Here is a 72,089-nt window from a genome sequence, read left to right as displayed (position 1 = left end):
TCATGTCTTTCATCAATTTTAGAAGATATTCATGCATTATCTCTTTCAAAACCATTTTGGCATTCGCTCTAACATTTCCTTCTGGAATGACTGTTTTACATATGATGGAACTCATTCTATCGGCCATGCCTCTTAAGCATTCTTTAATTATCTTTTTACTATAAACTATTTTAAGCATAAAATAGAGAAGTTATTGAAAACAATATAACCCACATCAGTAAGTTAATTTTGTTAGACCATAGCATTTTGTCATATATGCTTAAGTTATACATATTATTAAGAGAGAAAATATTATTGATGTAATTGAAATCTACATACCTTCCCCAAGTCTTTCCCTTCATGCTTCTCCCAAGCTAACAATGAATCATATTTTAAAATATTTTTCTACATAAATATGTCCTAAAATTTTGTGTCAAAGTTAAACATTTCAGATGTATCCATTTTTTTCACCTGTAGTTTGCTTCTTGTGCTTTTAGTATATGGTTTAAGAAATTCTTACTTAATTTGTCATAAATAAATAAATCTGTATTTTCTTCTCATATTTAAAAAGGTTTTCTTTTGATATTTATGTCTTTAAATCATCTGAAATGTATTTTTATCTAGAGTGAGGTAAGGCTACAAGGTAAATTTTTTGCATATGAATAGGCAATAGTTCAAGCACACTTTACCAAATACTTCATTCTTTTAAGGCCAATGATTTGACTGATAAGTTCCATCATACATCAAGTTCCTGTTTATGCTTGGGTCAACTTCTGGCCTCGGTTCTGTTTCACTGATTATTTTTCTCATTGGAGGCAGTTTTACATTGTTTTAATTGTTATGGTGTTATATAGTTATCGATACCTAGCAAGACATGCTGTTTGGACATGTTTTTCTTCAAAATTATTCTGCTTTCTCTCCAATGAAACACATGCCATTGATCTTTTTTGGTTTTAGAGTCTTCACATCAATACAGAGTAGCAGGTGTATGAATATGAATAAATATCAGTCTGTCGTTTGGTCACTTATCTGCCTTCAGAAAAAAAATCTAAGCAGTTATGTAATGAATAACATTATTTTGCATAGTTTTGTAAAACTGTGATTGATTTTACAAGAACAGTCACTAAGCAAGAAATCCTCCAGGGCTATATGTCACTGCAGACAAGTGTTTTAACAGATAATGCACTGGGACCCGTGGCAGTGGATCCATTTTCCAATAAACTCCATTTATCATATATTCATCATTGTACTCAATCACACTTTTCTTTATTGGCTGCTTGTGCAAATCAGTGCACGTTGAATTTCCTTTGCTGCAGCTCATGCAGGGCCACATTCTCTGTTCACCCTGGGGTTCGGCTCCTATTTCTATTTCCACTTTTATTCTTACTTGCAGTATTACCCTGCCATTTGCATCACTCCTTTTAATCTGTAATGAACTCCTTTTAAGCTATGGATGTACTTTCTTTGCATGATAATAATGAAAAATGCAAATTTAAAAAATTTAAGTGATGATACTTAATTGACTAGAAAACACCATGAGCAAAAAGAATATTTCAGTTTAGATGAATGTCAAGCAAGAATTTCTGATCAAACAATCCAAATAACACATGTACAACTGCTAAAAGCTTAGAAATTATTAGAACATAATGAGATTTTTAGCAAAAGTTGTGATTAATCTTACATTTCAAATGTATAAAATACATGCAGACAGTTGTACTGTGTTTTAGAGAAGCAGAACTTTAACAGTCTGAAGACAATGGACCCAGGGAAATCACGTATGAAGCAGTTAAGACCCAAGTTCTCCACTCAAAAACTGGCTCAGAAGAACAACTTAGAATTCAGCCAGGCCCTTCTGGGTACCTGGTTTCTCCCATTCCTGAGCCTTTCAGAAATGCTGCCGGCCAATGGACTTGCTTCCCACTGGTGTCTACCTTTACTTTTATCTGCATTGGATGTTTCTTCACTCTGGTAGATGAATGATCACCCTCCCCTTCACTTCTAACTTCCACAGGGTTTATGGAATATGGAATTTATTTTAGTATCATCAAAAACTGACTTTCTGTTTCCTTTCTGCTTTCATTTTTGGGCTGATTTTAAAGTGGATAACAGGTCAAAAGGTTTTTTCTTTTTTTGGGTGCCATTTTGTTCCTGGTAATGAGATCAGTCTTCTCTGAGCTGGTAATACCTCTTTCAGCCTCTGAATTGTCCATAGCCAAACTCCAGGGTGTAGTATCAACCCAGGAGGAGAGGAGCACTGTGCTTTGAGAGTAAAGAACTCACTCAAGTTTGCTCAGTTAATTAATCCAGATGCCCCATGATTTTCAATACTTCAAGAAACAATTTACAGCTTACTGCACTAAAAATCTCAGAAAGAATCCTTGAGATAATCATGGAAAAGCTGTTCCTCGGTTCTCAGGATTTTTGAAGACTTGGGTTGCTTATTCTTAGGCAGCTAACAGCAGTGTTAACCAGTAAGATGAACGACTGAGGCCATTCACCAGGGCTTGCAGGCACCGTAGCCCACGACACAAAGAGGTGGGAAACACATCCCTCAGAAAGCCAGGGGAGGGTACCAGGAAGCATGGAATCACTGCAGTGACTTCCCACCCAGGTGTCTCTGATCAGATCACAGGGTGTTTTAAGGGCCTGAAGAACCCTGTGAACACTTTAAAATCACTTGAATGTAAGCATACATCTCTGTCTATCTACATCTCTTGTATATTTGATCTTTCTGGGAAATAAGGAGTATTTACATAAGTGGAGTAAATATTCCAGTTAAACGTATGAATTGTTTATGGATCGCTGTACATTTTCTTATTTTCCAAAAAGATTTTATGTAGATTAAAAGATACATATAATAACTAATCTCTCAGTGCTCATTTTTAATGCCTTATAAATGGATCGAATAGTACCTACTGTATAGCAAAACTATGAGAAATAAGTGAGTTAATATTTGCAAAGGGCTTACAGCAGTGTCTAGCACATGATAGCTTCCACACAAGTGTTGTTGTTTTTTTTTAAATACAACAAACCATAGAGCAAAAAGATCTATATTCAAAATAAGAGAGGAGGATGAGGCAAGTGGAAAACAAAGGTACAGAAACAAACCGCAGTGCACAAAGTAACGCCTGTGACACCCCCATTAATGAGGGGTGGAGCACAGCCTTAGTCATGTGCTTTCTGGAGTCAAGGCAGAACAGGGGAGGTGGTCAGCCACATGATGCACAGAGCCCGTAACTTAACAAGAGACAGCCTTATTCCTTACACTAAAGACAGAGAGAAAGGTGTCCTCAGGTTGTAATATCTATTATTTTCATTGAGTTTCTCACAGTTAATGAAACAACAGGTGTTTTGGGGCTCTGTTCCACTACCCCCTTCAGTCACATCAAACAGTCCTCGGGGAGAATCTGGGGCTGCAGCAAGGCTGCACAAGGGAGAATACGCTATCTTTATGGCCTGGCCTAGTCTGGGAGTGACTTTGAGAAGGTCATTAGGAAAGAGCAGATAGCTTATCTCCCAGGCCTCAGTCATCTAGAATTAAAAACAAAAGGCAAGGGATGGACGTTGAGCTTGGCAATGGTAAGCATGTGACGTCTATTTAATTGATGAATGAATGAAATCCTTTATTTCAGCCATTTTTATTGAAAAACTATGTAATGGGCCATACACATTCTGCCTCTGACCTGGAACTCATGATACAATTTAACCTTTTCTTGATGACTCAGTTCTACTATAATGAACCTCAGTGATGGCCTCAGGGGATGTTGAGATGCGTAAGTCCGCTTGCTCCCACACTCTAATTTTGAATGATGTATCTTTTATACTGATGTACATTTTGAAGTTCTCGCTCCTGCATCCAAAGCAGTTGCTGGGTTTATTATGGTTATTGCCAGTGTGCCTGCTTCTCCGAGCCCTTTCTTCCCTCTGTGTATTGGCTACTTCTCTTCTAATGGTGAATAAGAAGTTGCTTTATTAGCAGGTCTGAACTGTATCTAAAGTGGAAGTAAATAAACCTTGAGTGATGGCCAGAGATTCTTCTGTGAGTAAAATGCACAAGATTCTGTGTGTGTATTTTGTAAGTTCCCTTTGGTGGCTTGGATGACTTTTCATCTTCCTATTCATTCTTAACTGTGTTCTGGACAGTCAAGTTGGCCAGATAACTGATCTTGGGACAAACGCAATATTAATCTACACAGGATACAGCATTACGCTGAGTTAGGTGTCAAAGGGAGAGCTGTCTTGCAAAGCATTTCGTGAGAAAGAGACTGCAGAAGTGTTGCCGGGAAAGGCGTCTTGTTATACATAGTAGATTAGTTAAGCAAGAACTGCAGGTGAAGGGGGACCAGATAAACCAGACTGTAGCACTGAGTCGTCCAAGTGCAGGAGACAGAGGAGTTGAAGGCCCAGGACTTGAAATCTGAATGTCCTACATATCTGTGTGTACCCATCTGCAACATTGCTTGTCGGCTATTAGAGCAAGAGTTTAGGGATTAATCAATGCCTCTCTTTGTCATTTTGATACTCCATGGGAGGAGTGAAAAGAACGCTCCTTTCTTCTCTGATATCTGGGCAAGTTGCTTCCAGTTTTCACTTAGTGATTTTATTGTCTACCCTAAACATTTTTAGGTACCTAGAAATATTTAGGAATGGCACAACAAAATGCATAGACAATATAACACAATATAACCCTAAGGAGTTCATTTTTAGCAGCATGAACAAGGGTAACTTGAGGTCAGTGCACTTCAGTAAACTTGCAAGGTGGAGAAAGAATCTCAAGAGAACAAGGGATGCATAGTTTGTAAAAAAGAAGCAAATCCTTGAGATTTTTTTTCCTTGCCCCACATACTACTGATACACTGAGAAAAGAATGCATTAAGAGTATTTCAAATCTTATAAAATTTAGTTCACACTCCCTATCTATTTGGGCATATTCTTCTTCCCATTTTAATCAGATAATCAATTTGCTAGAAGCAGAGTTTGTTGATAACACTTGCCAATCTGATTAATGAAATGGAGCATTTGGAACACTGAGTCATTTATTCCTCCAAAAAACAAACCATTTATCTTTGCTTCTGAAATTTCTTCCCACAGTTGGTCCCTGGTCCCTATCAAGTTCTTCCTAAAGATCTAAATGGATCTCTTTCCCGTAAAAAATTGGCTTCTTGGTGGGTGATCACTGCACTGTCAGTTGGCTTGTTTAGTTTACTTTAAGGTCAGGTTAAAATGACATTGTCCCAGGTATCAATAAATTGCTTAAACTGAGGTCAAAAGTAGTCCAAGGAAGTAACCTTCTTCACTGAGCCACCTGAGCCCACTCCCAGGATTCACTGACCTGCATACCCAACACATATTCACAAGAGATTGAAGGTGCCCCTCAGTGAGCCAGCCTCCTGCTCCTTTCTCTGTAACCTCATCACACTGGGGATGGGAGCCAGGATAGGACTGAATCTTTGCTCAGGAAGAATGTGATGTGAAGGAAACACTTCTCTCCATCGTACCAAAAAGTGAGGCAGGAGGAAGATCTTGTCAGGAAAAACTGCAACCTTCTAACACCCTCTTCTCTCTCCCTGCCACGCCAGAACCTGAATATTTACCATCTGGGATTTTCTAAGTCCCCACTTCAGTAAACTGCCTAAAACATGCAGAGACATAGGAGGTTTTAAGTGTTGGGAGAATATTTTGGAGCTTTCCAGACCTACCTAATGACTCTATTCAAACACGAAGAGTTGATAATCATAAAAAAATTAATTTACGTTATTGTGAAAATTGCTCATATTTCTGTTATACACAGCAATGCAGAAAAATCTTGAGACTTCTACAATGATCTTATCTCTGTGGATAGGTAAACAAGAGATGCTTGAAACTGTTTCTAAATTAATGCGGGTTAAAAGGCAGCCTACTCAAAATTAATGCCATATTTTGTGCAACTTATTCTGGTAGCACATTTGGGGAAAAAAGCTGAAAAACAAAAGCGCTCAGTACTAAAGGACCCATCAGCCACAGCTGAGGCTAATCATGAAGAAGAGCTGCTGTTTCTGCCCTCTGGCATAAGTTGTAAATTCCAGGAAGACACGGTTTCTGGATTATAAGCTTTTTTTACAGCCCAAAACACTTAGGGTATCATCTAGATGATTCAATAGATTAAGTTGTTTGAATTGATGAAGAGCTGAAAAGGCTACGATACTCTAAGATAAGCACTAGATTTATTATCACTGAAGCCTGTGTTTGGATTTGTTATCTAGCCCTGGATATTAAAAACTCGTTTGTGTGCTATGTGGGGTGTGGGTGTGTGTGGTGTGCATGTTAGAACTGAACGAGTACCTGTCTTACCTTTGGAGAAGAGTTCTTTCCCCAAATGTGGCACTTCCTTCTCTCCCTTCGGAACGTGTAGATAGGATAATCTTGATTTTCCAGGTAGATGGCGATTTACTGCATTTAAAAATTTTAATGCGAGGTTAAAATGATTTGAAATGAAACATTGTTCAAAACAATGACTTTTCTATCTGGGCAGATGGTGTTTGCCAAAGACGTCTAACGATAACTCTAACCCCTCATCACCTTCAACAGTGTGATCCTGAGACTGCCTCATCAAGAGTTTATTTCTCTATGTCCCCAAATTTGGATAAGCACTGTGACTGCTTTGACTTACGAAACACAGTGGAAGGGACGCTAGGCCAGTTCCTGGTGTAGCCCTTAATTGCACTTGATTTATCTTAACTGCTTTTGCACTAGGCTCATTCTCCATATGCTCCCTCTTAGAGCTGCCATGCTATGTATGAAAAGCCCAGGTCAAAGTCACAGGGAAAGCCACGTGCAGGCATTCTAGTGCCCAGCCCCAGCTGACCTCCCAGTGAACAGTCACCACTGACTGCCAGCCATTTGAGTGCGCCATCTTGAATGCACAGCCCAGTTAAGCTTTTGGGTCACTGCGTCCCCGATGATCTCCAACCACCACTGCATGAGAGAGTCCAAGAAAGAACCACCCAGCAGGACCTAGCCAATCTGTACAACCATGAGAGAAAGTACTTTAATGAAAATGTGGATTGCTATTATAGAAATAAATTACACTTTCTATATGAAAAATGTATTAGGCCACTTAAAAACATTTTATTTTAAAGTTAAGCACTGAGGATTGAACCTAATATTCCTTTTTGCTAGACTATAATTTCCTAAGTAAGGAAATATGACTATTCAGACTTGAATCTCTAGCATTCAACAGTGTTTTGTACTCAGTAGGTGCCCAAAGAATGTTTGTTAAATGAATAATCCTTCCCTTTCATACTACACTTAGTCCAATTTTCCTACTCATTAACATTCTTCAATTCCAGTGAGTTATTTTATAAGTTGAATTCATAATCCTATCCCATGGTCACCAAAGAATGTGGTTCTGATGACTTGACAAGTTTTGGCACATTTTTGTCAAGTTGTTAGTAATGTTGACACATAAAAGTTTTTATCAATGTTATGCATATACATATGTGTTTATATAGGTATTTATACATAAAACAGAATAAACATTCTTTTTGACCCCACTAATTCAAACAAGGATGATAAAGTTCATTTTTGTAATAATTTAAGTGACAAGATTATATATAGCTGTACTATTTACCTTCTATGGCAATATTCTCAAATATTCTAGATGCCTTGTTAGCAAACAATTAAAATGGTAATTTGTAGTATTTATTTATTCATAAAAGAAGCTTTGTTTAATAGCTATTTAACCAGACTTGGTTAGTATTATCCTTCAAGGAGGTGCTGTAATTTAATGTAAACCATACAGAAACAGTAAAACACTATTGGGCTTGAGAATGGTTTCATGTGGCAAGAGTGGGCTTTCTTGTCCTAGTCAGCCTGGATGCTAATGTAAGCTCCCCACTCACGGCTCGGTGATCACAGTCTAACCGCTCACCCTCCCTGCTCAGTTTCCTCAAATCTCATAGTTTGCAAGGTGCCTGCATTGTGCCTGGGACGTAATAGATGATCAACAGCTATTAGATCTCTGTTGGATGCAGGATTAATCCTGTTCTAGAATCAACTCCTTCCCTTTCACACAGCCTCCACCTCAATATTCGTAACTGATAAATGTTGGAAAAAATGGTTACCATAAGCTTAAAGTCTTCCTGATGGTAAGAATCACATCTGTCAGCTTACCCTCAACTCCTCCAGTCTTGGTGTGTTCTAATTTCAGTCCTAGCTCTACTCTTGAGGCATCACTAAGTGGAACCTCAGCTTGTCTTCTTCTCTCTCCTTCCTTTCTTCCTCCCTCCCTCCCTCCCTCCCTCCCTTCCCTCTTTCCCTCCTTCCCTCCTTCCTTCCACAAACACTCTACTGATACACAGCAAACACGATTGTCTTCTCTGGCAACAAAACAGTCCACAGGAGAAACCATCGCTGCCCTTGTGAAGTTTACCTCCTGGCAGGGGAGACAATGAACACAGAGACATGAAATGCAGTGTAATGTAAGACAGTAAGGAAACAAATCATGCAAGGTTTGGGGGCAGAGAAGGAGGGAGGGGGTCACATTTTAGATGGGGAGGTCATCTCAGAGCCTCAGTAACGTGGGCCACACCACCAGTGCCTAGAGCTCTTACAGTGCCAGAGCTTGCCGGAGGCCCGTGGTGCCACACAGCAGATGCCTGCTGCCATCTGGGGTTATGGTTGCTTACCTGGCCTAAGCTGGGCGGGAGAGACCACTCCCTGGGGAATATAAAGTCCCCAAGAACAGATGGAACCGTAACGCTGTGCTTCCACCAAGGGGACCTGTGAAGTAGAGGAAACAGCCTGCAGAGTGAGCGAAAAGAGAGTGTGTGTGGAGTCAGGGGCAGAGGTGAGACCCTAACCACTTTCCGGACTCTGTTTCCAGCCTTGTGCACCTGGCGCCGCTCCTGCCCTAGAGTCCGCGCGATACTCTGTGACCTTACAACCAGCGCCTCCTTTCCCCCTTGTGCTTGAAGTCACCCCAATTAGATTTTGTTGATTATATCAAGCTTTTGATCCCTTCTTACTCCCTGAATGTCTTAGGGGCATATAACACATTTTAATAGCAAATATATAAAAGAGGGATGTGAAGGCTAATTTTACAAGTCAACTTGATTGGGCCAAGGGAGGCCGGTAGCTGGTAAAATGCATTTTGAGGTGTGTCTGTGAGAGTGTATCTGGAAGAGATTAGCCTTTGACTCGGGAGACTGAGCAAGGTCTACCCTCACCCACGTGGGCAGGCATCAGCCAACAGAGGCCCAGCTGGGACAAAGAAGGGGAAGTAGGGCAGGCTCTCTCTCTCTCTCTTCTTGAGCTGGGATGTCTGTCTTCTTCTGCCCTGGGATATTGGAGCTCTTGGTTCTCAGGCCTCCAGACTCTGGGACTCAAATAAGTGGTCTCCCAGTTCTCAGGCCTTTGGACCTTCCTGGTTCTCCAGTTTGCTGATGGTAGGTGGTGGGACTTCTTGGCCTCCATAACCACACAAGCCAACTCCTGTGACGAATCTCTTCAGATGTATGTATTCTCTTGGTTCTGTGTCTCTGGAGAAGCCAGACTGTCCAAGGGTATGTGATTCCTCCACGTCACTGCTTGTCTTCATAAATATCTCAAACACGGCCCACGTTTTTGTCTCTAGTCTGTGCTTTTATGTGCTGTATACAACTTTTCCCAACCCTCCCTCCTTCACCCCTTACTTCTTTGTCACTTTTTCCATTTTCTCTTTTCCATTTCTATTATTTTTGTAGTCTCTTTCAACACCTTTTCTTTTCATTACCCTTTTCCCATGTCGCCTTTTTATTGAGGGTCTGTATGCAATTTCTCATAATTCCTCCCCTCTTTTTTAACATTTGAAAAATCTCCTAACTTTAGAGAGCAGAAGGACTTGCTCAAAGTCTGCCAGTCACCATTGTGGCCTCTCCTTTTTCTCATTTTCTCCACAAGCAATTCTAAGAAGATAGGGATGTTGTAACTGGCCCAGTCTGAACCCCTAGAAGAGATCTATGGATAAGAGTTAAGTTTATTTTATGAGCACTGGAGAGCATTTCCAAACCTTCTACATGCAATCCAATCTATAAAAACATTTCAGAACATCCTTCCCCAAACTGGGATATTTTCTCCACTGGGACTCCTATTCACTGAGGTGTGTCATATAGGACCAGAAATCTCTAGCAATAATTTCACTAGTAGCAGCTTTTCTTCAGAGTTCCTCCTGTCCCTAGGCTGTCTTCAATCTCTGAACTTCTGTCCAGGGTAAACAGCTGCTCACAAGTCAGGACTACTCTCTTAGGAGTGTCCTTGAAGAGCCTAGGCGGAGATTTCTGGAGCGCTGCGGTGAGGGTGCAGGAAGGAGGCATCTGGTATGCACAGCGTTTGCTTTTGGTCTTACCCATTCTTTTAGGAGGCGTGGTGCAAAGTTCATCTCCATCATGGACATGTTTAAACTCTGCTATCTGCAGAACATTGACTCACCCCTAAATTCTGGAATGTCCAGAGGGGCATAAACGCAAATTTAGTTGTAGAGATACCTCAAGGGTTTACCAGTTCCTAAAAGTGAACACACGATTCTCCATCTCAGGTACATTTTTGAGTGATAGATGTTGAGCACGGATCTGTATGAGGTGCTGTGCTAAGAACTTTAGATGTGGTAACGTGTTTAACTCTCACAATGAATGTTTGAGGTTCGACGGTCTACAGAGATCTCCATTTCAAAATGGTGATATGCTTGGCACGTCCAAGGCCACACACCTAGTAAAGTGTGTGGATATGAACTCAGAACTGTGTGACTCTACCATCCATAATCTTGACTGCGATGCTGTGCTGCCTCCTCTAAGGGAGATATATAAAATACATATTCACACACAAACGATCCCTTAATAATGGTCCTGTGGCCCCAAATGTCATTCTGGTTTGTGATCTCTTCCTGTCCAGTGGCCCCCTTTCCACTCAGATCCCCAGCTAACCTTTCACCTCCTTCACAACCTCTAAATGTCAAACGAATTTTCATTTTGACAAGACACTGAGAACGTTCTATTTTGTGCTGCCCCAGGTTATTTCACTGACTCTTTCCTTTTCCTTCCCAAGAAGGAAGACAAACATTCATGTGATGATTCTGGCCCAGAATCCTTCCCTGGTAACTGACAGTGAGCTGATCAGTAGCTCCTCAGAGTCCTCACTGCACTGATGGCCAACAGTGAGTTCACGGCATTGCTATTTGGTGGCTCCAAAGAATGTCTTGAGAGAAAATGAATTTATCATCTCTCAACCTCCCCTCCAGGGACCCCTACCTTACTGCTTCCCACGGGAAGCCCCTTGTACTGTCAAATAGCATCATTTCTCTTGGCAGTGCTAAATTATTGAGACAATCCTGTTTTTTAAAATGTCACTTTTGTGGCAGGTACTTGGTTAAATCATGTGTGCTTTGGTCTTGTATATTCAGTCTGGTAGCAGAAAGTTTATTTTTTTCTTCTTTTGGAGTTGGAGTTTTCATCACTGAAATAAAAAATGGGTCCTAAAACTGTCACCCATGAAGAAATCTCAGAAAACACTGCCCTGTTGCTTTCTTCTTGCTGGAGTTTGATGGACCTAACTTTAATATATTTTAGTTGATAGGACTGGTTTGTTCAACTGGTTTGAACATCATTCTAACAAGGCATACAGTCTACCTCTGTAGAATCTGTTAGTGTATCCTCCTGGGCCCTGAATGCCTGTCTCCTTGTAAATCCACTCACTGCTCACATCCTCACTCCAAGCACGGGCCTCACGGACATCACATTTAGGGCACAAAAGACTGTGTGTTCTGAAGTTGATAGCGTTAAGCATCTTGCTTACTGGAGGTACGCGGGGAGAGAAGGGCAGTAAATTCAAAGGAAGTTACCATCTAAATGATAATGCGCATATGGCTTGTCCATTCGGAAGACACACAGAAAATGGACGGAAGCAGAAACAATACAGTGACCTGGGGTAGTGAAATGACAAAGAACTGTGAACTGCTTCCCGTTTCTTACTGTTCATTCAGTACAGACACATGCATTAGGTACTCGGTGGCTGTAACACTGTCACCCTAATTTGTGTGGTTCAGCTGACATAATTTTCCTTTTTCATTTGCTCTGAACTGCTACACATAACACTAAGTTTGAGGATTAACTTTCTATTTCAGAAATGACGACGTAGGTTTCCCCAAATGATGACGTAGGTTTCCCCAATCAGAATTTGCTCCATTGAGTTTGTTACCAAGTAGCAGTCATGGTGATTTCCTGTGCCTTCGGTTTAATTCTTTTTCAAGCTTTTCTACCCTTTGACATGTTTCTTGAACAAAGACCAACTTGTGATCTTGTGACGTCTCTTTTTAGAACACCCAAGAAGTGGGGATTTCCAAGTTTCTAAAGCCAGAAAATCCTGCCCCCAAGATCCGTCCCACCAGAGGTAAGTTGTTGCCAAGCCAAATGCAGGTCCCATGGTTGCAGGGGACCAAAATTAATACTTAAGACAGAACTTTGGGATCATACCTGTAAACCAATCTCACAGATACTGACTTACTTGCAATTGTTTAGAATTTAAAGAGGAAAAACTACAATAGTGGTACAGTTTGGAAAATAATTGAGTCTGTGTTCAGGCAGTGGACTTACTGTCAGTAATCATGAAGGATTTTGCACGAAGACACCCTCAGTCCCTTTCTTCTGCTATTTCTCAGCTCTTCCAGCAGGTGTCACTATAATCACAGAACAAACATTCCACAGCATGGTATGTAACTTTATTTTTCTAGCATAATAATTTAAAGTATTTACACACTGCACACTCACTGTTTTACACAGATACTTATTCATATACCTATGAACCACATCTAAAGGTTTCTTTGCAAAGACTCGACACACTGCGGGGGTTTCCAAGCATAACAAAGAGAAGGAAAGGACAAAAAAATGTTCTGAGTCTTTTAAAGACAGCCATGTGGAGCATCTGTGAAAACCAGTGTTTTCCCACAAGTTTTAAGCTCCCCCAGAAGACCTCTGAACAACTACAGCCTACCTACGTGTTGGTATGACCCGAAACTCTTCTGGTTAAGGAGGATTTCGAAAACCAATGTCCAAGTAGCATTTTCTTTAGACATTCTAGAAAAGAAACAAGAGACGATAAACCAGGCCCTTCTCAAGAGAAATACCAGTATTTCTGATACAGTTATCTGCGGGCATGACTGCATCATACAGGGACACTGATTATACAGGGGGAATAGCTAAACTCACTGGTACTAACCTTAGTGATGGAGAGGACGCTTGTAAGCATCCTTTCCAGGAAAATGATACTGGCAAAACCACCCAATTTCCTTTTCTCAGCTGTGGATAGAGGTGGTTGTTTTGCTTTCCCTGACAAGGACAAAGGTATATTAATCATATACACTCTAAACCCAGATACTGTAGAAATGTCTACTATTATTTTTACTTCACTTTTAGACTATTTGCACAAAAATAGTGGTTAGAAGTACCCTAAATACTTTTCCTTCTTCATTCTACTCAATTACATAACAAAATCACCAGCTAACTATAGCTTCTGAACCTGGCACATGGTTCTGTAGGTGAACAAAAGCAGTCATAGTTCAGAGCTGATGGAAGGTAGGCCCCCCAGTCCGGCCTCTATAAAACAGTAACAGGTTTAGGTTTCAACTCTCTGGCACTGCACCCTTAGTAAGAAGCAGGACACCTTCACAATTTTCCCAAACAGGTCAAGACTACTCTCTCATGTACCAGAAGAAGGTTGAGAGGTTTGCCGCCTCTGGATGAATCCACAGCTCCATCCTGTGACTGAATGATAGGTCAGCTCACAGAGAAACAGAACTTCACAGAATGACACCCTCCTTTCCTGCCAGTCTGGGCCTCTGGCAGTGCCATATCAACAGGACAAGGGAAGGGAAGACACTATCTGGCCAACTAAAACCAAGCACAGTCTTGACCCAAAATGCTAAGTATTGAAAGTTCATTAATTTTTGCTTGCATTTATGTAAATGATTAAGGTAAAGGACACATTCTATCACTTCTTCTTGGAACCAAACATTTACATTTTAGATCTAACAATGTAAACCTACCCATCCTGCAGTTCACCATCTCACTGTGCTTGCCTTTTGCTGGTGGTGCTTTCCTTTTGCAAGAGATGCCAACAATGCAATGAAAGAAGCAAAGAGATAAGTTTACTTTACAGCGATTTCACCAAGTTATGTGAGCAACTGACTAAATAATATTCACCTACAGACGTTAAGAGGGAGAGTAACTGATTACACAGAGAGGCCACCTGGGGTGCAATGCTGCCCGAGAATGTCTGGACTAACCTGCACCCAGAGTTAGCTGCGTACGGAGCCAGGCCAAGGAAGCTCTTCTGTCTTGAATGCCCTGGTCCATTTCATCATGCACACAGATTCATCAAAAACTGTAAGACCACGGTGTAAAGGGCAAAGAAGGGTGGAAAACTTGGTGATAGGATCTCGGCCTTGATATTAAAGAAAGAACCTAACAAACCCCAGTCCCTGGGCTCCTAAGGTGTTTCTGGGCCCAAGCAACCATGGAAGTGAAGGCTAAGAACGTGGGCTTGAACAAATTACAGAGGTAAAGACAAGGCCTGATTACTAAACTTATGTTTTTGCAGTTAGTTTGTTCAAGGCAGAATAGAGTTAAAAGAGAGGAAAAGCTACAGTTTAAACAGGGGTAAGGGATGACAAAGTCCGGGAGCTACTGGGGTCTAGCAATGCCTGGTATTTATCTATGAAATTGCCATTGCCAGCCCCTTTTGACCTATAAAAACAGCAGTTTCATATGGTTCAACCTACCATACTCTTTAAGTGCTGAGCTATAACAATCATTCCTAGTTACTAAGAACTGTATTAATATTCTCCCCACCCTCTGAGAAAGTGACAGCTGTTAAAGAGGGAGAGGGCTTCCTAGAGATCAGTGTTTAACAGCGCCAAAATCACCCGAAGAGGGGTTAACTGTCCTTCCAAATCAAGCTGGGGCAGAAGAATGGGGTGAGGACCTAGCTCAAAGGAACGAGGCGGCTGCACTTGGAGGCAGCAGGTGAGAGCCACACGTGTGGTGATGAGCAGCAGCAGGAAAGGACAGGAGGGCGCAGCCAAGAAGAGCCACAGACAACGTCGCTGGTCATCTTCGGAGGGAACGCTGCATATGATGTCTGTGCATAGGTACTGTATACATACTAACCAGGTACACACATAAATATTTAATATATAAAAAATAAAGTGCTTTCTAACAGGTCCCAGGCAGGGACATTATAAAACATTTCACAAAACTGCAAAACAAAATCGATACAATCAAAGAACACTACATCCAACATATGTGAGAACAGTCAAACACAATATGTACAATCAGGTGGGTGTCCCAGGACAAACATCCTGCCATATACATGGTATATACATATATACTCTTTTACTCAATATATTATGACAATATATATTCTAAAATTTTGTTACAGACAAAAAAAAAATTAAAAGAAAAAAGAAAAAAACAGAAGACAACCCCTACAAAGACACAATAAGGATCAAGCAGGCGAGTCCTAGACTGACAGACACACAGCTGCCGCCGCGGGGGGCGCCCCGGCCGCTGCTGGGGAAAATGTGCCAGCGCTCCTTCCTGGGGTGCAACGCCTCCACGTCCTCCAAGGCACTGTGGGCTGCGGCGGTGAAGTTGGCGTCGCCGGTGGTGAGCAGGTCAAAGACACAGGACTGGAAGTAGATGTCCTTCACCGGCATCTTCTCGTGGCACTGCGCGTTGGCGCTCTCCAGTGTGTAGCCCGGCCAGGCCGGGGCCGGGGAGGAACGGGGCGGGCTGTGTCCCAGGATGGCGGACACCTGGCCCTGCCCGTCGTCGATGCGCTCGCTCAGGGGGCAGCCGTTCACGCACAGCTGCAGGTCCTGGCTCTCCTCGTAGGACATGGCCAGGTCTTCGGGCATGCGGATGGCCAGGGTCAAGTAGCGACCCAGCTGCCGCACGAACACCGTGGTCCCTATGTAGCGGGCATGCATCTCCACGTAGCGGCCGCTCTCCCTCTCCACGATGCGCAGGCTCTTGGCGTCGCCGTCCCCACCACTGGTGCTGCCGTCCACAAAGGCGGCCGGCAGGTCATCTGTCACAGCTTGGTACACCTTCTGATCGGTGCACTCAGGGTGGGCTTTGAAGATAATCGTGATCTGTGGGAAGCAATGCGCACAAAGTTTAACACGAGGGCAGGACCATAGGATGGTCCATGCCTCCAGAGCAAGAGTTGAATGGCTCCATTCTGGAGTTGAATGGCTGGAGAGACAATCTCCAAACTCAGCCCATTTGCTCCTGCCTCATAGGTGAATGGCGTCACTGTTAGGGAAAATTATAAGTCCTGTGTATTTAGAATGAAAATTTTAACAGAGATCCAGGGAATGTGCATCAGGAAAAATTTTTTCTTTACTTTCCTAAGACAGAACAGTGCTGCTGTTGGGATATAAGCAATTTTTTCAACTTGCATTTATTTAGTGATTGATTGAGGTACTGGGGACTGAACCCATGGCCTCCTGCATGCTAAGCATCAGCTCTACCACTGAGCTATACCTCTCCCCCTGGGATACAGGCAATCTTTATTGATAATTTGTATCTTATCTCCTCCTAAAAACAGATGAGGCATGGTATAGTTCTGGGGGGGGGGGGGAGAGATTCCTGAGTTAGGCAGAAGCCCTTAAAGGCTTAATTAACAATATACCTTCCAGAACTTTGATTTCTAAAAAGATTCTGTTGGACTGTGAAACCATATCCCATGTCTCATCACTACAAACTTGCTCATCAACACTGAGGAAGAAGAGGAGAGCTGGGGAGGGGGCTGTCCCAGCAACAGCTAGCAATCTCGTGCCTCAGGAAAGTCTTCTCTAAGCCCCTTAACCAAATGTTGCGCATGACTGACTAATCCCCATGACAGGGAAACCACTTGGCAAATGCAGCTCCCAGCACTGGCAGAGAGTAAGTACCCTAAACCTAGTTACAGCAAATGTTTTCCCCAAACAGCACCAGGTCCTTTCAACTTCCCTGAAATCTGTTCCCCAGTCATCTCTTAACTCTCCAAATGAAGCAGACAATTCATGGAGAACAAACTACTGATAAGGCAAAAGCTTCTCTTTGGTGAATCCATTTCCTTTCTTTAATTAGAACAGTTACTTAAAGATACACTTGGAGCACCTTTACCTCCAACATCCTCAGCATCTCTGGTACAGGTGAAGGAAGGAAGACCACCAGGAAGAGACAGGGCTTTCTGGGGCTCACAAGGTGGGAAAATGGTCCCAAAGGAAAGAAAAAAGACTACATTTGGACATCTGAGTTATTATCAGTAACTGAGAGAATAGCTTATTCTTCTTCTTGAGGGAAAAAAGAAGTATCAGGTGACTTCAGTCAAGGAGTCAGGTAGACAGACACAGGCCAAACACGCTACGAGTGACTACAAGCACGAGAGGGACCCTCCCGCCTCCTGCAAAGGACCTAATCAAAACAATGGACCCTTGTTAAAAAGACCAGAAAATGTGCTGGCCCCGCTCCCCACCCTTTCTCTGCAAGTCCTCACCACCGCCCTCAAGTTTATGTCTCAAGCTTTCTCCCCAACTTGGCGAGCATTTGCTCACACGATTTAATTCCACATGCTCCCACTGGTGCTACTTGACTAGAATTTTCCAGCCATTTCATCTCACTTCAGCCAGTTATAAAGCCAGATCTGAACCAGCTGTGCTGCAGCAACTGGTTAAATTCATATCCGTTGTTTGCAGCTGCAACTAAAAGCCAGACAATGTGCTGTGAAAATGCGTGGTTTTCTCCCTTCCTAATTAACCTGAGCCACAGTTTAATTTCACGACCAGCCTTCTCACATTTCAACACCTTCTTAACAACCTGAAGGAGGTGTACCAGAGATGATTTCAGGAAATTTGTTGTGCATCCAACCATAGGACCTTCCACAGCGAATGGAATTTTGAGCTAGATATCTAATGGGACTATAAAACAGATTTATTTGGTGGCTCTAAAGACAGTTTGACAAGTGTTTTTTTTTTTTTTTTTTTTTGCTTTGTTTTGTTTCTTCTAAGGCAAGCTGGGATCCCTCAGAGGTGAAAAGATTAATTCAAGTAAATTCTGCACCTGAAAGAGTTGAAAGTTAATACAGATGGCTAAAATAAGGGTCAGTAATAGACTTTTCATAGAATCGCTACCCACATTTTCAACTAGAACACTCACACTCAAAGAATAAGTGAACTCTTCTACAACAGCTAAGTAATCTGTTCTTCTAGTCTAACAAACCTCAAATTTAAACCACCTTGGCATTTTTTGTTCACCTTAGGAAAATGAAAGAGGAATTAGTTTTGTTGGGACAACACAACAGAGAGATCCAATTCCAAACAAGTTTCCAAAAAGGCAAGCAAGGGTCAAGAGTGCACCGCTCCACGTCTCACCTAGTCTCTGTTGTTTTCATTAAAAACACCAATTCCAATTCAGGAATCACTGCAAACACCTCTCACATTATTGTCCTCTGCTATGCCTGTGACACGAACAGGAACTCCCACCCCTCTAGAAGATCAAGTGAAACTTAAAGCTTGACCTCTGCACTACTACCTACACTTACAGAATATTCCAGTTTACCTAACAGGTTTTTGTCTGTCTGTCCAGTTTCCTTGGCGTGTTTTCTCTATGACACAACGAATCTGGTATTTCTCTTGTTGTTCCTCTTCTAGGTGAAATACTTTCTCACAGAGCATACATGCCCTTGAATCAAAATGCTGAGGCTGACGGACTGATCTCAAAGCACGAGAGAGGTTTCCTGAGTGGTCCTCTGTAGTTGAAGTAGGTACTGAAGAGGTACCTAGAGATACAATCAATGTCAATGCAGAAAACGCTGGGTAACAGTTTCATATGTCTTCCAAGTTTTGTAATGTAATTTCATTCCTCATACAATTACAACTTGAGGTCTGAAAAAGCAAGCACTCAGCCATGAAGGGCCAGAAATTCATTTTCAGATTCTGTCTCCTTCAGAAATACGTAACTTATTCACTCTTAAAAATTCTTACTTTAAAAACATTCAAAATTTAATTGGAATATTTGGAAATTCCACACGTTTTACCTTTCCAACTGGCGGCCATAGGAAGGTAAAAACAGGACATTCAAAATTGGATTCTAAAGCTCTCAAACAGACCACTTAAAGACATCAGCTGTGCTACTCACTCCCCCTTCTAGAACTGATGCAAATGCTGTAATAACTCAATTTGGCACATCTGTTCTATGCCACACCATTTATTATTGATGGACGGCATTTCTGTGCATTTAAAACATCAATGCCTTTTGTTAAACCTCCCCTACCCAGCCCCTCCCAACCCCCCATCTCAGACAACCCACTCCAGTCTCCTCATTCATTTTTAATGCCTCACTCCCTGAGATCTTTACCACCCACAGGGTCTCTTAGGAAGAAAAAGATAGCAGCTACAAATCAACCTTTCTACATGTGAAAGGCAATGAGGAGTTAAGGTCTGCTGTGAAATACCAATATTTAGAGGCACCTGCCTCTCCTTTCTACCAGGAAAAAGAAAAAAAAAATCAACAAAAAAACGAGGTAGCCAACAAAAAGGAGAGCCAGGCACTCACTGCCTTGCCAATGTTACAGACAGAGCTTCCTCAGGCTCAGCCAGCCCTGCAAAGTGCTGCGCAGAGGTTTTCAAACAGCAGAATTCCCCACTTAACTCTTTGTGCTTATTGTATTTTGGAAGAAACATTTATCGGTGTTTAATCAGGCCATTTTGCACTGCAAAACAAGTGCAGGACCTTCTCAGAATCCTCAAATACCACAACTGGACTTTTAGATCAAGGGACTCCCACCTCCTGGATTAAGATGGGCCAGCAAACTGAACTGAAATAGTCAGAGAAATCAGTTTGGAACACAGGAAAACACAACTTTGATATGTACCTGGTTAAAATTCTGCTTGTGTTAAAGGAATATAAAATGAATTTTATTTCATATAATTAGCTGATACAGCTACTTCCTCAGATCCTCTGGGTGCAATTACAGGCCATGACAACAGGCGACTGTGGGAGAGGAAGTGGACCTGTGCCCGTGGCCCCTCTGCTCTGACCCAGCTCAGGGGCAGCCCCTACAAGCCAACCGCGAGGCTAAGCAAAAAAGAAACCATTCCAACAAGACCACATGCTTCAAAGGAAAAACATGCGTGCTCTATCTCCAGCTCTGAAACACCTAATCTTTACTTCTGAGGGCCGATCTTTCTAAACGTGGAGAAGTCAGAGCCAAGGGAACCCTGAAGCACGGAGAGGAAGTAGAGGCCTTTGAAGGCACCTCTTCCAGTGTTTGCCCTGGTTACCCACCCCTCGCCCGCGTCCCTGCCTGGCAGAGAAATCAGGCATGTGTATCTCGGGAAGGAGAACTCTGGACCTCTCTATCTTGAAACAAGAGCAGGAAATAAGAGCATATTCAGCTAGAAAAACTTCCTGTTTGGACAACTTCATATAAAACGTAGGAGACGGTATGTACCATATTTAAGGGAAAAAAATGTTGGGTTGGTTAGTAATTGGTGCTATTGACACTTTTCCTGAAAAACTAAGAAAAAAATCCACTAGAAAGGTGTGAACTTAATAAACTGGATGTCATTTTACCACCACTATCAGCCTATATGTCAGCTATCTACCTATAGGAAGTCTGAACTTAAGACCTACAAAAGTGTATTTTTTCTTAAATAACTTCATTGGACTAGGACAAGAGACTAACAGGAAGACAGGAGTACATGTGTTTAAAAGAAGTGTGGTAGGGGAAAAAAATCACTCTAGAATCCTTTTAGGGCTTGAATGAGACTATAAGAACGTTTTCCCTTCTAAAGAGGTAACAAAATAGGTTTCTCTACCCTGACGAGTCTCTTTCTATAGAGCTCTTGGTCTAGGAGCACTTACAGGATTCTAGAGAAATGGAATGGATCAGACTTCTTTATTCCTCAGTGTTGCCCTAGGTAATGCATGCAGGAACAAGGGCTGCCTTGGCTGCTGGAGGGGTTCTTGGCAGCAGACGGAGAAAGAAGAAACCAAACCAGAGGGGAAGGACACCCACAGTTGAGGCTGCTAGGGTGGTCCAGGGGAGAAGGGGAGAAACATTAAGCTCAGTGGTTGGAAAGAGCATGTGAGAGAGAGAGAGAGAGAGAGAAGCAGGCCCAGGGATGGCACATAAAAGGGACAGGCAAAAAAAGGAAAGAAAGAAAGGAAAGAAAGAAAGAAAGAAAGGAAAGAAAAAGGAAAGAAAGGAAAGAAAGGAAAGAAAGGAAGAAAGGAAGGAAGGAAGGAAGAAAGGAAGAAAGGAAGAAAGAAAGAAAGAAAGAAGTCAACTTCCAAAGAGCAATTTCTGCACACTTAAAACAAGGAACGCTGGAGTATAAATAGGCTCAGAGGCAGGGAAATCGGCCAGTTTCCTTGTAAAGACCAGAGCTATTGCAGCGCTGAGTTTGGGGAGGAAAGGCCTCTGGTCTTCACAGTCTTAGCATTCGGAGAACTCCACAAGGGACTTCTTATTTGTTTGTTGCATCCAGACTTCACATTATGAGGAGGCCAGCAAATGTAGAACTCACTATGCTTCTGACGTGAAGTCAGGCATGTGTGGACAGTATTACAGGCCTAGGCTGCCACTGTGCTTTAGACCAGAGGCTAAAAATATTCTGAAAGGTGAGAGCCAGGGCCCAAGGCAGTAACTCCAGGGGCAGGAATCTGCCCTAGCTGGTCTTGCTTTCAGGGATCTCCCTCCTCATGGGGGTGGCAGGACCTTGGGCAAAGGCTCTGGGCCTTGGTTCAGCACAGCTGTTTCCCAAACCCATGGGGATTAGGAAATCACAGCCTCTTTGATCATTTTTTCAGTTTTGGGAGTTGATTCAAAAAGCAAAAGGGCTTGAAGGCCTTCATGATATACTCCTTTTCTGTCACTTCTAGGTTCAATTTCAGGTTCTCAGGGCTATTAAAAAAAAAAAAAAGGAAAGGAAAGCCCACTCAGGAACTAGGTGGTTAGAGGCAGTGACTATACATTTCAAGAAGCCAGTTAACCAGAAAGCTACAGAACAGTCTCCCTCTGTCTTCACCTTCCCGAAGCAGGGAGAGAGGAAGGCGTGGACACCACACCAGTGCATGTGTGTGCAAGTGTGTGGACGTAGACCCACCTTTAAATGGCAAGATTAACCCTGACCCCCATTTCAGGAGCACATGCAGAGGAGATGGGAAGTCAGTGTTTAAATGCTGTCACATCAGTTCTATACACAGGAATACATCCTACTTTCCAACACTGAAAGAACCCCACTAGACGTAGACAAAGGTTCTGTGGGCTCCAAGTCTTAAAATAACCAACTCACTGGGTCATACGGAAATCCTCTCTCCACAGACCGTTCCACCTGAAGTTCTTTCTAGACTCAGCAGCACTGTTTTCACTGGTTAAGTTCTGTATCTTAGGTGTGTGTTGCTGTTCTTGTCAGTTATCACTTACTGACAAGCTGAGCGGTTTAAGAAGTCCTGAAGTTACCCCACCCACAAGAACACAATTCACGACAGTGGAAAAGCGAGTTCTATGGCAGTCAAAACAAACAAAGACAAAATGGGAAAGGTAGCATTCTCATTGTTCAACACTGTAGGTAACTCTTACATGCCACATTCCGCACAGGCAGAAACTGTTTGGTTAGCATTAATTGAAGCCAACAAAAAAAGGGTACCAACCATCCAATGTTTCCTCCTTGCCCCTTCCTCTCAAAATGTTGACTCAAAAGAAAATTTAACAGGGTAGACAGAGATATTTGGAAAAGTGACAGAAAAACAAGTTCTAACTCTCAGCTGTGTATCAGACTTGGCCTCGTGCCTCTGGTTTAAGCTATGGAGTGTGTTACCTGTTTTAAAGTCGCAGAGGCCCACAGCACCCACACGGAATCCTGCCTGGCTCAGGCAGGAGCTGGGTGAATTGCACTTACAAATGGGAGATTCTGAAGCTCCCCTCGCTCTTTCCAAACCACCTCTGGGACAGAGGCAGTGGCACAGTAAGGAAGATTCAAAATATAAAACTGGAAGATACACTGACAAAAATTTTACACATTTTTAGATGGTTTCCACTAACATCTATGTTTCTTCATTCCAGAGACTAGAAAGACGGTAAAAGACCCATTACTCAGGGTATCTGAATGTGCATGGACAATTTAAAGGTGTTCCTTGCTTGGGAAGTACAGCATCAAGAATAACCAAGGTAGGCCCACTTCTGTCTATGGAGCTAGTAATTTCTCCTCTTTTTTCTGCTTCCTTTCCTCACGTATGCTTGAAAATCCTTTTACCTCCAGACAATCTGCCAAACCTATATGAAGCAAAGTTGACTAGTTCCTGGGCCTAAGATTTTATAATTCAGTACAAACAAGAGCTATGCAGGAAACAGCTGATTTCTGCTCTTCTAAAAACTATTCTTTAAATAGTTTCAAAATTGTTTCTATAGTAAATAAGTGCAGGGAGGATAAGGATATCTAAGACACGCTTTTGTGAGTTTTAAAGATGAGATGGGACCCTGAAAAATGAATTTAACTAAGAACTGGCGACTCTGATAGTCAAATTCCTTAGAAAGCTTTTTAATATTAAAGCAAAGATCAAAAATCTTTCAGAAGTTGCAGCCAGGGTTCTAGACTCTGCTAGATTATATAGGACTGAGAAAACCTAGGGGGAGGTGAGGAGCCACTTATGGGAGGTGGAAAGGGAGACTGTGCCAAATCCTAGGGGTAGAAACACTGACCCATGACAGTGACCAGTGGGGTGGGTTATGCCCTAGGTCCAGCAGCCCATCTCTCTGGGTCACTCTCCTGTTCCTTCCTAACACCCTGAGACAACTTGTTGAGTAGCAGCACTTGAAACCAGTTCATGAATGTGGACCACCAATGTTCTGAAAAGAAACCTTGAAAATAGCTGTTTTGTCACATAAACCCAACAATTCTCCACCAACAGCTGCAAATTTTAGTTATGTGTTTTAGACTGAGGCAGAGATTACATTCACCTCTGCATCTCCCATACACAATAGGCCCTAAATTCTTGGTATTTCAAATGCAGAACCAAACTATCATACATTTGATCAGAGAAATGAGTATAGTATACTGAGCAGGGAGATACAACTGCAAGCTTCTTTCCCATCTGTTCCGCTATATGCCTCAATTGGTCTTTTTTTTTAAGCATTTCTGCAAAACAAGGAGGACCATGACAAAGAGAAAATCTTAAAGGGATGGCAAGAATTACCTGAATAACAGATATTCACAATAAAATAAAGAGCAATCTCAGATTTTAAGGATTAGTTACAATGTCTCTGCCAGACATTTGGTGCTCTCCAGAAGAAAAGGGCTCTATATTCTCAAAGAAAATGCCATATGCCCCCCCTGCAATGATGCTGCATGCAAGAACAGTGACCATAGTAGTCAAAAGATAATCCAGCAGATGGGAGAATGAGGCATATCAGTTCACGAAAATAAGAACAATCACCACTGTGGAGTGTACATTGTCTCCATCAACATACTAAAAAGGTAACCGGTTACAAAAACTTGGCTACAGAAAAATGTACTAGGCCTAGGGTCAAGAGAGGACAGATTTCCAAATCTTGATGCAGAGATATGCTTAAAAACCATAGTTGAGAGCCTTTGCAATGCAGGCACCTCTGGCTCTGATTTTGTAACCAACAGAGAATGACCCAGAAAACTGGTTTACATGCCCACATACTGCTGTCAAACAACAGTACATGATAAGACACATCAGAAATGAGGAGAGGGCCCAAATCATGCTCTAGGACCTTACAACTGAAGAGTGTTTTATCCCAAGGGAACACCTTGGGTTACACAGTTTGAAGAAGACAGCAAGCAAGAATGAGCCAAACCAACAAAGTCTTTCTGTATCTCTACTATCAACAACCAGTGGAAGTTTTCTGGACATTTCCCAAAAAGTAGCTAGAGTTTGAAAATTAGAAATAATTATGGACTTCTGAAAATACAGATACTTGATGGGCAGGGTCTCTTCCCATGCTACGGACAGGCCAAGTGCTTCTGCCCAGGGGATTATCAGGAGCTGGTGGCCCACAGCTGAGTGGCACCACAGTACACAAGGTACCTCAGAGAGTGGTCACCTGGCCAACAGTCGCAGGGCTTGGTCAAGCACGAAGAATACACCTTTTTCCCCAAATCAAACTGCCTGAAGGTAAGCCATCTTTTCTCACTAAAGGAAGAAGCACAGAAAAATCTGTAGCAGAACATCTACATAAAAGGACTTGCTGTCATCTCAATCCTCCTTTTTACTTGTAATTTTGTTTTAATAAGGTTAGAGAATAGGCTAAGAAAGCTCAAGTGATGGGAAAGGACATTAAAACAAAAGAAAAAATAAAGCAAATGTATCCAAATTACTTGCAAAAAGTAATTTCTAAAAATATTGCTATTGTTTAGGTAATAAATGCATTCTTGAAATTTTTTTAGAAAAGGGATTTTTAAAATTTAAGTGTAGTCAGTTACAATGTTTCAATCTCCAGTGTACAGCATAATGTCCCAGCCATGCATATACATATATTCGTTTTCATATTCTTTTTTATTATCGGTTACTACAAGATATTTAATACAGTTCCCTGTGCTATACAGAAGAATTTTTTTTTAAATCTATTTTTATATATAGTGGTTAACATTTGCAAATCTCAAACTTCCAAATTTATCCCTTCCCACCCCCTTTCCCTGGTAACCATAAGATTGTTTATTATGTCTGTGAGTCTGTTTCTGTTTTGTAGCTGAGTTCACAGTGTCCTCTTTTTTCTTTTTTAGAAAAGGGATCCTTTTCAATGCCCCTGAGAAACTGATGATTTTAATAAATGCTACTAGGAATACATTTATAAAATAATTTATTCCAAAACCACCTTCTGTAATCATGGCACATACAATCCCTTATTAAATCCACAAAGAGAGATACACAGATACACAGAATGAAGGAAACAGGAGCTGAGACTGAGAGGCTGGCAGAGAATGTGGAACGGAAGGTACAGAAGTCCAGCATCTGCACAGATGATCTGATGATCTGGTTTACTGATCTGTGTGAGGCCCAGGAGAGCTACTGCCATGTATCCCCCAGAGTCTAGATTATGTGGACTACCTCCTTCGCCCAAAACAAAAACTGCTTTTCTTCCCATGCAGCCAAGTCTGCCAGTTGAGCCTGTCCCTCTCATCTCTCTGCAGGCCTGAAGCCGCCCCTCACAAAGGTGCGGAGGGTGGCCCAGAGCTGACGTGGATCTCAGGTGAGGGGTGTGGGTGTGGGTGTGCCAGGAACCCCTGCAGTACCCCTCAGGCAGCAGACGGGGCGTGGGGATGAAAAAGCAAAACACCCGAGTCTAGTCTTTAGTTCAGGGTAGGAAATGAATGGATCCTTATACACAACAATTACAGTATCACAACTGGCCAGCCTCTAACAGTATGGTAGCATTGGTCAGTCTTTAAATCTACTGACACCGAGCATATAGGCTATTAAAGATTCTTGACCACAACAAGGATGACACACTATCTGCAATGTGTTTTCCTGGCTTACCTATATACGTTAAGGTCTCAGTAAAGCTGTAACTCATAATAAAAAATTCTTCTGAAAGATTTTTTTTTTTTAAAGCATTGCAGTAGACAGCAAGGAAAAAAATTAGATCTTTTTTGGAACTTACTTCATATGTACTTTTTTTGGTCTCATATTGTTTTTATTTTTATTGCCATCATTTTTTAATTGCTTGGAATTTTTTTTTTTAAAGGTCTTACTTTGGCCCTGGGTAGGTAAAAGGAAACTGCACTGCAAAATTTTAGGCCTTTGTTTGGTTTAATCAGTACAAGCCATACCAACATGGAGACAGGCCTTCAACAGTAACCTTCCAGATGCTTCTGGGGGCTTTGGAGAGAGTTACGAAAAAGAAGACGGAAAAAAACAACTACTAGAGGTCATGAAGCCATAGAGTAATTTGTTGCTGAACAGCATGGTCACCAGATGTGGGGAAATACTTTCCAACAGTGCAATTAAAGACCAAGCATTCTCATCGTCTGCCTGAATTTATGTTAGAAGATGGCTTTCCCCCTTTCCTTTCTGGAACGGGTGAAACCTTTGATCCTTACCGAAGTGAGAGAGGAAAACAAATCTGTACCTTTTATTTGCTAAAAACTATGATAGGTTCAACCACCCCTGAAACAGAACGATCTAAACTACTTCACTGTCAGTTATTCCATCTATATATTAGTACTCAGAAGGTAACCAGTTGTCCCCAAATATTTTCAATACAATCAGAAAAAAAAAATAGAAATCTGAAAGGTTGAATAACAAAGAAGTGCCATGTGATTTGATAGAAGGCATGGAGAATAAAACTTTGGGCTTGTGAAAAGAAACACAATACAGTTGACCTTTGAACAACAGTGGGGATTAGGGGCAAAGACCCCTGTGCAGTTCAAAATTCACATGTAACTTTATAGTTGGCCGTCCACATCCAGGATTCTGTGTCCAAGGATTCAACCAACCAAGGATTGTGTAGTACTGTCATACTTACTGTTGAAAAAAATCTACATAAGTGGACCAGTGCAGTTCAAACCCATGTTGTTCAAGGGTCAACTGTATTTTCCCAAGCACACAGCACTCAACATCAAAAGTATTATTCGAAGGTTACCCTGCAAGCCCTCAATTATTTGCATAATTGACGATGATTTTGTCCATTTCCAATGCAACTGCTTTCTTGAATTTTCAGTGTTATGTCTTTACAATGACTATTCCCAGGTCTTATGCCCTACGATTCCTCAATAATGACGGATTTTTGGCCATAGCTTGTCTTGTAACTTCGTAATTGTATAGTTTCATATTATAACTTACAGCATATACATATTTCAATATACAGATAGGAAAAATTATTTGCATACTTATAAAAACCAGAGGAGGAAAAGTTTGAGATACAAGATTTGGAAAGGCAAGATCGGGCTTTTTGGGAGCTGAAATGTAAACAGTTTTGAGTTCCCCTAAGAGGTCTAGAGCGATGTAATAGTCTTCTTGGTTCAGAGCAATGATTTCTAATCTTAGGTTTGTGACATACCCGGGGTGTCTCCAAGGTGTGTCTGGGAGTGTTATAAAATTCCTGCCACAAAATGCCAAGTAAAATCATTTAAATTCATTTAAAAACTATGCTACGTATGTTTGGAGGCAAGGGAGGGTGTTCTGGAATCAAAAGAACAAGTATTACAGAAGCTTTTTCCCTGTCAATTATACTTCAGTCCAAACCAACTGATGAATAGATAAAATAAACAAAGGAAATTAAACAAGATGAGATAATCGGTATGTATGATTTTGTGTTTGGGGGAGACAGGGAAGGAGCTGGTTACCTGGAACACTATTTTAGTAGACAACCCCTTTTGACCCCTTTATTTATTTACTAAGGCCTGAATTAGCACAGACTGGCAACTAGAAACCCAGTCATCGCTCCTAAACATTGGTGCCTTCAAGGTGGCTGAGGGGATCTCTTATGCAGTATTAGTTTCTTTAAAACAATCAACCAACAAATCAGACACTGGCAGCTAGGAAGGGTAAGCTTAACTTCATTTTGTCAGTTTCCCCCTCAGCTTCTGACTTCAGTGGTTATCCTGAGATTATGTGGGGTTATACATCCTTACTCCGTAATATCCAGTTCTTAACTTCCTTGGTTCACAAGGTTAGGAACTAAAACACCCCTGTGGGTTTGCCAATGGGGAAGCTAATTTATAGCCATTACATTTTACTATAGCTTCCAAGTTTCCAATAAAATTTTCTGATGGGTTACCACCTCAGGCTTCACAGTGTTCTTTATTCAGAACATCCATTTCAGTCACCTGATAAATCTCAACATGGATTTCTTCAAGAGATACACACATCTGCACTCACACATCACTGGAAAAAAAAAAAAAACTTTAAAAAAATTAAAAAAAAATAGCTTTATGTTTTTCTTAATTTATTACTGTATTATTTAATTATTTTATTTTGATGGGCAGGAGGTAACCAGGTTTATTTTTAGAGGAGGTACTGGGGATTGAACCCAGGACCTCATGCATGCTAAGCAAGCGCTCTACCACTTGAGCTATACCCTCCCCCCAAAAGAACTTATTTTTTTCATTAAACAGGCCTGCCTTTCCCTAGAGAACCCAACTTCACTGTTTACTTTTTATTTTTCATATCATTGCCTATTTAAATTCAGACCCACATTTTACATAAGCCCTAGAATTCCAGCGAGAAATTTCTTACCAAGTAATTTTCATTTAATCTTCCATCCATCCTGCTAATTGTGTGCCAAGGAGACCAAGACAAGTTCCTTTTAAACTAGGTCTTTTGTATCACACTTCAAAAGTCTAAGAATCAAATATCTGAAAGCTGTAAGAAAGAGAAACAAAAAAGTATGCTTGCCTTATTTGTAGCAGTAGCACTGGATCCGGGGACCACCGGCACATTCGTCACTTGAACTGAAAGATAATTATTATCTATGAGTGGCCAGGCCCCTTCCACTTTGCATGTCTGGAAGTGATCCTTGAAAGTTCTAAGGTGAGGATCTCCGAACAAGCCACAAAAAAGGTAACTGGGAAGGTTCTGGTCCCCAACCCTGTGTTCTCTGGCTCCTGCGTGGCTGTGATAGTTACAAGGGTCATGGGTCACTTCAGGGTTGGTAGAGGATGTAGGTCCGTCCTTGGAACAGTTCCTCTGGCTCATGAGGTCACTGATACCCAACACGGCAGAATGGTAGACTAGGTTACCACGGCAGGCTTTTGAAGTTCGCTGGGTGCAGCCAGCATAGGCACGCAGAGCCTTGCAGAACTCAGAGTCAAAGCCATCAATGGCAGAGTTCAGGTGTGAAGTCAGGGACACAAAGTCTGTGGTACATTTCTGGATTCGACATTGGGCCGGCTGTTGGCAGTCACCTGTGGGAAAGAAGATAAGACCAAACATTTTTTAAACGCTTCACAACTCCCTGAGCTACATGAGAAAATGACATTCTCCTCTGGGAACTGTTTGTTCTATTTCATGGACTCCTATTTTAAGAAGGCCTTCAGAAATAGGGCTGTATTGTGCTTCCGGGCCTCTCACAAAGTATGCCACTGGGAGAAAAACTGCATGCAGCTAGTTAACTTTAAACTTTAAAGCATGGGCCATTGTGAGTAAACAGGAGTTGAGCCCAGTGTTCTTAAATTAAATTAAATTTAAATTACAAGGAAATGATAAATGAAATATTTGATCAGCTTTGTTATTGTTTATAGATTTTGAGAAAGATTAGTTTGGTCTAAGGCCAAGTCAAAGATGTGAACTTTGTTTTGATTTTTGAAAACTACATAAGTAATTTGCTTTGGAAAGCACTGTCTATGCACAAAACCACGAATAAACTCTGTGTACCTCAGGGAAGAGAAACCCCTAAATTATAACACGGTTAGTTAAAACCCCTTTATCCAATCCTAGTACAGCTATAGGGAAAGAATAACAAGAGAAAAAAAATCCAAATACTAAATTATTCTGCATTTCTTGAGGGATGTTTATCAACAAATTGTAAATAAACTAACACTTAAATCTCCTGGTTTCTACAAAGTGTAAATGTTCTCTTGAAAAAATAAAGTGATTGATTTGACCAAGTTAGTCACTTATCCTGCAACGTCCATCACCCTAGGATTCCAGCTCCCACACAGTTTATCAGTAGAAGTACACTGCATCAAAAAGTACACAACAGTGACAGGTGAGTCCGCCAACTATGTTTTTTGTTTTTTTTTTCCAGAACCAGAGGACTACAGGACATAGAATTCTTAGAGGATATATAAACTACTTTTTCCCTTAAATCAGCAATTCATATAAACTTTATAATTTAAGCAAAGCTAAAAGGAAGTAATGAAAAATCATGTATTACTGCCCTACTATTTAAAAAGTCAATTTTCAAATAATGTTTTGGCCCTAGCTTCTCATATAAAAATTTATAAAACCGTTCAAAGCATAAAAAGCAGAACGAACTGCATAGTAGAACATACTAGGTCAGTGGTGTGCAACAATCAATTTAATACCATATTCCATAAAGTAGGAACACCAGAATTACTGAGAAGAAAAATACTTTTCTTTATCACCCATCTAAGACTTTATAGAAATGAACTGTAACACGTATTTGTGTTACCTGCACATTCTCTCTAGGTCTCTAAACTATGGAGGAGACTTAGACTCTTCAAATCTTAAGTTCTTCATCTGAGAAATGAGTAGGTTTTTCTAAAGTAAAAACTCTGTGATCTTTTCTAGGCATAAAATATTTATTGTAGGCAGGGGAAAAAAATCAGTCAGTAGAGTATTATTAAGTATATAATTATTCAAGATTGGGGCATAACAAAACTTCAGGATAATATCAAGATTTAAGACTTCATCGGATAAAGACTAAAACTAACACTAATAATCATCTTAGGAAGATATTTTAATCTTTTCAGTAGTAAACTGCTTTTAAATCTGAATGAAACAGCCTGTAATCTGTTTCTGGCATCAGCTGGAAGAAAAGGGTAGGAGGTGACAACCTCTCAAGATGCTTCCCCCACCTTTTTTAAATTTCAAAGACCAAAAAGAGAAAAAAAATTCAGTCAAGATTAGGTATTTGATTTAACACAAGTGAAAAAGAAGATTAAAATATTTTAATATTTTGTTGCTATGGATTTATAGCTATCACTAAATCACAATTTAAAAAAATCACAAACACATCTTTATATGTTTGGCCTCTTTTCTATTAGCTCATTGCAAAGTTGACAAAAGCAGCTCCAATATTTATAGAATTCCTCTCTCCAAAGTAGATCAGATCATTTTTCAACTATTTTCACTCCAAAAAGCAAAAATGTAAACAAAACCCCAATCAACCAAGAACCCTAAGAGGCATTAAAGCCATTTTACAGATAGGAAAATCCTGGCTGGATTATAAAAACAGCTAGTATGAAGCTCGGGGCATGGTGCCTTCCCTCAAATCCTGTTTTCCTTCCTCCGCATGTCACATCTCCACTAAATTCCTGATTCTCAAGACAATACTTGATAGCTTAAAAAAAGATCAGTAACTACTGTGTCATTTCTTTTTTCTTTTGAAATCAGATTCACAATAAGCAGAAAGCAAGAAAATAAACTGGACCAAGATCACTCAGTAATGAACAGCTCTTAGACTACATACAAATGACAGCACAAGAACTTTCCGCTAAACTTGCAGTGACGATCTGTTCTTTTTATGGTCTATAAAATCTATGCGAGCATGCACTCACTTATAATTATTTCAAATGGTTATAAGATATCAAAAGTAAAACCAGCATGGAAACACAGATGCAACTGTTTAGAAACGAAGAGAAAAGCAGGATTTAGATTCCCAGCTTCTTTTTTTGTTCCTTTCCTCCCGTCCCCCCCCCCCCCCATGCATAGCAGGTAGGTGCCGATTCATTTGAGAAATCTCACAGAAAACAGAAGTCCTTGGGTTCCTTTGTTCTGGAAGAGGTTTCTAACAGCCTTTCTGAATAGAGATGACAGGAGGGAGGAGGACTCACTAGAGACAGTGCATTCGGGTCAGCAGTTTCAGCTCCACCACAGGCTCCTGTATAATGACTAATTTGCAGTATACACCCAGAAATATCCAGGCTTCATGAATTTATAATGACAATGCACACTCTGACTGTTATAAGCGGTAAAGTAAGCCTGTCAAAATGCCAAGACAATGGCTGAGCAGAAACAATCGCAAGGATGTAGCCAAGAAGGCCATGAAGTGTATGAGTAAGCAAGGAACTCCCATATTGGATCTCCATTCAGGAAGTGCATAAGTTTGCTTACAGGGGGAAAAAAAAAAAGTAAAAGTACTCTTCATTTCTCAAGGGCAGAATTCAAAATCTGCAGCTACAGATCTATTTTTCAAATCAAATCATCTATGAATGGTGTGACAGTATTTTCATTCCAGTAAGTGAAATTTACTAAAGGATTTGTGGGTCTAGAGTTTTTATTAATGATTCAGACATAAAAACCTCACCATTCAAGACAGTTTTCTCAGTGCCAGGATGGCACATGTGAATCTGCAGTGCAATCACCAGTTTATGATAAAAGAAATGAGATATGCTGAAGTGAACAAAATGAGCCATATGGGGTGATGAGGCAAATTATATGGATCCAGGCATAAAACATATGGTAGCCCATCTGCAAAGAGTACTCAGCTAGGCTCCCTGCTCTGAGCAGAAACAACCCCAGCATTTCAATAGCACTGCTCTGCAAAGAAATCTCTCAAAAGGAGACCTCTTTTCTATAACCAGATTAATCGCTCCATTCCAACAAGTTGTCCACAGATATCACTCACCACAGCAACTCTGGGAAAATTCTAACAGAGGCTTTAGTGCGGGCACATTAGGATACTGAGAGGAGTTTCATATTCCAAGTTCGTGAACTGAGGCACCTTAATTTTCTAAACCTTTAAACCAACTTCTTAGGCCTTTCATGGGCCCAGCAAAGATATCTTCAAGGACCACATTCCAATCTTGTTTATAGGACCCTATGGCAACTAAGGGAAACAATATCGAAGCAGTCAAGAGGGACACAGTCCTGCCTACTACTTCAATTTCCGTTTCAAGAAACCTACACTCTGACATTATGGACAGTGATTTTTCACACAAAACACTCCTGAACAGATTATTCTGACACATCATGAAAAATTTTCCATGTAACTGTAAGCAGATTCGTATTATTTCCTAAGGTTCTAAAGTTACTAACTTACAGCCTTAATCATTGTAAAACTTGGTATTTACACACTTTATTAAGACTTCAGTCTAGGATTCCCCAAGAGACAGTGTTAAAATGCAGCTGTTACATCACAATGCAAAGTTACACAAAGTAAATTAAGTCGTCTCCTCAAATGACACATTTTTTCTCCATTACTTAAAAGACCTCCCGGATTTTTAACACCCCTAGTATGACTTAATAAATAAATAAAAATTACTCTGTACAATTGGGTGGCATTAAAGCCCAGGATTCTCCAGATTGCTGTCCTACAAAGATAGGACAAAAAGATCTCGAAGGAAAACTTATCTAATGCTCTAGTTGTTCTCAAACTAAAAGATAAATTATCTATCAACTTGATATTTTAAAAAGTTATTTGTCTAGACACACTCCGATAAGATACTTGTTTGTAAAGAGCGTCCTGGATTTTTTTCCTCCAGCTTTACTGAGATAAAATTGACATACTGTGCCAATGAAACCATTTAAAAAAGAAAAGTATCACATACTAAAAGGCTCATCTTCGCTAAGATGAGCGAGGAAGGCGTACTTTGCTAAGAACAGATTTCTCACAGCTGCTTCCACAGGCGAAGCGCCGACCTCCAGAAGGAAGCATGAGATCTGTCAACCTCTCCTGGGACCCAAAAACACGCGGCCAGTCACAAAGTACGAGTTTTCCCAAAAAGGTTGAAAGCTGAGTTAAAAGCAGCTCTCGCAAATACAAAAGAAATTCCAGTTTAAAGAAGTTTAAGTTACTTTGGGATTAACCCCTACGTTTTCAAACTGTGGTGAAAATCTTTCCATTTGGTGAGATTTTTCGCCTCGCCGCCCCTCCCAACTTTGAGAAGCAGCAGAAGGCTCCTTGCCTCCCCTCCGAGGAGTCGGCGGCTGCGGCGGAAACCTGATCCCAGCCTGACTTTCAGTAAACACCAAAGCAGAGTGCAATAAAGCATCCGGAACATTTGTCTGCGGCGCGCAGCCCCCGCCCGCTACATCTTTGATAAGTGGCTGTTGGAGGGGAGATTTATCAACGGTCCGAGCCGAAGGCGGGCAAGGCAGGAGGCAGGGCGGGAGGGGACGAGGCCTCTCCCCTGCGCTCTTGGAGCGCCGCTCCGTCGGCGACTGTTTCTGCAGCAGAGCCGCAAGCCCAGCTAAGGTGCATGTCAGGGGGTGGTGAGGCCTTTCCCTGCCGCCCTTCCGCCCCAGCAAGCGCCTTCGGGACCTGGGGTGTGGAGGAACAAAGCACTTGGCCCTAGGGCTGGCTCCCCTCGAGGGTGCGTCTCGTACCTGCGTGGAGCAGCCCAAGGCTGAGTAGCAGCAGCAACAGCAGCGCCAGGGGCGGCGGGCAGAGCCAGGGGCGGCGGCGCTGCTCAGCCCCGGCGGTAGCGGAGGAGGCGGCGGCGGCGGCGGCGCAGGAAGATGCTGCTCTCAAGCCCATGCCCGTCCATGCAGGTCTCGTGGGCTCCGGCAAGGGCGGCGGCGCGGGCACCGTGGCAGGTCCGGGGCCGTGGCTGCGGCATGGGCCGGGGGACGCGCCTCGCTTCCTCTTCTTCCTCCTTCAGGCCCGCGTCGGACACGGGCCGCGGCCACCGCCGCAGCGAGCAGCGCGCCGCGGGCGGAGCGAGTCGGCGGCGGCGGCAACCGGGCGCAACGGCATCGTGGCGGCCAGAGACGGCAGCGGGCGGGGGCAGAGCGAGGAGGAAAGAAGACACAAAGACGGTGAGCGAGTGCCGAGCCCCGCCTGAAGCGCGCCGGCGTCCCGGCCCCGGCCAGCGTGGGCTCAGCGGGCGTGGAGCGCGGGTGTGGACCAACAGGAGGCGCACCCAGCCCCAGCGAGCAGCCGCCCGGGGCCCGGATATCTGCGCGTCGGCCCTCGCGCTCAATCTCAGCTCCGCTCTGCCGCCCCGCCCGCCCTACACCCGCCAATCCGCGCCGTCCCCACCCCACGCTCGCCCCGCCCTCCCGCCCCATTGGCTACTAGGCGGTCCTCTCGGCCCAGTCTGCCACTGCTAGGGTCCAAAGCGCCTGCTCCGCGCGTTTCCTCCCGCCCCCAGCCAGCCCAGTGTAATTCGAGTTCCGCGTCCGCCGGCTGCGCGTCCTGTCTGTTGCGCCCGGGCCCAGCCTCCCTCCCGCTCCCTCCCGCTCCCTCCCGCTCCCTCCTTCTCTCCTCCACCTCCATCAGCGACGACCTACAGAAACCGAAGACACCAACTCTCTTGCCGTCGTTACAAAAGAACGGGTTTTTGACCTCTCCTTGAGTTAATGTGATCAGGTTCCACTTCACTCCAAGGTTTTTATTAAAAAAATTTTTTTTAAATCATGCCCCACTCTGTTCCTCCGGCTCTGGCTCCTTGAAGGAAACGGGCGCTTTTACCTAGCGCGGTGTGGCAGGTCCCTTCTCAGCCAATCACATCCGCGGAACCGCGTCCCGAGCCTGTTGCGGATGTTAAGTGAAGCTAGCACCTAGTCGCGTAGGAAATCCGAATGTGACCCGCGGTCCGGAACAGATCGGATGGGCTGGGAAGGTACCTGCCAGTTCCCGGCGGAATTCGCTGGCAGCTGTGAGAGGCTCTGTTGTTCTTGTTTCTTTGACATTTCCCTTCCCGAAAGCAGGGAGAGGTCTGAGAGTGGGCGAACTTCAACGTGTTCGGTTACAGTGTAATTAGATTAATGAGGATAGTGAGTTTTTAATGCAGTGTAGGGTAATTATGCCATGATTTGTTGTTGTTCAGTGGCTTTTCCACAAATTTTCAGTCTATTAGCAGATTAATTCAACCGCGGGTCAGTTGCTACTTTTGCGATTGTATGGATCCAATAATGAGGGGAAATGCCAATCGTCTGCCAGAGAACATGCTGCCAGTGGAGATATAGGAAGGCATGTTGTGAGGCTGATGATAGGTTCCAATTTGTTATCAGTAGGTGTGAAGTGGTATCTAATCTCAAGAATGGCCTAAAAGGCTGGGAGCCACTTCATACTGCCTTGCCTTTGCCCTTCTCCAAACGGCTCAGGACTGCCATTTTAAATTCACTTAAATACAAATCGCAGTCTGCCACTCTACCTGCTACATTACGCAGAATCTCTAATTAGGAATTTAGTATCAACCACGGAAGCGTTAATATTCCACATGTTACAATATGCTAATCAATGGACCAGGGTAATTGAGGGCAAACCTTCCATCATTCAGGCTTTCTCAATAGACATTCTGAATTGTACAAATACTAGGTCCTCAATGAAGGATGCCTATCTATTTTTACTGCAAGTTTTCATTACTTACTTATTACATACTATGATGACTCGAGTGGTAAACACACCTTTCACTGCCCAAGATATAATCCGAGCCTTGTGTATATCCATAATATGCTTAATAATAGCTTCAGAATTGCCTGGAGAAATGACTTCTGGGGGGAGTTATATGATTTTTAGGTAATATTGCAAAGTAAATACTGATAGACCAAAAATTTACTCTCTTGCAAATACTACATATAATCAATGAAATAAAGTTAATGAAATACTGGTAACTGTCTTTTAAAAGTAATCAAATGTGAACACTATCTTTCACAGGATTTTGCTAACAAAGACAAACAGTAAGATGTTTCTTTTTCCAGGATTTAATTCCACCCCTATGAAAGACACATCCCACTTTATTGAACACACTTTAAAACACATAACCAAGAATTAAGGATCAAATTCAGTTTAGTTTGAGTCTTCGCTCCTGATTTTCTATTAGTTTTCCTCCTTTTCTCTTCTCCCTCCTACATCCTGTTCCTTAAGTACAGGGGCGCTCTAGATTTTATCAACAGAGGGCACCCTCGAGTCACTGCAAATCCTAATGTCTTGAAATGGAACTGTTCTTTAGAAGAAAAACTTCATTTCTTCTAAGGTACTTTATTGCTCCTCTGTTGTAAAATTTGACAAACAAGATTTATAAGCTTAACAATTCACTTTTTACTGCTGCATAACCGTTCAGCTGGCTAGAGGAAAATGTTAATTTTCACAATTAAACCACAAGGTAGTTTCTATTTTCAAGACATTAGGTCAGTTGACACACTTGCCCGGTAAATTCGGACTATTACAAGATCCTGAATCCGCTTGGAAAGCCAGAGCAAGGTGAATGGTCACTTACAGCGCACCCACTCTCCCAGCTTGTATGTAGCAAGTTAAGGAGGATTTTAAGACTCTACAAAGAAAAATCCTGGGGAGGGAGCTAGAACACAAACATAGTATTGATGACTTATACAAGATTTTATATTTTAACCAGAAGATAACTGTGAAGTGATAGCATTCACAACTCACAAATCCACCGTTTCTTGCCACTTGTATTCCTCTTCCTTCTTCTTTGTTTTTAGGAAGGAAAGATGAGACCAGAACAGTATAGTTAGAGGATACAGCAAAGCATCCCATGGTATGAACGTGCAAAATGGACAGAATTAAAACACATGCCAGTTAACATTAATGGATTCTAAACAAGATGCGGTTTCTTCTCTTGAATCTTTATGTGATGTCTTAACTGTTCCCCTGTTAATATACAGAATCCCTATTTCCAGAAATCTAATACGACGGTCTCTGTCTAACAGATCATAGTGGGCAGCGGAGCCAGGAATCAGACCCGGGGTTGTGATTTGTGCAATCCATTCTAGAGTAACTAGGGCTCCCCGGCTGTTCCCCAGCTCACCGCGGACGCAAAGCAGGGGCTGAGGTAGCCCCGAGTCTGACAGCCCAGCGGCAAGCAGCTTGTGGGTTGTACTTACATCATTCTTAACCCTTCCGCTCCTGGAGGGAGCTTGGCGGGATCAAGGGGTCCCTGAGCTCCGGAACACGCAGGACCTGGGTGTGAGAGAAGAGACCCAGAGCCGGGGGTGAGCACTGCGCCCCCAGAAGGAGAGGGCCCGGGGCGTGCGTGGGTCTCATCACCCGAGTGTACACAGCGGGCCCCCGCGATCCCCGCGGGCTCCGCCGCGCCTCGCACCGCTCAAAGCAGCAGGTGCAAAAAGCATTTGGAAAGCGCTTGCCAGCGTGCGGAGGTAATGCGCTTCCTGTCCATTTATCTCAGGAAACCAGCGCAGCCTTCCCTTCCAAACAAAATTAACCTCTCATTAGCCAGCCACTCACTCCGAGAAGGCCTTAAAAGCTTTACCAGCTCGCTAATGTATTTAGGCTTTTCTTACAGGCAAACGCAGCGGCGGCCGTGGCTGCCATCCGCCCCGGGGGTTCCTCTGGGTTCCCTCGGGAGCCAACCGGTTACCCCCCCTCCCCCCCACAGCCTCAAGTCTGGGAAACTGTGACCAACCTGGATCCCGGTTTGTAGTACCGGGTAGACCCAACACCCTTGAACAGACTTCATGGCAGAAGCAGCCAAAACAAGTTCCCACTATGCCCCTAGTATCAAATCAATCCTCAGCTCCCCTTGTCCTCAAGGAACGGGTAAGAGTACCCAGGAGGAACTTCAATAGCCAGCTGTCCCCGGGTCGTGGGCGCTGACCCTCTTTGGAGCGCCAGCCCAGTTCGCTGCGGGTGCAGGAAGCGCTGATCAGCGGCGTGGAGATGGTGTTAGCTAGGATCTAGCCGATTCCAAGAGAGAAGAATCAAATGTGGTTCTAGGTCTGCAAGTGGCAAAAGAGGCCTTTTGGAGAGCTGGAGTTTTCTCACCCTGGCCCCCCACCGCCCCAGGCTGGCAGATTTATACCACACAGGTGGACGGAGACCTAAACAAAACAGTCCCGGCCGCTGCCTGCCGCTTGCCCCCCACGTCCCCCCGGCCCACCGCAAACTTCAACAAAATAAACAACTCACCACAGGCATTCCCTTGTCTGCAGCGCGACGCTTGCCAGCTGGGAAAATAAGCCGCAAGCCACGCGGCCGGGGCGCTGAGGGAGGGCAGCACGGCGCCCGCCTCTCCCCCCCAGGTGGGGGCAGCGGTAACCGGGGGCAGGAGGGAGGCTCCTCCTCGGGGCTACTCTCCAGGTTCCCCCACTGCTGAGTGAGCGCCTGGCGAGGGGCTGCGCCCTTCCAGCTAGCGATATCTGTGACACCTAGGGGAGGGGACAGGATGCAAATTCCTCAATTCTCTCTAGCTTTCTCGAACCTGTTTTCTCTCCACTCCTGTCTCAAAAACCAAACCTAGGGCCTCCACCCCACCCCTCCAGCACCACACCTCCCCCTGCCGGCACAACCCGGATCCGTGCAGCACGTCCGCCGAGTGGCTGGTAGTGGTGTCCCAGAACCCCAGACTCCAGGTCCGGCTCCGTTCGCGCCTCCTTCACTCACACCCACTCCCCTAAGTCCTGCACAAAGACGCCTTTCACGCTGCCAGCGCCACCCTCCGCGCCGGCCGCGGTGCTTTTGCCCACCCGCGGCACCAGCCTGTTCTTGGTTGGTGATTGTGCCAGCCGTTGCCGGGGCAGGGTAGCAGAGAACGCGTGCAGGTTGTTCTTGCTCTGCGGCTCGGCACAGGCACAGATGTGGTCCCTTGCCCAGCTTTCCACCACTTTCTCTAGCTGTCCACCAGCGGCCACAAAATACACCCCTTCCTTCCCATAAATGATCATTGAGGGTCTTCCTAGTATGCCTAAATTGGAGAGTGTTGGGGAGCAGTCGTACTCTGGACTTTCGCCAGAATAAGAAATCCAGTGATTTTTCCTGTCCATCTAAATATGGCTTGAGTTTACAGCGGGGAGAGAGGATTAAGAGAGACATCTAAGACACAGGTGAGGAAGTATGTTATAAAGAACAAGCCTACGCAATGTTCACGGAAAGACAATCGTTTGGATAAGAGTAGAAGGCTAAGAATAGAAGAGTAGAAGGCTAATCGCTTCCCTGCCTAGGCTGATCTTCCAAAGTTGAAAATAAGTGTCACAGGTATTCAGCAGTAGCTTCTGTCCTGTGAGTTTAATGCCTACGATGAGCAGGCTACTCCTCTTTGTCTAGGCAAATATTCAAGCATCCTGACCTAGGTATTTCACTTTTTGCCTCCTTAGGAGTTTCTCCCACTCTCTCCAGCTATTATTCACCTTCTGCTGCTCCAACTCTCTATAGTTTCTTGGTCTAACGCTAGAGGCAGCATAGGGCAGTGTTCAAGAGGGTGGACTGGGAATCCTTCGAGGAGAATCTAGCTCTGATTTTCTGAATAGGAGTCTTAGGCAACTGATGTCTTTGGACCTGGGGTCACTATCGAGACAGTGTATTAGGGGCAATGGCCCGATTCCTTCTGGTTCGGAAGTCCTATGACAAGAGACACCTCCTCACACCCTCTCTGTAGTTTCCCTTTTAAAGTGTTTTCCCACCTTGCTTCATCTTCTCTAAATGCCAATCAAATTGAAAAACCAAACCAAACCAAACCAAACCCGGGGATGTTTCAAGGTAAATGTAAGATATATTGAAAAATGCTCTTTTTGCTACTGAGAATTAAAAAAAAAAAAAAAAAAAAACCCTCAGCTCCTAGTCCACAGAAATAAGGAATTTTAACGCCCCCACTTGCTTGCCTCTGAAAAGCCACTCCAGCAATCAGCAGAGCAGGGCTTTGATTTAGAACCTAAAGGCAAGTCTCCCATGTTTTTCTTTTCCCTCCCACCAACATAAAGACAAGCTGCCACATAAAATAATGATGAACAAGAGTTCAAAGCAAGCCCAGAGAGCCAGTCCAGAGGACGTTTTCTAATGCAGCCGCAGTCCTTCACCACTCCCCTTCGAAGGCTGGCTTTGGACAGTCCGCAAATGGTAGGCACAAGCTGCCAGAATCTCCTTTCCCCCAACTCCTTCCCATAAATATTGGTCAGTGGAACCAGTATGTTAACTTGTCAGTCATCATGTAAATGCATTCATCAAATCAATACATTAAATTTTTCCTTAGCCTAATGATACCTTGCAGGATTTTTGATTCGTTACTCACTTTGGAAGCTTTAGCCTTAGTTCTCACTCTGTACAATCTTGTTTTCCGTGGAATCTTTTCTGAAATCAAGACAAAAAAGGGTGAAATTTCACAATGAAGTACTCATTTTTAAACTACAAATCTCTTGCTTCTTCAATTTCAACAGAAGAGTTTTAAAATTGCTTAGCTTTCATAGTACAGTAATGCACATTTACAAAATTGTCCATTAAGGAAAATTCTTAAGTACACTTTCATTGAGGAATAAGTTTCTTTAAACAATAGTGGTGGAGAAATATTTTCAGCTTGTCTAATTCCGTGGCTTTCATTTCTATCAATCACACCTACCCTCACGACTGTCCCATTTATATATCCTAAAAATGTTTATACTTCTAATTACACACTGTATGTTCCATTAATAAAAGAACATGGCTTATTTCTTCCTCCCCAAATTCCTTACCTTGCTTAATGCTGCGTAACTTTTTTCTCTTATTTCATTTTAATCTTTTTTTCCTAATACCAACAAAAACAAACCAAAGATGGGAAGAGAAAAGGGCTAAGAAATCACTTTCAGTGATTGACTCAGCATTTCTCTATTGACTGTAGACTCTTTCTGATGATTCAATGTGTATTTGCACCATCTTCTGAATTTACACTTAAACATGATAGAACTTCAGATTTTAAAATGTTCAGCTAATGTATACATCCAGCTCTTCTGGTGTCAAGGTCATGGTTTGCACACTCTTGATATTTCTAAGTTTTTCCTTTTGCAAATTGGGAGAGTCATCTCAAGAATCAAGCAGCATATGGATCTGTTTTTCAGTATTTCTTGTTTTCCTTTTCTTGCATGTTTTGTTATAATTCTTCTCTAGTTTTAGATTGGTTCTCAATTTAACATTTATTTTATTTATTCATAATGTTTGAGAATTATTACTCTTGCTAAGAAATTATACTATTTTAGATATTAGTAGCCCTAACAATAAGACTGGTAAGGAATAGAATAATTATAAAACAATGGTAGGAGAAAATGCTAATTTCTACATGAGATTAGTAAAAATATTTTATTCAGTTCAATGTTATTGAAGTTCATCAAAATCTTCTTTGTTTTATAGGATCAGTGTTTAAAATAAGTGAAAACATTAAAGACTTAAGGCCTACTTCTACTTTTAAAAGGGAGAGAATTTGCTTTGCTTTTTTTCCCCTCTATACAAAGGTGTAAGAGAGATGTCTTGAACCACCAGCTCATAGAATAGTTAAGGTAAAGAATTCTGGTAAATCATAAATTTAAAAATGAAACCTCTGGACACATAGCTAATGAATAAAGAAAATTAAAAAAAAAAAGATTATCCTTTAGAAGACGAAAACTATCACATTTTATTAGCAATGCAAGCCTAATTTTCTAGAGAAACATTGTAATTTTACAGTATTCCTCATATATACAGAATAGGTTAAACAAATGCATATTAAGTTAATAAATTTAATATCCATGAAAATGTAAATGATAATAAAAGAAAACAGACAATAATCTCCTTGAAGGCATGGGAGAAAAGCTATACTTTTTGTGTGCTTGCTATTAAAAAAGCTCTTGTTATGAATCCTTCAGCCATTCAGCACAGTGTAAGATAGTAGAACACAACACAGCAGGGACTGACCTTTTCCCTATTGTGTTTGTTGATTATTTCAACTGCAATCATTATAGACACACACAATCTTTTCTGATTTAATGTAAGTCCTTAAGGCAAAATATATATTCCCCCAAATTGTCATTTTCTTTTTTAACATTTTTTTATTGAGTAATAGTCACTTTACAATGTTGTGTCAAATTTTAGTGAGCACAATTTTTCAGTTATACATGAACATACATATATTCATTGTCACATTTTTTTTCGCTGTGAGCTACTACAAGGTCTTGTATATATTTCCCAGTGCTATACAGTATAATCTTGCTTACCTATTCTACATTTTGAAATCCCAGTCTGTCCCTTCCCCTTGGCAACCACAAGTTTGTATTCTATGTCTATGAGTCTATTTCTGTTTTGTATTTATGCTTTGTGTGTTTTTTTTTTTTTTTTTTTTTAAGATTCCACATATGAGAGATCTCATATGGTATTTTTCTTTCTCTTTCTGGCTTACTTCACTTAGAATAACATTCTCCAGGAACATCCATGTTGCTGCAAATGGCGTTACTGTTGTTGGTTTTTATGGTTGAATAGTATTCCATTGTATAAATATACCACCTCTTCTTTATCCAGTCATCTGTTGATGAACATTTAGGCTGTTTCCATGTCTTGACTATTGTAAATAGTGCTGCTATCAACACTGGGGTGCAGGTGTCATTTTGAAGTAGGGTTCCTTCTGGATATATGCCCAGGAGTGGGATTCCTGGGTCATGTGGTAAGTCTATTCCTAGTCTTTTGAGGAATCTCCATACTATTTTCCACAGTGGCTGCACCAAACTGCATTCCCACCAGCAGTGAAGGAGGGTTCCCTTTTCTCCACAGCCTCTCCAGCATTTGTCATTTGTGGACTTTTGAATGATGGCCATTCTGACTGGTGTGAGGTGATACCTCATTGTAGTTTTGATTTGTATTTCTCTGATAATTAGTGATATTGAGCATTTTTTCATGTGCCTATTTGTCATTTGTATTTCTTCTTTAGAGAATTGCTTGTTTAGGTCTTTTGCTCGTTTTTGGATTGGGTTGTTTGTTTTCTTCTTGTTAAGTTGTATGAGCTGCTTATATATTCTGGAGATCAAGCCTTTGTTGGTTTCATTTGTAAAAATTTTCTCCCATTCTGCCAAATTGTCATTCTTAACATTACATATGCTCTGTAAAAAATAAACTTCAAAAAGTTGGAAAATAACCTTTTAAGAGAGGTAAAAAACCTGTGAAGTTACTCTTCTGTGAACCAATTTAGACCTACCATGGTAATTCATAATTTCTTCTAGAGGAGAAATTTCTATCCCCACACTCATCTGTATACACAGTGGCAAGAAAATTTATAAAATGATGACAGAATGGAATATACCACAATCCTTAAATGCCATGAAATCAAATACATTTGAGAAATTGGATAACCTCAATTCTAATAGCCAACATTACCCAATGAGTTTAAATAATAAAAAGTTAAGTGTGTTCTAATATATAATGTTCAAATGACATATGTTTATACCTTATTGATATCAGAGAAAATTCCAAGGAGATATATTTTAACTCAGCTTAATAAATTGAAACAAAAATGGGACCAAAGAAATCCATTTTCAAATAATCACAAGTACAAAAATAATAAGCATTTTTCTTTTTCTATTCTTCTTCTCATATTTAATTATGCCATCATTTCGAATTATCCAAGCCACATGAAGAGGCTCAGGTAGTGTTTGTGCCAGGAGCAATTTTAGACTGGAGCCTGAGAATGAACCCAGGAATGAAAACAGTGCATGTTCGTCAGAAGTTTGAGTGAAATAAATCTGGCTGAATTCAGGAGTGGGGCATGTTTCAAAAGAAGAGTGGGAAAGGATTCTCAGAGGTCGGGCTCTTGCTGTTGAATTGTTAATGTGCTCTTCAGCTGTCCCAGCTGGGACTGTCCATCAACAAAGAATGTGAAGAATGCATGACTGGTACAGAAATCTAAGTGAAACAGATGAAGTTTCCTTTTCCCCTGACCCCTCGTGGGGGTGCCGCAAGGGAGATGGGGGATCCATACCCCCAGACCCCCTGGTAAGCAGTCAGCATCCAGGATACTTACTCCTTGTTAAAGGATCATGCTAAAATATAATCCCTTTCTTTTAATTCTTCCATTAAGCAAATGATTTTTGAGCACCCACTAATGAGTCTGGCAAACTTCTAAATCCTGGGAGTAATGCCATAAATAATTCAGACAAGGCTCTTAAGAATGTACATTCTGATGGTGGGGAAATAAACAGGTAAACAAGTCAATAAACCAAATAACTTTAAAAATGCTGTAGAGTTTAAGGAATACGGTGTATGACAGGAACAAGGGCAAGAAGGAGCCCTCATTAATGGAAAGGAATTTCTGAGATCTCATGGGAAGGCCTGTAACAATATGGGGGAAAGGGTAGGAGGCAGAGGTCAGGGTCTCAAGATATGAACAATCTTGGAGCGTTTAAGGAACAGAAAATGGCAGAAAGTACATTACTGGGAGAAATTTTAGCAATCTAAGACAAAATTCTTTAATTCCCAGTTGGCATTTGAATAAGGGAGAATTCTTCATTCCCAAACTTCAGGATGGTAAGAAATGGAAGAGGTGTTTATTGAATTACTATTAGGAGCGACACCTAGTGTCTGACTCGGGGGTAGGGGTGAGTGGGATCTAACTGCACCCTCATAACCTCTCTCTGAAGCACAGATTATTGTTCTCATTTTGTAGATGGGGAAATTTAGGCTGAAAGAATTAAAAAACCTGCCCAAAGATACATAATAAGTGGTTGGTACTGGATTTGAATTGAGTCTTTCAGGTTTTAAAGTCTAGTTGCTTCCATTACACTTCATTGCTCCATGTCATTTACTAGACAATCTTGGTGTTAAAACACACAGAGATTCATCATAAAGCTTTTGTGCCACTAACAGAAAAAAAAAAAAAAGATTGTAATTAATAGCAGAATTAAAAAGTGAACTGATTGGAAAAAATTAAGATTTATTTTTAGAAATTTAAAATTAAATCTATAGTCCTCTTCTAGCCCAATTAAGAATCTCTTCTCAATAATGCAGAGGGCTGAAGAGTCTCATTTCCTCAACTCATCTTCTGCCTCTCTGTATAGCTCTTGTCAAGGCTTGAATGGACATTCTTTACCTGATTAAATGTCCAGTAGCCTATGGCTTGATATTGGGAGTACAGGTTTTGATACACTTCTACAATGGGAGGCCTATGAGTTTCTAGTGAATTCATAGGCAGAATCATCTCATGGATACAGTCTTGCCTATTTCACAACTTAGCTTGTACCATTTCCCTAGTAAGGCTGTGTGACTATAGAAATGTGTAAGTGGAGTCCACAGTGCCAGGTACACAGTAATACTAGTGGTTTCCTACTACATTTAGAGCCTGGGATGTACACCAGAGTTATTATGTGGAAAAATTCTGGTAGAATCATCACGGAAAACAATCCAGGTCATCAGCGCACAACTTCATAACTATATTCATTATTACTTTTAACAGAGAGCTAGTATTGTTATATCCTCTCTTCATTCATTCATTCAGTTACTTATTTGTCCAATCAATCTTTCCACAAACATTTATTGAACTACCTGCTATGTCCTCTTTTAGGCACAAGGAATACATTAATGAAAGAAAAAAAGAGTTAGGAACTAAACAATATATCAATGAATAAAACATAATAATCCTCCCTCCCAGAGGGAGAGACAAACAATAAACATAAAAACAAGGACATTCTAGAGCGTATTAAAAGGAGTCATGTGCTCTGGGAAAAACAGAGGATGACAGTGGGATGTGAAATGCTGGCTTCTGTGTACAATTTTTAAAAGGATGGTAGAGGTGGGCTTGACTGAGAAAGTGACATTTGAGCCAACACTTGGAGGAGCTGATGGAGTGACCCACGCAGCTCTCTGAAGGAAGGGAGTTAAGGCAGAGGCAACAACCAGTGCACAGATTCTGAAGTGAGAGACTGCCTCGCATTTTTAAGAGAAAAGAGGCCTGTTTTGTTGGAATGGAGTTAGCAGGGGAGAGTTAGAGGAGTTCAGACACATTATGGGGCCTCAAATCACAGAGAACTTCAGGGCCACTGTAAGGATTCTGACTGAATTTGGGAACCTTTGGAGAATTTTGAGTAGAGCAATGGCATCGTTTGAATTTTAGGAGTTCACTCATGCTGTTTTGTTGAGACTATATGGCCAGGCAAGGGTGGAAGTAAGGAATCCAGTGGGATGGCTATTTCAAGAATCTACGTAAGAGATGCTAGAGACTTAGACCAATAGTGGTAGCAGAGGAATTGTTTCGAAGTGGTTAGATTCTGGATACATTTTGATGTTTGAATCAAAAGGGTTTCTTGATAGATTAAACGGGGGTGTTTGAGAGAAAGACAGGCATCAAGGATCACTCTTAAGGCTTTTTAGCCTGAGCCACCATCAAGATGGATTCCCATCAGCTGAGTTGGGTTGGAACAGGGTTTTGGCGTGTGAAAGACAAAACGCACCAGACAATCAAGGAGGTGATTTTATTCAGTCTGTTGCAGTTGGGAGAAAGTCCACTAATGACGGCCATCTCAAAGAAAAGGAAAGAGGCCTTGAGGGAGAGGCCAGTGCTCAAGGGAGTCATCAAGTTGTCTTATGGGAGTCATGAGGAAGAATGGAGAGGGCTCTTACTTACCTGAGTCATTTGAGGAAGGGTGGAGATGAGTTATCTTGAAATATTTGAGGGCAGGGAGGTGCTTTGTGACTAGCCATTTCTTCGAATACAAAGGGTGGGAGCAGAGGGCTCAGGTAAAGTTAAATACTGTCTGTGAGGAAACACATGAGTTTAGTTTTGGACTTACTAGGTTTAAGATTTCTGTTAGACTTCCTAGTGAAAATCTCTTTAGTATTTCCTTGCCTGTCATCAAGATGTTGGCTGTATCTAGCTGTGAACTGTCATACTGCACATAAAAATATGTAATTTGAATAATCAATTTTATATCATTTCAGCATGCAGACGAAGTCTCCAAATTACTTTTTTCTTATATAAATATTTTTGTTTTTAACAACCTTCATATTATGAAAATTATTAATTTTAATGAAATTGAGCTGAGTTTTCCTTCATCTGACACTTCAGATATTCCATATCTCAGTGACAGGATTCATGAATCATGAAAGACTGCCTGGTACTAGCAATGATTGATTTCATATTCACACCTACCTACGTGTATCATTTATTTTTTCCCATTTAGGCACATAAATGTCCAGCAAATTAGAAAAAGCATATCTATCTTTAGTAAATTTGCCTACAGATATGTGAAAACTTTTTTGAGAACTATATACAGTAAAATATATGAAATGGTGCATTCAGTTATAGTGTTACAGATTCATGGTCTGGATTTTCCCCAAATGTTCTACCTAGAGTGCCTCATATTTCATGTGAAATTCAGGACAGACAGTTTGATCAAGCAGTCAGAGACGTGATAGGAAATGTAGACCTTTTGGGGAAAAGACAAGAAAAAAGTAGACTACAAATAATAAATGTATGTGAAATGAGAAATGAGTGAAGTTAGAAGTTTTAGGTGGGAAAGAATGTTGAGCTTAGAAATTTTAGAAGTTAAATTTAAAGTACAAAAGATAAAAAGACCGAGAACAAACTAGTTTTGTCCAAGGATGAAAGGCACTCATGAAATGTAATACAGATTATAAAGGGAATCTGATTTAGACCATTCCCATTATTTTGGCGAAAGAATGACTGAATATAAAAATAATCCATCATTGTGATCTATTTTGTGTATCTGTTTCTGTCTTTAGAAGAGCATACTTGTAACAAATTTTCTTGATTAATATAGGAAAAGAGCTCAGAAACCAATGTAAACTACACTATTATCTCATTTATTTCTCATAACAATCCTACAATCTGATACCATTATATTCTGCATTGTACAAATAAGGAAATTTAGAAAGTGAGGTAAATTATCAAGTCATGCTTTTTTTTTTGTGGAAAGAAGTAAGTTGAAGAGGTGGGATTCAAACCCACTCTAAAATCTCTTAACCATTACACCTAGTACTACTTTTCATTTATACATTGTACAAGTTGTATCATTTTTGCTTTGTTTTCATTTTTTTCTGGACTAACATTCCTGTAACTTTTGCAAGGAAGGTATTTGTTTCTTAACTTTTTGTTAATTCTTCTATTCTCTTCTGAATGATCTATTTTGTGTCTATTTTATTACATAATACTCCCAGAATGAATTTCATTTGGGACCAAAGCAATGCCAATGAAATTCATTTAGTTGTATTAAATACTATATTTAATGAAGAATAAAATGTATTAAAATTTTTTGTTAGTGACACATAATTGACATCTTTTATTTTTTCTTATGTTCTTCGGTGTTCTGTTTTTGTTAGTGTTACAGAACACTGTAATCACTGTTTCCTATGTGAACAATTTCACATTTTTTAATCAAATGAACTATTTTTTATTGTTTTTATCCCATCTGTCCAAATTTTCAGGCTCATACTCTATTTTAATCCTAATTTCAAAAGTTTTATCATTCTCTTAATCATTTATAAATTTGATTAGTATTAAAATCTTCACTCCAAGCTTTTAATGAAAATATTCGATGATACTGGATTCTAACGGCCTTCTGTAGAATTCTAAATAGGATTTTCTCCCCATCAGTTCAATCAGAATATCTTACATTTGCATATTACTCTCTGGGCTTCTTTCTTTGCCAAAAGCATGTTTATTTTTGGGTTTAAAATTTTTTTTTTGTTTTTGTTTGTTCAATAGTACTGTCTAACCAATAACGTAATTTTAGTTTCTCCCATCTCGTATCACAGAAGAAATTACAGACACTTAATATTGCCTTGAATCATAATTCCTATGTAGAGCTATTTTGGCTACATGTGCTTGTGGTCATCTTGCCTTTCCAGCAGCCAAAATTCTAATTGTTTCCAAGGGTTGCCTACAAGGGCTAACTCAGTTAAAAAAAACATATCAGACTCAGTGCACCTGCAATAGTCAACCTGGTGACTTTAGGAATGCAGTTCCAGCCATGGATCCTGGAGCTGGTCAATACTGGGTAATCCGCTAAGTTAATCATCAAAGAAATTATGAAGTTGGTTGCATGCTGTAGCTAAAATCTGTGCGAAAGAGATAATTCAAAATTTAGCATATCATTGAATTATCTGTCTGGAATTAACCTAATGTTTATCACAAGAATCTGAGTCTTGGTGTATTCTTTGGTTTTTCTATACTTCTTTGCAAGGCACTTAATGTTAACTCCCTGGTTTCTTAAACTGTCAAGGCTAATGTCAGGCAAGATGTCGATCAAATCTCATTTTTTCAATGTGAAACTTCTAGTTTCTGTTTGGGATTCTGCCAGAATAGCTTTATTATTAGAAAGTCCTCAAGTCAATCTTTCTCTATTGTCTTCTCAAAAATAACTCAATAAAATGCAGCTTGAAGGGAACTTTTTCTTTCTTTTTCTTTTTGTTATCCTTCAGAGGTTGTTTCTGATTAGGAGGGTTAAAAAAATAAAGTAATTTGACATTTTAAATTGAATAGGAGAAAGAACTCTGTTATGTACCTTTCATTACTGTCCTTTGTTCTGAGAATAACAGGTAATTGATAGAACACTTGGATCTTTCCAGTCATCTACCCTCCCATGTCTTGTTTGACAAGTGTGTAGTTTGCATCTTCATACTATAATTTAGAACTGTAAGAATTCTTGCTGTATTGAGGTGAATTGTGCTATAATTGTTCCAGAGTTTTTTTTAAAAAACTATGAATTCTTAACTGATTCATAGAAAAGTGCTAAGCTTGGTAGTTTTTTATATCTACATTATAGATAACATTATTTTGTAGTTCCTGGACATCAACAAAAATTTATTTATTAACTATATAAATATTTTATAGGGAAAATGGAGACTTTCTTGTTTATTATGTTAAACACATTTTATTAATAAAGTTATTTAAATAATCACTCCTATAACGATACACAGGAAAAGGAAATGAATGACGTAACATCAGAAATACGTATAATGAAGTGTAATATATCTGTCACATTTTTTGTGTGTAGATGAGTCTGAAGGAAAGATGTTATTCAGGAAAATGTCTACTGAGAAACCCTTGGTGCTGAAAGAGCAATTCACTTTATTTTCTATTTATGGTACTTAACTCTCCACACTTCAGTCGCATATGTTTTTAGTAGTTTAAATTATGCAGCATGTTGACAAGAAAGAGACACAAAGATGCACTGAAACAAAGTAGATAGGCAGATACACAACAGAAATGAAAGAATTCAGGAAGTCAGAGATTTTACTAAGTAGGGCAATGGGTAGCATGCTGTAGCTAAAATCTATGAGAAAGAAATAATTCAAAATTTAGTGTAAGCTTTTCTTAGTAATAAAGCATATCAGGGCTAAGTTCAGTGTTCCAGATTAATCCCCCTCTCACAAAAGCATATTTACTGAACTGCTGTTGTCATATTTCTCCTTCCTGAAATAAAATTCCTTTTATTTTCCTATGGAGAATATACATAACAGTGTGTCTAGATGGGATTCAGAGGAGAACAAAAAGACATGAAAAGTTTTCTGGGTCACAAGAGTCAAAATTACAAAGTCTGTGCTCCAAACTTCAGAGCCTACAGTTCATGTGTTCCTTTCTCACTAGAAAGATGTGTGGATCTCCAAGTGTGGTCCCTGGACCAGCAGCTTCAGTATCACCTGAGAACTCGTGAGAGGTGCAAATTCCCAGGCTTCACCTTGGACCTACTGAATCAGAATGTCTGAGTGGAGTCCAGCAACCTGTGTTTTAACAAACCCACCAAGTGATTTTAGTGCATGTTGTGAGAACTTCGGGGCTAGCCTCTTGCTAATTCACAGTGTGGCTCTTAAACCAGCAGCAAATGTATCACCTGGAAATGATTAAGAATTTCAGATTCTTGGGCCCTACCCCAGACCCAGAGAACCAGAATAAGCATTTTAGCTAGATACTCAGATGATTCTTCTGCCCATGGAAGTTTGAGAAGCACAGGGCTAGCCATTTTCTCATGGTTTTCAGTCTTGGGTGCATAATGAAACCACCTGGGGATGTTTAAAAGACTACCTCCACAGATTCTGATTTAATTGCTCTGGGATGTTTTCTAGACACTAGGCATTTTTTCAAAGCTCCTGGGGTGATTCAAGTGGGCAGGTAAGGTTGAGAACTACTTCTTTAAGCCCTCAAACAGAGTTTATTTACTTTTGTTTTTGACAAGCTTCTTTATATGATTTCCATCCTTGCAGGACATCTTAATCTTCAGCTACATTAGTAATAGAGGAACTTCTCAGGTAAGAGAGGTGATTATTTCATTTTACGCTGAATGCTCAGATCATACCCAAAGCACTGCCTTCAGCTCTGGGCTACCATCTGGAGACATGTAGAACAATGTAGAAAAACTACAGCATGCAAGAGAAGTCCTGCACATCATCCTGTGAGAGAAATAGTTATAGGAATTTGTAATGTTTAGGCAGCCAAAGAGATCTTTTTAAACATAATTCAGATTTTATCACTTACATGCTTGTCATTTGCCTTTGGATTTGGAAAGAAATCTAAGTCTTTAACCAAGTCCCTACATGATCTGGGGCTGCCTCCCTCTCCCGCCTCATCTCACACTTCCTGCTCCTCCCATTTCTCACCCTCTCCAGCCACAGCTGTCTGTCTTCTTTATGTTCCAAGGTCATTCTAGTTTTCTTATCTGAGAGTGAAATCATGTTCTGTTCCTTCTGCTTAAAATGCTTTCTTTCCCCACAGGTAGAGCTTCATCTTTCATGTCTCTACTCAGATATGGTTCTTTCCTTTGTGCTCAATCTCTGCCAGTAACTTTTTGGTACAAAAGCCTACTTCAGTTCTTCCTGACACCTCCTGTGATCTGTAATTAACTTGTTTGCTTATACATGTTCTTGTTTATTATCTCCCTTGCTAGAATGTGAGTTTGATGAGGACAGAGACCTTACTGGATTTCTCCATTACTATCTTCACAATGTCTAGAGCATGCCCAGCACAGAGTAGGAGGTAAGTAACAATTCACCGAATGGCTGAAAAATGAAGAAAAAAAGACTTTGGCTACCGTGATAGTGATTTTCAAATATTTTAAAACTGTAACTGGAAAGGAGTTCAGATTTGAATGACTATCACTAAACCCAAAAGATGAACATTGTAAGGGGACTAACAGATAAAATATTCACAAAACTGAAAGGAGCAATAGGCAGCCAGGGGAAGAAGTAAGATGTCATAAGTAGATGGGTACAGGTTTCAGCTGGATGGCATTTGAAAGAGTTGTCAACGAGGTGACTCAAACATTTGGAAAGTGATGGGTTTCAATGATCACTGATGTCCTATTCAATCTCATGACTCTAAGAGAAAGAAAATGAAGGAGGGCTGCTAAGGACAGGTGCAGTGTTGATGTTGAAAAGATAGAGCAGACAGTCTTACAGCAATGGAGAAAGGCAGAAACATTTCAAGAGTCAGGCACAAGACCTGTAAAGAATGGTAATAAAGCCTAATTTTTTGCTCATCAGTAGGCCTGAAGGTCACCATCGTATCATTGCACAATATCATTCATAGTAACATTCATATGTTCCTTTCTTAAAAGTGTGACATGTTCATAGTCATTTTTCACTTTGTAAAAATATTGTAAATGTGAATTTTATTATCTATCTATACTATCTCAATGGCTTTTGAGTATACATCATATAATCATTTATGAAACCAATCTTACATGAATGTATTTGAAGAGAAATCTTTGTGTACCTTTATGCTTATGCTATAAAGATAAGTTCCTAGCAAGGAAAATATTAGTTTGAAGGCTATTCAAATATTTATGGCTTTAATAATTGTTATTTATAAGGTTGAGTCATTAATATTATTTGTTTAAAGAATCAGGCAAATGAAGTGATTTATTTTGGAAAGAATTCTACCCAACATAATTAAAAGAGTTTGGGTATGTAAAATTTTGAAATCAACTTTCAAAAAGTCACCTATCCAGAAATATCTATTCACCAAAGATCCCATAGCCAAGATGCTACACTCTGTCTAAATTTGTATACAGGGATTCATATCGCTTGAATAGAAATGTGCTTAAGTACTACACATAATATACATATAATCCCATTGTCCTTATCATCATTTTCCACTCCTTCATTGGAAATGCATTGTCATAATTAAGCTGATCTCCTTTTTAGTAATGAAAAAGAGATTATTGGGCTAAAATTGATCATTCATTGATCTCTACTGTATCCATATATTGAACAGATGTTTCAACCTCCACTTCATTTTGATAATTAGACTTATTCCTCGTGTTTCCAGTCAACAAACCTCAACAGAAGTGTTCAGTGGATGGGGCGGGGGTGAGAGGGTAATAGCTCAGTGGTAGAGCACATGCTTAGCATGTATGAGGTCCTGGGTTCAATCCCCAGTACTGCCTTAAAAATTTTTTTTAGAAGTGTTCAGTGGAAATTCCATAGAAAGGCCTGGTACCAACTACATATTAAGGTTATTTCTATAGGGTAGCTCTACCTCACTTTGGATATTCAGCTCTTTCTTTTTTGTTGTTGCCACATGTTGTGTGTTTTCATTAAATTGTTTATCAGTGAGCTCAAGGCTTACAACAAATGTGGGTGATTAATTACTGGAATGGCTTATGGACGTCCTGACAGAGAATTATAGATTCTGACTAATCAAGATGTTCACAGCACTTAAATTCCAGTTTACCAATGCTGCTGCCGAGTATATAGTTAGAACTTTGGAGGAGAATTTCTTAACCAGATGATAACATGGTTCGTGCTTTTTTTCCTGCATCATGATGAAATCATGAGTGGTCTGTCTGAATCCTCAAATCTTCAAGGTTACATTTAATTATCTGTGTTCCTCACTCTATTTAGTCCTTTGCCAAAGTTTGTTGTTTTTACTTTATATTATTTTCTAAATCTGGTCTTCTTTTATCCCGTAACTATAGTCCTCTATCACATTCTCTTTACCTCTTTCCTGAATTATAAATTTATACAATGTTTATTGGAAATGCAGTTGAAGAAACTAATAATTATGGAGGCCTTTCCGTAAGCTAGGCATCATATAGACACGTTTTAAACATTATTTAATTTTCACCAAAATCATGGAGGCTCTATTATTATTCCTATTTTATACACGGGGAAACTGAGGTACCAAGCTGTTCTCTACTATAGACAATACCTTGTTTGAACCTAGTTGTGCTTGCTTTACAGCTCTCTCCACATTGCTATTCCCACTATCTCTATAATTAGTTTGAGTGCCTACTGGGTTCCAGAAATTAAATTGTGTAGATCTGTGGATATGAAATGAATAAGACATAATCCTTTTCCTGGGTGAGTTCATATTTCAAAAGGAAAATAGGCCTATATACCCATTAGACAATTCTGTAACACAAGTATATTTGGGAAAGGGTAGAATGAGCAGATTCAAGAAAATAAGGAGGATGGTTGTGAGGACCAGAGATGAGTGAAGGAAAGAGGAAGAGGCCCCTTTTCTTTGCTGAAACCTGTGTTTCAAAATAACAGTGACCGGCAGACTTACACTCTAGCTGAATATAGGGGATCAACCAACTGGAACTGGGGTTTCTCTTTCTGTCTCTCATCTCTACAATGTTCTGGTTGACTCTGGCCCCAAGAGGGTTCTCTCCTCATGATCTGTAGCAGCTGTTCATCTTTTGTGGTCTGGTCTTCAAATGCCATGGAAAAAAGAGTGAACGTTTGCTCCAGGATTCCTGTAAGTATCTCTTTGTCTCTAATTTGGCGCTATCATTGAGCCAATTAATCTGGCCCAGGATATTGTGCCATGCTATTTGGCTTAGGTCCGTTTCACACACCATCCTTAAGCTATCTGTGGAGGTCCACCTGGAGCCCATGTACTGAGAGGGAGGGAGAATTAGCACCAGGGCACTGTTACCAGGAGAAACATGAGTGGGTCCTGGGTGCTAAAAACAGCCATTCACAAGTGTCATTGTTCTCCACACACGTTGGCTTTTCTAGTGTTCCTTTCTCATTTCAGATACAGTTAAATGCACCAAAGCCTTCTTCAATTCCATTCAAGAATCAAATACTGAGCATGTTGCATGCCTGGCCCTATGTTAGTTTCTGTAGAAAAAGAGCTGAGGAAGACATAGATTCTACCTTCAAGAAGCTCATGGGCAAGAAAATACTTAATCTCTCTTGTCTCTAAATAACTGACATATTTTCTTATATTCTATTGACATAATTTAATCTTTTGGCTTCATCAGTAGTAGGTTTATCTGCCTTAGACTGTAGGTTTATGGAAGAGGAACCTGCTCTTTTTAGCTTGTTTTGTACTAGTTCTCAGTTTTTCAGACAACTACTTTTCAGTGAAGAGTCTTCCAATGTACATTACTTTTCCAAGGGATAAAAGAATATTGAGAATTGATGAAGTTTATGTTTAGCTTCAAGTAGTATCACACATGCTGGCAACAGATCAAAGTAATGGGTGGGAACTTCGCAACTTTCTTTGTGAACTGCATTACTATTTAACTACTTCTGTTTTTAAAGCACCAAAAAGTACCTAATTTTTCTTTAATCTGTCTTATAAACTGTCAGATTTTACATATTTCTATGATGCAACTCATTGGGTATTCAAAAATTTTTAAAAAGCTTCTACCAAAGCAAGTGACTTGTGGCATGACCTCCTGACACAATCCAACCAAAACTTATTATTATTGTTATTTTTAAGAGACTTTAGGAGACACTTTAGAAACAAGAATTATGTTTTAATATTAATCAACTATTCATTTATGACATAGTTAATGTTACTTGTTACTAATCATGTGACTTAAATAATGCAAGTTCCCAAAGGGAATGTATTTTCTGTCTGCTTACTTACTATTTGTAGCTCCTTGGATCCAGATCTTTGTTATCAGGTTTTTTTTTCCCCTTCTTTCCATTGTCCAGCATGAGTTTTGTGGTTCCTTGTCTTTCCTCCTTATTTATCCACTTCCTTCTGTGTAAGCCTCCATACTTGATAATACCTGAATTTTTGTGATGGATCCTTTGTTTTTCTTCCTTTTTCCTCTTGTCTTGTGTTAGTATCTGTATGTATAAACATACATATCTACATATATATATGTCAGTATGTATTTGTCTATTAAGTTTTATCTAGTTAAAACAAAAACACTGCATTTATTTAGACAAACATGCATATTTCCATTTCACAGAAAGGGAGCAGAGTTTAAATGACTGATCTGAGGTCTCTTAATTAGTCAGTTCCCCAGGTGTCAGTAGAAGAAATTCCTCCTGATGTATGTTTCTAATAACCATAATTAAAGATTTTTGTTTTTCATGTTTATGTGCATGCTATTAGATGTATACAAGTTCATGAATATTATTTCTTGGTGGATTGTTACTTTTATTATTATATACATTTCTTCTTTATCTTGGTTAATGACTTTTAATCTTATTTTGCCTGATATGAATATTCTTACTCAAGCTTTTTAAGGGTCTAGTATTTTGATATCTCTGTTCCTTTCTTTTATTTTCAAATCTTAAGTTTAGCTTTATTTTTTCTAGGTTTTTTGAAAGCAGGGTATAGGTTGGAATTAAAGAAAAGTCCATTGATAACTGCTATAATTAGAACTATTTCCAGTTTTTTTGGTGGTAATTCGTATGTTTGAACTTATTTCTGCTATCTTACTTTGTATTTTGTGATTCTTTTTTTCCTTTTGTGATTCTTTTCTGTTGGATTGATAATTTTTCTTTATTCTGTTATTTGAAAGCTGTAACTTAAACATTTATTGTGTCAGTGTTACTCTTAAAATGTTAAGATAGATTTTGAATTCTATTTTTTCTAGATAGGACTTCCATTATTTAGTATTTCTATTCTTTTCCTAAACATGACAAAAGTATTAGTATGCTTTAAGTATGCACTAAACATCCTTCTGCAATTTTATTATTATTACCTAGAATTTTATTTTTACCATTTAATCACACAAGTGATTTATTTGTATTTTAATATTATTAAAATAGCTGACATTTTATCAGCTTCTGTGGTTTGTATTTCTTTTGGTTATGTACATCCTTTAATAGTTCCTTTACTGATGGTCTGTGGATGGGAAATTTTCATAAAGTCTTTGTCTGAAAATATATTTTTGTTCCTTTCACTACTTAATGTTGGCTTTAACTATGTAACAAGTTCTGGATTGACAATTTTTTTTTTTTTGTCTAATTGATATTTTGTCCATTTGCTAAGAGGGGTATTAAATCTCCAACTAAGAGGATGGAATTTTCTATTTTTTCTTTCTATTCTGTCACTTTTTGCTTTATATGTTTTGATGGACTGTTATTATGTCTTCCTTATGAATTAAGCCCTTTATCATCACAAATTTTCTTTTTTCTTTAGCTCTTATATAGTCTTTTTCTTGAATTCTCTTTTATGTGATAGTACAGACATTTTAGCCTTTTTAAGCATACTGGTTGCATGGTATTTTTTTTTTTTTTCATTACTTTCATTTAAAATTTTTACATTTTACTTTTTATCTTTATTTTCTAATATAACATGCATCTCTTTATATTGTATATATTTTTAAAAAATCCATTCTGAAAATCCTTGACTTTTAATTGCAGTGTTTAGTACATTAATAATTAATAAAATTACTGTTGTGATTATATTTAGGTCTCCTATCTTATTATTTGGGAGTTTTTTTTTTTTTTTTTAGTCCTTTTAAAAGATTTTGTTTCTCTGTCCTTTTTTTTGCATTAAATGGGATCATTTGAATGTTTTCAGAATTCCATCTTAATTTATCTATTTTTACAATCTGTAACTTCATATAACTTCTTTTAATTATGCCCTTTAATTTACATCTTTATTCTCCCACAATCTCCAGAGAGTTAATATTATACCACTTCACATGAAATAAAGAAACCTTTGAATAATATAGGTCTATTTACCCCCATTACTTACATCTCAGTTATCATATATATTCCATCACACTTTTTAAACCCACAAGACAGTGTTATAATTTTTGCTTTAAATAGTCCTATGTGTTTAAAAGAAATGAAAAGGAAATATACTTCTTACATTTGCCAGTTCTATGTTCTTCATTCTTGCCCGAAGATTCAAGTTTCCATCTGGTATCATTTCCCTTCTGCTTGAAGAACTTCCTGTAGTATTTCTTGAAGAATAGGTCTCCTGGCTATATATTTTCTTTTATTTTATTTAAAAATGTTTTTATTTTACTTTCCTACTTGGGAATATTTTCACTGGATACAGAACACTGAGGTGACAGTCCTTCCACCCCTTTGCCACCCCTAGCTTTTTAAAGATGTTGTTCCACTGTCTTCTGGCTTTCAGTAACTTCAATAAGAAGTTAATGATAATTCAGATTGTTATTGCCCTATGTGTAATGTATCATTTTCCTTTGGTTGCTTTCAACATTTACTTTATTTTCAGTTTTCAGCAGTTTGACTATCATGTGCTCACACATAGTTTTCTTCACAGTAGCCCTGCTTGAAGATCCTTGAGATTGCCGAATCTGTAAGTTTTTTTTTTTAATCAATCTTGGAAAATTTTCACCATTTTTTATCCAAACATTTTTTTTCTAATTTTCTAAACATTCTAATTTTTGCTGTCATGATACTACTTATGTATACATATTTTTACAACTTTTCATATTGCCTAACAGGCCCCTAAAATTCTAGTCTTTTTAAAAATTAAAAAAAAAATTTCTGTTCCTCAGATTGCATTATTCCTATTGATCTAACTTCCAAGTTCACTGGCTTGTTACTGTCACCTTCATTCTATTAAACCCATCCAAATTTTTTTTTTTTAATTTCAGGTATGTTTCTAAGTTTCAGAATTTCCATCTTTTATTTATTGTATTTAAATTTATTTATTGTGCACATATTTTCCTTTATGTACTTGAGCATAGTTATAGCAGTTGCTTTAAAATCTTTGTCTACTACTTCTAATTTATGATCATCAAGGACTGGTCTCTGTTTATTACATTTTTCTCTTGAAAATCGATCATATTTTCCCGATTGAGTAATTTTGGATTTTATCCTAGATATTGTGAAATGTTATGTTGTGGAAACTCTGTTATATTCCTTCAAAGAGTGTTGGATTTGTATTTTAGCAGACGTTAATTTGGTTGCACTCAAATTGCAAACTCTGACTCTTGGGAAACAGCTCAAATCTTAGAAGGGGTTCTTTTATCTTTAGTGGAGTCTGTCCAATGCATGCATGGTTCAGGGATTAGCAGAGATTTGTGCAGTCTAAACATAGAAGTTGGGGCTTTCCTTCTCTGGTTTCTTTTTTTCTAGACTTCCCCTCCTTCCCACTTTCCAGTGTTTGTGGTTGCTCTGAACTCTGTCCTGTGATTATTCAGGCAAGAAGGACTGTGGTTTTTCTATTAGAGTTTTAGCCACCCTGTGCAACATCAACCTCTATTTGCCCTCAGGCTTGACTCTGTAAAAAAATGGGAACCTCAACCCTTATTTTGATTCACTCTCTGGTACCTTCAGGTTGTTGCTTTTTGTATTTTGTCCAGAGTTTAGAGTTGTTATGTACAGAAGAGTCAGGTGTGGTAGGAGCTTACATACCCAGATCACAAAGGAAACCTGATTGGTTCTTTTTAATGTGAACTTGATCTTACATCTTTTCTGCCTAATTTGGTTTCATGATGTCTTGTTACTTCTACATGTTGCACCCTTAGTTTTCTTTGAAATCCTTCAACTATTACTTCAAACTCAAAAATTTATTAAATAAATTCTACTTCAAGTATAATCTATTTTTCTCATTGCTTTTTTTCAGCTTCTCATGTTTTTAATTTGTTTTAGAATTTTCAGCCTTATTTTGAGTGGGTTTTTCCCTCTATCCCCTGTATTACTGAGCTGTTGTATGGTTGACTCCACTTAGTTCTCTGGGCCCTCAGTCAAAAACTAGAACTCATAATCATACTCCAATAATGTATGGAAGTATGGAAGACCTACTAAGCAGTTTAACGAAGCTTCTAGTACTAAGCTTATGTTTTTTCTTGGGCTCACAGCTACCAATAAAGCTAAAAAGCCCCCATCAGCAGGTCTGCCAATTTTTTTTCTCATCTTTCACATGTAAGAGACCTCATATCAGGCCCTGATTTCAAGTAGTAACATGCCTGCCTGCATCTTGCATGAAACACTTTCATTCCCTTTCCTCTACAGGAGCCAAATTCCCACTGGCTGCTACTCATTTTTGACGTGGATGGCAACTCCCATCTATGCTGGATAGCCTAGATATTATCTTTTCTGTATATCTGGTTATGTCTTTGTTGGTTTCTCTTAATATTTCACCCACTATTGCTATGTGTTTGGAGCAGATGGTGTTCATAAAGCGTGACTTCATTGCAAAGTTTAACCCTGAAGTCAAGACAAGTTCTCCTATCTTCTCTACTATATACAGCAATGCTTCTTATATCCTTGTTTCCCCATTTTGTGTCTATCAGAAAATACATTTAGTTTCCCTTTACATTTTATCCTTAAGCCAGGAGATGCAATCTTATTTGCATGAACTAGACCTCCTGGATTTTAGAATTAAGGTGAGGAAGATGGAGTTAGTGAGTATTTATTCGTGAGATGGGATATCAACGGAGGAGGGAATGGTATTTTTGAAAAGGAGCCTTTCTAATTTGGGGGTTAAGATAACAGGGTGTAGCCAAGATGGAGTAGGGAGACAGTGTGCTCACCCCTCCCACAGGTGTACAAAAATTATAATTATTTACAGAGCAACTATCGATGAGAATGATCTGAAGAGTAGCAGAAAAGACTTTCCACAACTAAAGGTATAAAGAAGGAATCACAATGAGAAGGACAGAAGGGCCTTCTCAGAGTCCAGGAAGAGACGCAGCAGAGTCCAGGAAGGCAACCCACAAATGGGAGATTAATCACAGCCCTCCCCAAGAAGTGAGGGGCCTGAGCCTCACAAGGAGTCCCCAGCCTGGTGATTCTGCAACAGGAAGACGAGCCCCCAGAATGTCTGGCTTTGAACGGCAGTGGGGCCTGCATACAGGAGCGCTGGAGAGTTGTAGGAAACAAGAGACTCTGCTCTTAAAGGGCACATGCAAAATCTCACACATTCCAAGACCCAGGGCAGAAGTAGTCATTTCAAAGGAGCCTGGGTCAGACCCACTTGCTGTTATTAGAGAGTCTCCCAAAGAAGCAGGAAACAACTGGGTCTCCTTCTAGGGCCATAAACAGTTCTGGCAATAATTTTGGGGAGCTCATTCTACCATGAGGACACTGGTGCTGGGAGCACCATTTTGAAGTCCTTCCTCTAGCTCATTAGTACTGGGAGCTTACGTGCTTACCAGCCAGTCAGCAGCAGTCCAGAGACCCCACCAACCAGGCTCCATAGCTAGGTGCCCCAGGACATGGCCCCACCTACCAGCATAGTGGCACCAATGCTGGGGCCCTTGGGCTCTGCCAGCTGTGTCGGGACCTGGACCCACCCACCAGTGGGCTGACAGCCTCCATACACTCCTGAAAGGGTATAGGTATGGTACATGGTGGTGAGTCCAAGACACAGTGGAGGAGGACTAAGCACTGAAAATTCTCCTTTGATTGTGTGGCTATTCAATACCTTAGAAATAAGAAAGCATAATGTTCATTATAAAGTTGCTTATTTATCTGAACTATGATTTGTCTTGTCTCCACAGCCCCCAAACTTCAGGTTAATAACACTAATCTCGTCCACGGCTTATATGAGATTTTTGTGTATTTATAATCTTTATTGGAAATAGCATAGTGAGGCAGTACATAGACTGAATGTCATAAGAACCAGTAGAACAAATCAGAGGTGAGCAGAAAACATACAATCCTTGGGTATTTGTATCAATCAAAAGGGGAGCTTTAGATTTCTGTTCGGATTTAGGCCTATTATATCAACTAGGAGATCCCAAGTCAACATGTGGTTACAAAAATGAGGTAGAGGTGGAAGGTAAAATGATCAAAGCTCTTGGTTGAGTGAGAGATGGTAAAAGATCAGCTTAAGACAGCCATGGGATCACACTGAAGTGTAGGTTGAGAGGATCTCCATCGTCTGATCATCCATAGACGACTTCTGATCACAAGTATTTACATAAGATTCACCTTATTCGGGGTAGTGGTATTCTCCAAAGTTGCCACAAAGGCTGAAAGAATGAATACTGAACTAAGGGAAAACAGGGTGAGGTCCCTGTGAGCCTCTGGTCAAAACACTGACTGTGTGGTGACTGATGAATAAATACATAATCTTCTTTTATGTGTGCTTCTGTTTAAAAACACCTTATTTAAATATATTGTTAACATTCAGTTCATGGCCACCAGCACTATAACTTGTTCTGAAAGAGTTTATCTAACATATGCATTTTCTTTAAGGCACATCAAGCCTTCCTGTGCTCAACAACACTATACAGGACTTTATTATTTGCTCGGGGATGTTTCAAACAGTGGAATGACCGAGAAAAAGCACAAAAATGTGAAAAATGTGGCACTAAACAGACCACAAAAAGGATGCTTGTTTATAGTACGAGAGCTGAAATAAGAAGGCAGAGTGTCGCCTTGTTCAGCCCCAGCTGGGATGTGGCCGTTGGATGACACACATTTTTGCTCCTCTGCACGTGTCTGTGAATGACCTCAAGAGCTCAGCAGGTATTGATTTGGGGGTTGCAAATAACTTTTAGCGAGTAGGTTAAGCAAAGGATCCATAAATAGCTTTTGAATATGTCTCCTCAGGCAAGGGAAACAAAAGCAAAAATAAACAAATGAAACTATACTAAACTAAAAATCTTTCACGCAGTGGAAGAAACTATCAACAAAATGAAGAGGCAGTCTGATGAAGGGGAGCTGTAGTGGTTGTTCATTTGTTAACATTCAATTCATTTTGACAGGTGTCAACATGTGCTTAGGAGTTGGCAGCCACAGTAAAGTCTTCAATTCTATTTTTAATTTTCCATGTGAAAAGAAAAAAATAGAACATGACCTTTAATTACATATTCCTATTTCTCTACATGGTTAGAGAAAATAATACTACTTTAGCAATGTTGCTTCTTGTAGAGGTTTTGTTTTATGCAAAATGTGTATCTACTCCAGAAAATTTTTGGAATAAGTTCCCCAAAATTTAAAGCTCAGAGGTTTACAGACTTATGTGTTCTTCCTAACTGAGTAAAAATTGTAGGAAACTCTGGAGTAATTTGATATATTAAAATCAATTTTACTCTATATTCCCTAAAGTCCCCAATTGCTTTTTAAATTTGAGTACTTAAAAACATTTAGGAAACCACAGTAATTACTAACAGAGTACATAAAAATTTGCAGTTACTAAAGATTCCTCATTTGCACCCTCAATTTCAAAGTAAGTCAGGTATCTAACTCAACAATTAAGACTGCACTGATGGGATCAAAAAATATAACATTCACATAAAAAAGCAATTTGAAGACAGTGATAAAAATATAATATTAGTTATCTGGCTTCAGAGAAAGAATCATATTTTTAAAACCTTGGCAACCAGAGTCTACCAACTGTTCTAGTGTCTATGTCTCTCCTTCCCTTTTATTATTCTTGGGTAGACAAGATTCATCCAATATAAAATTATTTACAGCAATAGGGAACAATTTTTTTTAAATTATTTGTATGTAGGATTCATGAGGATAAGCTGCAAGGAAGGATGTTATAAGGCCTCTGTTTAGAAAATGTCAGCATAAAAATAAGTAAGACTGTTTAGCACAAGATTGAAGAGCAACTGACTTTCAATGGTTAGAAATGAAACTCCTGAGTCCCGCTGCCTGGACTGCTTTTGGATGTGGCAGTAAACTGAAGAACTTTTAATTTGACTAAAGCTTTAAAAAGCTAAGAATTATAGTCCCCTAAAGTGGTGATCAGGATTTCTCTATCAGGTGTGTGTAAGGGGAGAACCTGATGGAATTATGGCAGGCAGACGGCTTGTATTCTTTCCTTAGCGGGGTTTGTGCCTGGATTCTTTTGTCTAATGGAACTATAATTTCTTCCTTGGTCTTCCTCTTCTCCAAGGAATGGATGTGTATGATTTTGTAGTTTCAAGATTAGAAAGCAATCTGTGACCAAGTAATAGATCTATCTATATTAACTAGACTATTTGAGAACTTGATTTTACAAATGTAGTCTCATTGGTACCATGCTTATCCTGAATAAACTAAATGTAGCACCTAATACTCTAGTCTGCATATACTAAGAAATGTAAACAACAAATGGTTGCTGATATTAACTGAATTGAAGTGGACACAATATATTGATTAAAAAAACATAATCTATTTATGTTCTTTTGTTGTTTATTTACCACTGTTTGGATTATTAGATACCAGAGTGGGTGACCAACAAAGAGCATTAGCTATGTGAGCTGGTTAGATACTGACTGATTTAGGGTTTTTGGCCTGTTAAGAGACAGGATCACATACTGCAGAATCTATGGAGGCTCCTTTCAGTAATAAGACTCCCCATTTTACAGATGGAGATGGAAATAAATATAAAGAGACACTATGTGACATATCTACCAGAAGTGAGCTTAATCAGAGAGAAATTTATATGAAATATACAAATGATCAACTTCTTTATCTTATTTTTTATCTAGCTCCTTTGTTTCTAGCTCAGGAAGTAGCTTTTTGTGTGTTTTTAAAGATTCTGTTTGAAGCCTGTCAAAACTAACTGGACCAAAAGCCCTAGGGGCCATTAACAAATAGTAAAATACATGCTTTGACTCAGTTAGAAATTGCTTAGAACATTAATCACACTCATCATTTGACTAAACTGTCTACCTCCCTGTTTCACTTCAGTCTTCATTCAGTTGCCAATAAAAAGAAAGCATTCTGCAGTACAGTTTATACTCTATTTGCCTGACTTCTCTTAATGCATTCTGCTTTGTCTTTGAAAGATAAGTACAGAAATGTACAGTGATTTAAAGGAGTAGAGAAACTTCCAGGCCAGATTCTACACTTCCCTATGTGACCTAGATAGAGGGCAAAAACATTAATGCAGCATTTGATTTCCTAACAGAAGCCCTGGAGTTATCAAAAGAGACATTTGTAAATAGTCCATTTACCTGTATAGTAGGCATCTCTCCTGCCTCAGGACCCTGACATACCCATAGCAAGAGTTTAACTTTCTTACTTGCAATCAGGTATGATCTACCTTTCCTGATCATGCTTAGCACTGACTCATGGTTTCAACTATCTACAGAGGGATGAAGATCAAGGAAAGGGAGGGATATAACATACTGTGTTACTGAGTACTTGCCATGTGACAGATCATATGTTAGAATATTTTAAGCACAGTACTATATTTGATCCTCCCAAAACCTATGGAAGTAAATACTATTCACATTTTATGGTGAAATGTTGAAACTCAAAACATTTAAATTATTTGCCAAAAGTAATATGGTTAGTAAGTGGAGATGGTTGTTAAATCTGGGCTCAAAATAAAACAAGAAGCATGGCATAAAGAGGTCCTAGAAAGGCAGCAGAGTACACAATACCTATGAGGAATTAAACCTGCTTGGAGTCCTTTTAGAAAGTTCAGTCACTTCTTTTGCACAATCAGATGGGTAGCACAATTATCTTTGTCCTTGTTCTTTTTACTAAATTCATTCCCATCTCACAACAGGGGAATTTCTTGTTCATTTAAGGGTCATGTTTTTAAAGCTATTGACCTAGAGTTGTCATCACATTCTTCTTACTTCAAACAGTCTGAGTAGTAAGATAAATATATTCTCTATCATTTTACTGCTAGCCAGACTGACTCTTCAAACAAAGGGAAAGAGCTAACTCATGAAAAATAATACATAATACGTCATATACTTGCCTCCATGATGGAAACTCTCTCCATAAAATATACATGGATTGGAGTATCTTCACTCTGGTATAAAGTAGTCCACATGAGAAGGTAGGAGTCTAAAAACATAAAAAAGAGAAAAGCACATTAAATACAATGGGTAAGTAGAAAAGGCATAAGGCAGCTGGGTTTAGGAGAGGGAAAAGGAGGAAGAGAAGTAGCAAATCCCTCTTTGGACATTTTCCTCAAGACATGCTTGAAGAAAAGGAGCCCAGCAGAGAGGCCTTCTCACATGTAGAGCCATTTATCCAACCAAGGTTGGTCTCTCTAGTTTCTTAGTTGTCAAGTTTCATGCCACAGGGCTCTAACTCCTTAGCACTTCTAGGTTGTGTGGTCAGCCGCGCAGGGACCACTCAGGGAGCCAGCCACTAAAGATACAATGTGTCATTTCATGCAAAAGTGTAGAGGATCACAGAGCATATGGGATATGAGTAGGCCATGAGGGCCATACAGGCATGGGGATTCACCTGGGGCTACAGTTGAAGAGAACTCATCAACAATACCGTAAAGGCAGTTGCAGAATAGTCCAGGCACTGACTGGTATCTTTGGAAAGAAAGGGACAGTGAGACATTCTGAGAAAGCACAAACAGGTTTGTGTCCATTAAGTAGGGCTGTCAAAGTCTCCCTGAGGATCATCTCCTTTCTAGCCAGCCAGGCGAAGAAAGAACATAAGAGGAGCATATCTAGGGGGTTCTCATGAGATAACCTGCAAGGTACACATCACTTCTGCTCACATTCCATTGACTACAATTCATCACATGGCCACATTTAATTGCAAGGGAGGCTGGGAAATGTAGTCTAGTTATTTACCTAGAAAGAAGAGGGAAACATGGGTTTTAAGGGGCACCTAGCATGTCTGCTGTATAAATAAGAAAGTGAGGTCTAAAGATAAGTGAGTGCCTTGCTAAAAGTCACACAGCTTAGAGTCCACATTCTCCCTATGAAGATGGGCTTTTTACTTTTTGCCTCCAAAGCTATTTGCAAATTTGTGGATATGAGCATCTGTACCAGAATAAGGTATACAATCCATCCAGGTCCTGAATAAGGGCTGACCCTTTTGTTTGGTTTTGAAAGGAAAGCATGGCATTTAGAAGATACATTTAATAGACTAAACCATATGTTACCTCTTTTGGCATTTTAAAAGAAAATATATAATTATGGGAGAAGATTTGATTTATATTACATTAAAATTAAAGTTAGCAAGAATTGGCTGTTTTAACTAATAAAAAAAGAGAACTTCTTGTTAGACATTTCACTGAACCATTAAACCAAAAGGCTCAAATCATGGCCCCTCTGTGAAAATAAGGTATTGGTAGATGCTTTACTTTTTCCAAACTTTGAAGAAAAACAAGGCATTCTCATTTAACAAATGTGAGTTGGACCAATCCAAAATACGTAGACACAAACAAATGTTATAAGCAAAATATTTCAAATATCATATAACAAAGCAAATAGGACTTATCCTGATAGTTTAGAACATTGGCTAAACCTCAAAGTTGAGGCCAATGGATGATGAGTATTTCATGGTCTAAATAGCTGTGCTAGATACATCTTTGCGGCATGCACTTTACAGGTGACATATAGATTTGTGACCATCATGCAACTCTAGTCCACATAAAAGGATGCTAGAGACAGATCAAGTAAATTATTTGAGGAAAAGTTTAAGGAGTAGAAAATATTATGAGATTTCTTTTCTTCCCACTTATACAAAAGAAAAAGGAGGATGGGGACAGTAGTTCTTTCCCTTTTACTCAAGTGAGGGGGCACTCGAAAGAATTATCTAGAACATTAAAACTGTTGAAAAACGAGCAGACTTGTGCTTATGCTTATCTGGAAAACTCTGAAGGCAAGAAACTGGTGTGTTTCTCTCTGCTAGTGAGGCAAGGATTGAGGAGCCAGCAGTTGGTCAAGCTGGACTTACTCTGTAATTTTGTGGGGGTCAAACATTCAAGAATATTCTGTGGGCCAAATGGGCACATAAAGGGGTAGGTTTGAGTTTTCTCAGGACCCAACCCAGTGGGGCTGAGTGTGTGGCAAGAGAAACCCAGCAGAAGGTCCTAGCGCAGGGGGAGCATATTAAACCTTGAGCTGTATCTGAAGAACCCACGAATGTACCCCATGGAGAGGGCTAGCATCACATAACTAGCCCCGCTCCTTGGAAGATGTCCTTCGGTTCCAGATTCTGTTCTGCCAAGCCTTCATTCTGGCAGCCCCATGCACCTCTCTCTTTCCATTTGTCTCTCTGCCTCCCTTCCTTTGTCTGTGGGGGTGAAAGTAAAGGGCAAAATTTAGGAATTTTTTTCTAGGTGATTCTGGTGCTATTTAATTGCAACAAAGCAGATGAACTTCACATAGGGTTTTCTAATTTTCTTTTACTTTGGTTATTAAAATTTTGGTGTGTTTTTGTTTTTGTTTCCCCTTTTTTATTCAACTTTGATAAGCATTTGCAGTTGGATATAATGATTTTGGGGAAGTCACTACATGGGTCTCTCCAGCTTTTTTTTTAAGTGAGAGAAAAACAGACAGATGATTTAGGGAGTTCTTTTGGCTTCTGGTGTGTTATGATCTCTTCATTGTGGGGATGTTAAATCCAGAAGGACATGCTTCATCTTCTGCCTTGTCATGCTTTCCTCCTCACCAGAAGATATCTTTCAGATTGGGGGGTAGCAGTGAGATTCTTTATATATTTGTGACTTCCTTCTTCTCAGCACTGCTTGAGGGAATAGGAAAGGGAGATCTATCATTCCCAGGGTCCTTTACTTTCTTAAATATAATAGGAGATCATCATTAATAAAGATACTTTTAGATTTAGAACAGCACCTGTAAAAAGTTGACCCATATTCAACTTAATTGGGAAAAAGGCAAACTAAATCCAATAAAAATTCAATCATTTTCTTGGCCTTTTAAGATTAGTAGATGGGAATAGAATCATTTGATTCTGAAATGACTTGAATTAAAATTGCCACTCTACATAATAACATGTGAACACGATTCACAGAATTAAAATCTTCTTTTCAGAAAATGCAATTTGTACATTTGCACATTAAAAATAAAGAAGTTCCTTGCTGAGCTCTGGTGTTTTATGATTTCAGCTGAAAAATGAAACAAACTAACTAAACACCTTTTCCTCTTTTTGAAATGTTCTGTTAGGTAAGGATGATTAGATATTTAAGATTTTTTCCTTCTTTAGTTTTTTTAGTAATGTATCATGAAAGAATATGGAAATTGTATTCTCTGTACAACTTGAAAATAAAAGAGTGATTTATACACCTTTTTAGGAAGAATAGCAGGAAGACACTTGAGAAGAGAGAACCAGTTTCATCTGACTGTTAAACTCTTCATACTCCTGTGGACATGTAGAACAGAAGCACCACATTTTACAGCTTCTGGAGGCACCCTTCACATCATAGTCCCTGTGAATATTGTCCCATGAAGCTGCGTGGCATTGTGTGGTGTGCAGTCTAAGCCAGACGGCTGTATGTGGAGCTCTTGCCTTAGAATCTCTTTTACATGATCTTAGTAATAATGATAATAATAACCATAATAATACTAAAAGGATAATTCTTCTCGTGTCTAGTAGCTTTTAGCTTATTTTCACTGAAGTATTGACAAGTTAGGTAGGAAATCTCAAAAGGACTGCACTCAGAGACAGCAGGGGAAGCTGTCGGGAGGGCTGCCTGGCTTGTAAAAATAACTAGGGGAGGCAAAGGAGATGTGTGGGCCTGGCAGGAGAAGAAACAATATTGAGTGTGCCAAAACAATGACAGCTGGCATTCCATGGGTTTTTGCTATGGATAAGAGTGCTCAAAACTGGGCAGCTTCAATATTTTCAATTATGGGTGGCAGGTTTAATGGTCAGCTGCTGGACATTCTTGACTAGATCCTCCACAGTTATACGATGTTCACTATTATTTTTAGATCTACTCTTCCCCCAATTCCTCTCCACAATCCTGACATTTCATATTGAAACATGGACAAAAATAAATTAAGTTAACTATCTATAGTTGGCCAGATTGGTTTTTCCTGTTTAGCTTCCATGTTGGTATGAGGATGAAGAAAGAAAACAGTTTAAACAGGCTGGCATTGATGTTTATGAAATGATGGTGGTGCAAATTCAAAACATAAAATATCAACCTTAAATAAATGATTTAAGATTTAACATAATCTAATGTTTTCCATTTGCAAAATGTCCAAGACAAGCACACTTTGATTTATGAAAATTTTATTTGTCTTATTTTTCTTCTGTGGCTCAGACTAAGTCCCTGCTTATGGTTTAGTTTTTAAAAGTCTTTGCTACTGGAATCTCTTTGGTAATGTCAATTCTAATGGTTCCTCTCCCCCTATACAATTTCCCTCAAAGCTTCCTGAGGAAGGTAAGTTCAGCATGCAGGTGTAGACTCAGCTCTCATGTATAGTGGGCTCATACTATTGCCAGCCTTAGTTGTCCTTCTTCACATGAAAGTTGTATCATATAAAACCCTATTTACTTTGTTTGGTGATACATGCAAGATGGGTCTTTCAGTTACCACAGATTTAACCAACACAAAATAGTACATATTTTGAGTTTTTTTCCCTGGGGGAGATGATGCACGTTTATAGAACAGATCACATTTTTTTCTTTAGTTGTACCTCTCTGTTACCAGTAGGATGTGTTTGTAAGATAGCAGGGTTCGTGTAAGTCTAGAATTCCTGGCATTATTCTCAGTATCATTCCTTTTGACAGGTGGCCTTAATTCCCTTTGGCTCTCCTACTTTCAAAATTTTGGAGTTCATCTAACTGCCGTTCTAGCCCAATGGTTCACTTCAATAAAAAATTGCCATTCTAGCTCAATGGTTCAATAAAAAACAAGAATTAAAAAAGTTCAAATAAATAAAAATCCATTTATATCCACAGGTGAAAAACGTCTGTAATACTTGGCTATTTGGGTTCTTAGGTGAACTATCCATCACTGTCTCATG

At 39.9% G+C, this 72,089-nt stretch overlaps 1 protein-coding gene across 10 annotated transcripts; it reads right to left on the bottom strand.

Moving 5' to 3' along the window:
- Window positions 1–12,684: 12,684 nt before the first annotated feature.
- RGMB (repulsive guidance molecule BMP co-receptor b) lies at window positions 12,685–57,328 on the bottom strand. Of its 10 annotated transcripts, XM_032476409.1 has the most exons (9): window positions 57,146–57,328; window positions 47,927–48,056; window positions 41,612–41,670; window positions 39,517–39,755; window positions 39,158–39,284; window positions 38,475–38,550; window positions 35,013–35,281; window positions 29,397–29,905; window positions 12,685–16,138 (listed from the first exon to the last, which is right to left on the bottom strand). In XM_032476409.1, exons 4-9 carry the CDS (start codon window positions 39,523–39,525, stop codon window positions 15,470–15,472), a joined length of 1,659 nt encoding a protein of 552 aa, XP_032332300.1. In that variant the 5' UTR covers window positions 39,526–39,755; window positions 41,612–41,670; window positions 47,927–48,056; window positions 57,146–57,328; the 3' UTR covers window positions 12,685–15,469. The 10 variants fall into 10 exon arrangements, with proteins under 10 accessions (XP_032332300.1, XP_032332301.1, XP_032332307.1 ...); XM_032476410.1 differs by lacking the exons at window positions 41,612–41,670; window positions 47,927–48,056; window positions 57,146–57,328 and adding an exon at window positions 40,074–40,189; XM_032476416.1 differs by lacking the exons at window positions 41,612–41,670; window positions 47,927–48,056; window positions 57,146–57,328 and adding an exon at window positions 39,878–40,010 and having other exon boundaries at window positions 35,013–38,060; window positions 39,014–39,326.
- Between the last annotated feature and the right edge of the window lie 14,761 nt (window positions 57,329–72,089).

This window comes from Camelus ferus, chromosome 3, assembly GCF_009834535.1.
Source record: "Camelus ferus isolate YT-003-E chromosome 3, BCGSAC_Cfer_1.0, whole genome shotgun sequence".
In the NCBI taxonomy this organism is placed as follows: domain Eukaryota; kingdom Metazoa; phylum Chordata; class Mammalia; order Artiodactyla; family Camelidae; genus Camelus; species Camelus ferus.
This window is presented reverse-complemented; position numbering and strand designations above follow the sequence as displayed.

Excerpts from the sequence above, each read along its gene's own strand:
- RGMB (XM_032476409.1), bottom strand. Across the intron at positions 38,551-39,157 it reads GCTATTGAAGTTCCTCCTGG|GTCCTGCGTGTTCCGGAGCT; the intron begins GTACTCTTACCC and ends TCTCACACCCAG. Across the intron at positions 35,282-38,474 it reads GCGGAAGGGTTAAGAATGAT|GAGGAAGAAGAGGAAGCGAG; the intron begins GTAAGTACAACC and ends GCGGGCCTGAAG.